At 37.0% G+C, this 72,089-nt stretch overlaps 1 protein-coding gene and 5 non-coding genes across 6 annotated transcripts; 3 read left to right on the forward strand and 3 right to left on the reverse strand.

Annotated features, from left to right (window-relative positions):
• Window positions 1–18,207: 18,207 nt before the first annotated feature.
• LOC110884878 lies at window positions 18,208–21,417 on the reverse strand. The gene is made up of 2 exons (XM_022132585.2): window positions 21,252–21,417; window positions 18,208–20,594 (listed from the first exon to the last, which is right to left on the reverse strand). The coding sequence occupies exon 2, from the start codon at window positions 20,591–20,593 to the stop codon at window positions 18,632–18,634; it is 1,962 nt and encodes a 653-aa protein (XP_021988277.1). The 5' UTR covers window position 20,594; window positions 21,252–21,417; the 3' UTR covers window positions 18,208–18,631.
• A 37,921-nt stretch (window positions 21,418–59,338) lies between these two features.
• TRNAP-UGG lies at window positions 59,339–59,410 on the forward strand. Its single transcript has one exon. It is a non-coding gene; the product is annotated as a tRNA-Pro (tRNA).
• Window positions 59,411–61,076: 1,666 nt separating this feature from the next.
• TRNAP-CGG lies at window positions 61,077–61,148 on the forward strand. Its single transcript has one exon. It is a non-coding gene; the product is annotated as a tRNA-Pro (tRNA).
• A 481-nt stretch (window positions 61,149–61,629) lies between these two features.
• TRNAP-AGG lies at window positions 61,630–61,701 on the forward strand. Its single transcript has one exon. It is a non-coding gene; the product is annotated as a tRNA-Pro (tRNA).
• A 1,080-nt stretch (window positions 61,702–62,781) lies between these two features.
• TRNAG-UCC lies at window positions 62,782–62,853 on the reverse strand. The gene has a single exon. It is a non-coding gene; the product is annotated as a tRNA-Gly (tRNA).
• A 378-nt stretch (window positions 62,854–63,231) lies between these two features.
• Window positions 63,232–63,303, reverse strand: TRNAG-UCC. Its single transcript has one exon. It is a non-coding gene; the product is annotated as a tRNA-Gly (tRNA).
• Window positions 63,304–72,089: the final 8,786 nt, after the last annotated feature.

Consider the following 72,089-nt stretch of genomic DNA (forward strand, 5'->3'; position numbering starts at 1 on the left):
TAACCGACGAACTGATACGCACAAGAGAGGAAGATAGGAAAAAGGAATTAGCTCAGAAAATTACCCAAGGATTCAGAATGGGTAATAGTAGTAATTTCAAGAAAAGGGGAACAGGGCAATCTTCAACTATGCCATTCTGCAAAATTTGCAAAAAGAGACATTTTGGAAAATGTAATAGAATTTGCAATTTTTGCAAAACAACCAGACATCAGGAAGAAAACTGCAGAAAGAAATCCATAATTTGTTACAATTGTGGAGAAGCTGGACATATCAAACCAGAATGTCCTAAGTTAATCAACCCAGCAAACAACAAACCCAAGGCAGCTGAAGGAACTACTAAGAAGAATGTTAGAGCATTTCAGCTGACTACTCAAGAAGCAGAACTCATTCCGGATGTGATCGCCGGTACGTTTTTAGTCCACAACGTCTATGCAAAAGTATTATTTGACTCTGGTGCGAACCAAAGTTTTATTAATACTTCATTCTGTCAAGCTCTTAAGTTACCATTAACTACAGTTAGGCAGATCTTTACAGTCGAAACTGCAGATGGGAATTCAGTAGAAATCAATCAGGTTTTGCAAAAAGTAAACATAGAACTTTTAGGTCATAAATTTACTGCAAACCTATTTCCTATGAAATTAGCTGAGTTTGATGTTGTGTTAGGAATGGATTGGTTAATAGCCAACCATGCTCAAATCATATGTGATAGAAATTCTATAGAAATTCAAACATCTACAGGAGAGATAGTTAAGATTTCAGGAGATAAACCTCGGAAGCCGTTAAAGTTCATATCAGTAATGAAAGTTGCTAATTATGAACAGAACCAAGGAATAGTATATATGATTTCCATAATCATTTGTACTAAGGGCAAGGAACTCAAGGAAATTCCTGTAGTCTCAGAATACCCAGATGTATTTCCAGAAGATTTACCTGGATTACCACCAGACAGAGAGGTAGAATTTAGGATTCATCTAATCCCAGGAACTACACCGATAGCCAAGGCGCCATATCGATTAGCTCCTACCGAAATGCTAGAATTGAAAAAGCAATTAGATGAATTACTAAGCAAAGGATTTATACAACCTAGTTCATCCCCTTGGGGTGCACCAGTGTTGTTTGTGAAAAAGAAAGATGGATCAATGAGAATGTGTATTGATTATAGAGAGTTGAATAAGGTCACAATTAAGAATCGATACCCATTACCTAGGATTGACGATCTTTTTGATCAATTACAAGGAGCTAGGTATTTCTCTAAGATAGATTTAAGATCCGGATATCATCAGTTGAAAGTTCAATAAGAGAACATACCTAAAACTGCTTTCAGAACTAGGTATGGTCATTATGAGTTTACAGTCATGCCCTTCGGATTAACCAATGCCCCAGCTGCATTCATGGACATGATGAACAGAATCTGTAAACCATATTTGGATAAATTTGTGATCGTATTCATTGACGATATACTCATTTATTCCAAAAATCAAGTCGAGCATTGTCAGCACTTGCATGCACTCTTAACTCTGTTAAGAAAAGAAAAGTTGTACGCGAAATTCTCGAAGTGCGAATTCTGGCTGCAAGAAGTGCAATTCTTAGGCCACATGGTGAATCACGAAGGTATTCACGTAGATCCTGCTAAGATCGAAGCCATTATTAATTGGAAGGTTCCACAAACTGCAATGGGAATTAGAAGTTTTATAGGTTTAGCCGGTTATTATAGACGGTTTATTAAGGATTTTTCCAAGATAGCTGTACCATTAACTAAGCTGACCTGTAAAGCCACTAAGTTTGAATGGGGACCAAAACAAGAAGAAGCTTTTAGAATCTTAAAGCAGAAATTAACCAATGCGCCAATCTTAGCCTTACCAGAAGGAACAGAAGATTTTGAAGTATATTGTGATGCTTCAAAATTAGGATATGGATGTGTGTTGATGCAACGCAAGAAGGTAATTGCGTATGCCTCTAGACAATTGAAAAAGCACGAAGAAAACTATACGACTCACGATTTAGAACTAGGAGCCATAATTTTCGCCCTTAAGATTTGGAGACATTATCTGTATGGAAGTAAGTTTACTGTTTATACAGATCATAAGAGTTTAAGATATATATTCGGGCAAAAAGAGTTAAACATGAGACAAAGAAGATGGATGGAAGTCCTAAGTGATTACGACTGTGATATTCAATATCACGAAGGAAAAGCTAACGTAGTAGCAGATGCCTTAAGTCGTAAGTATCATGAAAAACAAAGGCGAGTCCGTGCTCTTAGAATAAATCTACAGGTAGATTTACGGGAACAAGTGAAAGAAATTCAGAAAACAGCAATCAAGGACGACGCCGAAGAAATGAAAGGTTACCTAAAAGAATTAGAACAAGGAAATGATGGAATTTGGAAATTTCACCAAAGCAGAATTTGGGTACCTAAACAAGGAAATTTAAGATCGAAAATCTTAGAAGAAGCTCATAAATCTAGGTATACTGTACACCCAGGAAATAATAAGATGTACCAAGATTTAAGAAAGAATTTCTGGTGGATAGGAATGAAAAAGGATATAGCTGAATATGTATCTAAGTGTTTAACTTGTTCACAAGTTAAAGCAGAACACCAGAAACCCTCAGGCTTACTACAACAATTAGAAATGCCGGTATGGAAATGGGAACTCATAACAATGGATTTTGTTACTAAGTTACCCAGAACCAGAAAAGGTAATGATGCAATTTGGGTAATCGTGGATCGATTAACCAAATCAGCTCATTTTCTACCAATAAAAGAAACCTTTAGCATGGAAAGATTAGCCAAGCTGTATGTGGATGAAATAGTATCCTTACATGGAGTCCCGCTCTCCATTGTATCGGATAGAGATAGTCGTTTTACCTCCCGATTTTGGACAAGTTTCCAAGAATCAATGGGAACCCGACTCAATCTAAGTACTGCATATCATCCACAGACCGATGGACAAAGTGAAAGGACAATCCAAACTCTGGAAGACATGCTTCGAGCATGTGTAATTGACTTTGGAGGTAATTGGGATAACCATTTACCATTAATTGAATTCTCCTATAACAATAGTTATTATTCAAGTATTGAAGTCGCTCCATTCGAGGCACTATATGGACGCAAGTGCAGAACACCCGTATGTTGGGCAGAAATAGGAGAAAGTCAATTATCAGGTCCAGAAATCGTGCAAGAAACCACCGACAAGATAACTCAAATCAAGGGAAGATTGAAAACAGCCAGAGATCGTCAGAAGAGCTATGCCGACAATCGTCGCAAACCACTTGAATTCCAAATAGGAGACAAAGTACTTCTGAAAGTATCTCCTTGGAAAGGTGTGGTAAGATTCGGTAAGAAAGGAAAACTGAGTCCCCGATATGTTGGACCATTTCCAGTGATTCAACGAATCGGACCAGTTGCTTATCGCTTACAACTACCAGAAGAACTAGCTGGAGTACATGATGTATTTCATGTATCCAATCTCAAGAAATGTTTATCAGACGAATCCCTGGTAGTACCTCTTCAAGATATAGAGGTGAACGAAAAATTAAAGTTTATAGAGAAACCACTACAGATCGAAGATAGAAAAATCAAGTTTCTCAAACACAAACGACTGGTATTGGTCAAAGTCAAATGGAATTCAAAAAGAGGACCAGAATACACTTGGGAGCTGGAAACAGAAATGAAGCGCAAGTATCCTCATCTATTCCAGTGAATCTCGAGGACGAGATTTTTCATAAGGTGGGGAGGATGTAACAACTCTTATTAAAATTAAATAATTAGGATGGTAATTAGCTATTAAGGAAACCCTAATTAAGAAACCCAAGTAATTCTGCACTAACCCTAAAATTTCCAGAACAATCAGAATTAGAATCAGGGCCCCTAAAACTCAGGGGGGGCAAAACCCTAATAACGATTATCTTCATAACTAATTATAAAATTCGAAAAATTAAAAACCGTCGACACAGCAAGCCTACATGCACGAAGGGCTACTCTATGAAAATAGGGTGATCACTCGCGTAGCGCGACGCCTAACGGGGTACCCCCTCTCGCTACGCGACGGTGTCAAATTTTCAGTATAAATAGCAGGGGTTGGGACTTGAAATTTGGCACTTGAACGACGAAAATCGGAGTTACGTAGGTCGAGTTATAAGCAAAACAGTCCAACACACACACACAATTATCGAATCGCTGCCGCAGAACAGGGTAATTACTCGATCGCTATTACGATTCAGTTTCCAGGATCAATATACCCAAAGAATGTCTAAGTGCCGCCCACATTGGGCTATGCTTTGTCGTTGTCGATAATTCGATAATGAGTTGAAGCATTGTACTTTGTCGTTGTCGATAATTCGATACACGAGTTGAAGTACTATACTTTGTCGTTTGTCATTTTGATAAATGAGTTGAAGTATTGCACTTGGTCATTCATTACGAGTATTTGATCTCGGGAAATTATCGTAACTGCTGTATTGATTACTAACTCTGTTTTGTGTGCATTATTGTGAAATTAGGTTAACAGGGATAAAATCATATTCTGTCAATACTAAATCTACAATGTGAGTCATTCTCTTTTTATCAACTATTTTACAATACTCCAAACCATTTTTCAGAGTTATAATTACAGTGATTAAGTTTATGTAATCACCAAATTACAGCCGGTATGTGGGGTATTGTGCACAGTATTGTTATTATTGTTTCCTTCACATTAGGTGGGCGAGCCTAATTGTGACATACGTCACTCATTGGGACAGCCAATGGTGATATGACCACAGTCACAGAGCTGGTCTGTGACAAATACCTATTCTTGAAATGTTGGTTGATAATAAACATATGTAAAAACTCTTAATACTGTGAATTATAACAAATGTGTCATTTTCAGTAAAATGAATGATTCACTCAGTATTTCCCCGCTGACAAAATCTTTTCAAACATGTTTCAGGTGATCTGCTGTAATTCATGAGAAATGCAGGGGAAGCATTTCAAGCTTAAGATAGTGGCTCAATATAAAATAAAGAATTATGTTTTATTAATAAAATCTTGTTATTGTAAATTATCCGGGGTTGTATCCCGAATTGTGAAATAAAATAAATCGGGAAATATTTTAACTTAGCCGATCCTGTGAAATAAATTTTCCGCTGCTAAACTCACAATAAATAAAGTACCGCAGGATTTCTGTCCCGCGGCTCCGGAAACGGGTCAAACCGGGTCGGGGGCCGTGACAGGGGTAGACCGGGTAAATCGTCAGGAAAGACAGCAGGAAAATCACGAACCACAAGTACCTTTTCCATTGGGTTCTTTTCCTTTTCCGCTACTGTGACAACCCGAACTCGCTAGGTAATCATCATTTGTTTTCCCGATCACTAAATTGTATCACTGTATTCTATCGGTCATCACACATCGTAGATATGTGCACACTTGGTCGAGTAAACGTGTTTATGTATTAGACTAAACGCCGTTATGAGTGATCTAAGGGCCGAATCCTTTCTCTTGTCAATTAAACTAAGCCCGGCACACACACCCTAGGCCCGAGTTAAGCCCAACCGGTTATGAATTGAAAACAAACACACATAGTGGGCCGATTATAATTTAAAAACAAAAACATATATTACTAAACTTAACTGCATGAGCCCAATCAGGTTTGATAATGGGCCGATGGTTCGATAGGGTCGGTTATCTTTATAATGAGGCTCACATCATGTTATCGGCCCAATAATGGAATTCTAACTACATTATGATTCGCAGCCCAGTACATGGCCATAATGAAGCCTAACAAATCCTTGTTATGTATGTATACCCTTATAGCATACTTGTAGGATACGTCCAACTAACTTGCACATAATAAATAAACCCTGCCCTATCCTTCTCTCAAGAACACGCACGGCAATAGCAGACCCCCCCTCTCGGTGCATCACCTTGGTCGATCAAGGTTTCTGGTTAGTAGACTTATAATTACGCTAACTTTTATTAGTAATTGTGTTATGTGAATCTTGATTAACTGAACCACATCTATGTTCTGTAAATATGGAAACATGATTCTTGCATGATGAATAAACGGATTAGGGTTCTGCTAGCATTAATTATGTAGGATGAAACGGATTAGGATTGCATATGTGTATCGATAGATGATGGCTGCATGTGATTAAATTAAATAGGTCAGAGCATGTTTATTTTAAATGATCAGAGCATGTAGTTGTATGACATCAGTTGGGATATTCGAAACTTAGATCATGGGCCGCACATGTGATTAGCTTGTGAAATTGAATATTGTTTTATGAGGTTTGGGTTGATTGATATGCATATGAATTGTCTTGAAAGTGCAGCCAAACCGAATAAAGATCACTTCATAATTGTCGGCTAGTTGTTCATGTTGGCCTAGGAATTGTTTGTATATTGTATTAAATCTAGCCATTTATCTATGATAATAAATAGGAAAGCTAAACAAAAATCGTTTGTGGTGTAGGTGTAGGATATGTATGATGAGTATGTCTTAGAATTTTGCTAGATCTAATGATTGTGTATCACATGATTAAGGCATGGTTTGCCGTCAACAATGTAGAAGCACATGGGCCACCATTAAAATTTATCCACTCAATGTTTGACTAAAAGACCACCAATTCTAGGAGTCTGATTGGGCCGCACCATTCACTGTATCTTATAGGATGATTGCTTTATCTTTTTATTTATCCTAAATGATTTAATGTAGACATGGCCAGGTAATTATAGAGGTTAAGTGAAACCAAAAAGATAAAATAGTGAACTGAAATTGATAATATACAAACCCACTTTGGGTTATTATTGTGAACTGTGACCCGATCTAGGATGGGCCGAACATGGGGTTGTTTATCATGGATTTCGTGTATTAAAATGTGAATGAACTGAAACGTGGATTGAGGATTGGGTAATCTGTACACATACATCTAAAAGTTTGTAAAGTTCATAAGTTAAACTATTCAAAAACTAAGAATGGATGTGCACTAAAGTTATGTATGTGATCATGGGGATGACTGATTAAGTGGACTGGTCAAGTGTTTAAGCGGGTCGTACATTAGTGTGGACTGTGCATATACCTAAGTGGGCCGGACATTAGGACTGGGCCATGCATTTATACGAGTAACACTCATAATATACCCGCACACTTCAATCAGGTTACACATCTACGTGGGCCGGGCATTCATCTAGACTATGTTTTGAAAATGTGGGTTATACACTTGAGTAGGCTTGTTGATTTGGGCTGATGATGCCGGACTTTGAATTGGCATAAGTATTTGTTTACATGGTAGATATTTAGGGGTGTCAACTTGTACTTGAAATAAAATCACGTGAATTAACAGTATGGGGGATCCAAGGCATTTATTATATGATCTCATGGTATGCAAAACCCAATTATTACAATGAATGTTATGGTCTGCATGTAGCACGATTCCTTGTTACGGTTGGCATGTCGTTATGTGCAATACTTGTATGTTACCTGTGTAATATGAATGTAGAATACGCGATTTATATGCATAGAACTGATCGTTACCGGTAACCATGTTAGGACGTGTTTGACAACCGATAGACAAGTAACAAATCTTACCGAGCAAACCAAAGGTGAGTTCATCTCTTGAGCATGCGTCCTGGTGGTTGGGACAGTCAGTGGGTATTCCTGGGAGGGATAAGTCTTTTGGGTAAAAACGGGAATGTTGGATAATATACTCTTCCTATCACCTTTAAAGTCCCTCCGTGTTGTTTGGTTACTTGGAAGGTAACATGGTATTAGTTAGTAGCGCTACTTAGGTTTGGCAACCTCACCCCGTACCTGGGAGGACGGGTGTTGAACTAATGACCTAGTCATGACCAATGCTTTGATAGGAGCATTGGAGAAAGGGCAAAATAATCAGAAGCCGTCTTGTATTCGGGTTGTTATCAACATTGTTTCAACATTACTTTCGGAATTAACTTCAATGGATTAACTAAACACTAGGTAACCAACGTTTTTGTAAAACTATGAACTCACCAGCGTTGTCTGATACACTTGTTACATGCTCACAGGTCGTTAGGTATCTTGGATTTGGGGAACTTGCTGTCTGGAATAGCTGGAGTGGTCATGGGTCGACAGGAAGGATTTATGTGACTGGTTTCTTGATATTATACTTTGGTTTTGAAACAGTTTAACTTCGTTTACTATTTGCTTCCGCTGAACTTATTGATTTTCGTTTAAACTTATTGAAGATGTTTTTATTAATAATGGGAATTTTATTTATAACTTGTACGGGTTCAATGTAATTGGTGGCTCGTTATTGGTATGTCACACGCCTAACAGGGACACTCCCTATGTGGTAATTTGGGGGTGTGACAGTTTGGTATCAGAGCCATTGGTTATAGTGAACTTGGTTTTAAAACGTTTTCATAAAACCAGACTATAACCGAACAGTACCGAAATCGACCATGACACTCAGCTCCAGACTGCAAGGTTCGTTTCTCATTTACGATTGCATAGTATATCTAGTGTACACTTATGTATGACATTGAACGTGAATGCACACTTGGCACAACAGCATGAGCCCTTATATTACCAACCCCTGTTATTTGAACTGTTAGTGTGACACAACCCTTTGACTATTGTGATTCTTGATCCTGTAAAACCTTTTGTTGCTATTTGAATGTAGGGAACCTTTTAGCGCAAGTTAAGAGGCACTGAGATAAGCATGCAAATCGCCTTATTATTATGGGTGCACACATAATAAAAACGCGAGGTGCATGCAAGTCCTAGTGAGGCTTAACGAGCGTGGGAAGGGTTCTGCCCTATTGTGTGTAAACTTGGTAGTTTGTAGATTTCAATGTGATACTCGACTTTTACCTCATTTCGACCCTTAAGATAGTTCCCTTCTCTTATATAGAACCATGAGTGGACGTGGAGGAGGTCGAGGTGGTGGACGTGGTCACATTGCTATGACCCAGGCCGAATTAACCGACTTGATCAACACTCGTGTAGCTGAAGCCCTAGCGGCTTACCAGGCTGGTCAACCTGCGAATCAAAACCATCCACCTGCTTGTACGTACAAGATGTTCATGGATTGTAAGCCACAGACCTTCAGTGGGACTGAAGGGGCTGTGGGACTCTTACGTTGGTTCGAGAAGGCTGAATCAGTATTTGCTATGTGCAACTGTCCCGTGGGGGACCGTGTGAAGTATGCTACAGGCACTTTGGAGGATGGTGCCTTAACCTGGTGGAATGCCCAAGTGCAAATGTTGGGTATTGAGATGGCGAATGCCACTACCTGGGATGATTTCAAGGAGTTGATGCGAGAGGAGTATTGTCCTCGTGATGAGGTTCAGAAACTGGAGAACGAGTTCTACAATCTGAAAATGGAGGGATCTGAGATTGAAGCATACACTAGGAGGTCTAATGATTTAGCAACTTTGTGCCCTAACATGTCTCGACCCCCACCCCGGCGAATTGAGTTGTATCTCAAGGGCTTAGCACCAGCTGTTAAGGGGTACGTGACTGCTGCAAACTTAGACAATCTGCCCCGTATCGTCCGTCTAGCACATAAGATTACTGACCAAGAGGTCGAACGTGGCAACCTGCCGCCACGTGTTTCTGCTACTACCCCGACTGCTACAGCTACCACACCTGCTAGTGATCACAAGCGAAAATGGAACGATACTGACAAAGCAACCGGTGCCAGCCAATCTCAGAAAAGGGCAGACAACAGCATCCACCGTAGTTTTAGCCAGTCATCTTCTGTGAACCAGAATCAGAGCAACAATTCAAATCAGGGTTCTTACGCGGGAAAGTTACCAAAGTGTGATAAGTGCATGTTTCACCATCGCGGGCCGTGCACCCGGGTATGTCATAGGTGCAACAAGGTGGGTCATATGGCTAAAGATTGCAGGGTCTGGCTTCCAAAGCAGCCGCAGCAGTAGACACAGCAACAGGAGAGGCAACAGTCTCAACAGAACCAGGGAAATCAAAAGGGGTGCTTTCAGTGTGGTGATGAGGGTCATTTTAAGAGAGATTGCCCTCAGCTTAATCAGAATGCTGGCAACAACAACAATACTGGGAGCGGCAACAATGGGAACAATGGTGGGAACGGAGCACGTGGAAGAGTATTTACTATTGGCGCTGGGGAAGACTCGCAGTGATGGCAATGTTGAGACCGGTACGACTTCTTTGAATGATCTTTTTCCTGCTTCTGTTTTATTTGACTCTTGCTTCGATTGGAGTTATGTGCCTTAGGGTTCAGTCGTCAGTTAGGACTGACCCCCCCCTTTTCTTGTAAATAAACATGTAGTAGAATTAACTGATAGTAGATCGATAGAAGCTTCTCATGTTCTTTTTGGTTGTAAACTTGATCTCGTGGGTCAAGTGTTCGACATCGACCTACTTCCCGATATTCTTGTAAGTTTTGGCGTAGTCGTTGAGCGAAAATTCTCTGCAAAAAGAAAATCGTGCGTTCCCTCTCCCCAGTGGGGAATCCTTATCAATTCAAGATCATCGTGGTGGTGCCGTTGTTGGCATTGTCACAGTCGTGAAAGCCCAGAAGAGTCTACGGAAGGGCTACTCTGCTATACCAGCTCTTGTCACCGATTCGCCACTTTAAGAAAGGAAGATAGAGTATCTTCCAGTTATTCGTGAATTTTCTGACGTGTCTTCTGAATAGTTACCTAGTTTGCTTCCACATCGTTAGGAGGAATTTCAGAATTGACCTTAGGCAAATCTTGATTTCCTTCTGGGATACAGCAATCCCTTGATTTCGCTGGATACTATCATAGATTCATCACGGGATTTTCGAAGACTGCGTAGCTACAACCTCCTTAGCACAGCTGGGGGCTGTGAATTCTTGGGAAACAAAGTCTCGGAACGATTTCCTTCTGTTACCTCTGAATTTGAAGACCCGATTGTTCAAATGGTGGGACCAACTTTCGACATCCTTGGCGAATTTCGGGACGAAATTCCTTTCAAGTTGGGGATGATGTGGCACCCAACTGACCTAGCAATCCTGTTTTACAATTTGGTTAACGTGGTGTCTGTGCGATTATCTGGATGCTTAGTGATTGCGCGTAATGTTTGATTATTATTTGTGATTATTATTTGTGATTATTATCGCTTCACTCTTTCGTGCTCACTTGTCAAATTTCGGGACGAAATTTCTTTCAAGTTGGGGATGATGTGACAACCCGAACTCGCTAGGTAATCATCATTTGTTTTCCCGATCACTAAATTGTATCACTGTATTCTATCGGTCATCACACATCGTAGATATGTGCACACTTGGTCGAGTAAACGTGTTTATGTATTAGACTAAACGCCGTTATGAGTGATCTAAGGGCCGAATCCTTTCTCTTGTCAATTAAACTAAGCCCGGCACACACACCCTAGGCCCGAGTTAAGCCCAACCGGTTATGAATTGAAAACAAACACACATAGTGGGCCGATTATAATTTAAAAACAAAAACATATATTACTAAACTTAACTGCATGAGCCCAATCAGGTTTGATAATGGGCCGATGGTTCGATAGGGTCGGTTATCTTTATAATGAGGCTCACATCATGTTATCGGCCCAATAATGGAATTCTAACTACATTATGATTCGCAGCCCAGTACATGGCCATAATGAAGCCTAACAAATCCTTGTTATGTATGTATACCCTTATAGCATACTTGTAGGATACGTCCAACTAACTTGCACATAATAAATAAACCCTGCCCTATCCTTCTCTCAAGAACACGCACGGCAATAGCAGACCCCCCCCCCTCTCGGTGCATCACCTTGGTCGATCAAGGTTTCTAGTTAGTAGACTTATAATTACGCTAACTTTTATTAGTAATTGTGTTATGTGAATCTTGATTAACTGAACCACATCTATGTTCTGTAAATATGGAAACATGATTCTTGCATGATGAATAAACGGATTAGGGTTCTGCTAGCATTAATTATGTAGGATGAAACGGATTAGGATTGCATATGTGTATCGATAGATGATGGCTGCATGTGATTAAATTAAATAGGTCAGAGCATGTTTATTTTAAATGATCAGAGCATGTAGTTGTATGACATCAGTTGGGATATTCGAAACTTAGATCATGGGCCGCACATGTGATTAGCTTGTGAAATTGAATATTGTTTTATGAGGTTTGGGTTGATTGATATGCATATGAATTGTCTTGAAAGTGCAGCCAAACCGAATAAAGATCACTTCATAATTGTCGGCTAGTTGTTCATGTTGGCCTAGGAATTGTTTGTATATTGTATTAAATCTAGCCATTTATCTATGATAATAAATAGGAAAGCTAAACAAAAATCGTTTGTGGTGTAGGTGTAGGATATGTATGATGAGTATGTCTTAGAATTTTGCTAGATCTAATGATTGTGTATCACATGATTAAGGCATGGTTTGCCGTCAACAATGTAGAAGCACATGGGCCACCATTAAAATTTATCCACTCAATGTTTGACTAAAAGACCACCAATTCTAGGAGTCTGATTGGGCCGCACCATTCACTGTATCTTATAGGATGATTGCTTTATCTTTTTATTTATCCTAAATGATTTAATGTAGACATGGCCAGGTAATTATAGAGGTTAAGTGAAACCAAAAAGATAAAATAGTGAACTGAAATTGATAATATACAAACCCACTTTGGGTTATTATTGTGAACTGTGACCCGATCTAGGATGGGCCGAACATGGGGTTGTTTATCATGGATTTCGTGTATTAAAATGTGAATGAACTGAAACGTGGATTGAGGATTGGGTAATCTGTACACATACATCTAAAAGTTTGTAAAGTTCATAAGTTAAACTATTCAAAAACTAAGAATGGATGTGCACTAAAGTTATGTATGTGATCATGGGGATGACTGATTAAGTGGACTGGTCAAGTGTTTAAGCGGGTCGTACATTAGTGTGGACTGTGCATATACCTAAGTGGGCCGGACATTAGGACTGGGCCATGCATTTATACGAGTAACACTCATAATATACCCGCACACTTCAATCAGGTTACACATCTACGTGGGCCGGGCATTCATCTAGACTATGTTTTGAAAATGTGGGTTATACACTTGAGTAGGCTTGTTGATTTGGGCTGATGATGCCGGACTTTGAATTGGCATAAGTATTTGTTTACATGGTAGATATTTAGGGGTGTCAACTTGTACTTGAAATAAAATCACGTGAATTAACAGTATGGGGGATCCAAGGCATTTATTATATGATCTCATGGTATGCAAAACCCAATTATTACAATGAATGTTATGGTCTGCATGTAGCACGATTCCTTGTTACGGTTGGCATGTCGTTATGTGCAATACTTGTATGTTACCTGTGTAATATGAATGTAGAATACGCGATTTATATGCATAGAACTGATCGTTACCGGTAACCATGTTAGGACGTGTTTGACAACCGATAGACAAGTAACAAATCTTACCGAGCAAACCAAAGGTGAGTTCATCTCTTGAGCATGCGTCCTGGTGGTTGGGACAGTCAGTGGGTATTCCTGGGAGGGATAAGTCTTTTGGGTAAAAACGGGAATGTTGGATAATATACTCTTCCTATCACCTTTAAAGTCCCTCCGTGTTGTTTGGTTACTTGGAAGGTAACATGGTATTAGTTAGTAGCGCTACTTAGGTTTGGCAACCTCACCCCGTACCTGGGAGGACGGGTGTTGAACTAATGACCTAGTCATGACCAATGCTTTGATAGGAGCATTGGAGAAAGGGCAAAATAATCAGAAGCCGTCTTGTATTCGGGTTGTTATCAACATTGTTTCAACATTACTTTCGGAATTAACTTCAATGGATTAACTAAACACTAGGTAACCAACGTTTTTGTAAAACTATGAACTCACCAGCGTTGTCTGATACACTTGTTACATGCTCACAGGTCGTTAGGTATCTTGGATTTGGGGAACTTGCTGTCTGGAATAGCTGGAGTGGTCATGGGTCGACAGGAAGGATTTATGTGACTGGTTTCTTGATATTATACTTTGGTTTTGAAACAGTTTAACTTCGTTTACTATTTGCTTCCGCTGAACTTATTGATTTTCGTTTAAACTTATTGAAGATGTTTTTATTAATAATGGGAATTTTATTTATAACTTGTACGGGTTCAATGTAATTGGTGGCTCGTTATTGGTATGTCACACGCCTAACAGGGACACTCCCTATGTGGTAATTTGGGGGTGTGACAGCTACTACGATGTGTGCTAAGAAAGCCATGTATTCCTTTCGGAGATATTTGTTTGCTTGGATACACGACATCAGTTTGAGTTCCCTCTTTGATACTTCGCCATAGACACAGAGTTGATCACCGTTTGAAAGAGAGAAACGAATCATCTTTTTGAGTTAATTGCCAAAATCGTCCCTGAGGTTTGGGTAGGTTTGCCATTTTCGTCCAAAATGACACTTTTGTACCAAATTGCCCCCAACGTTTGTAACATTTGCCATTTTCATCCAAACCACTAACTTAGTTTATTTTTTCTATTAAGTTGAGGATATTTGGATGAAACTGGCAAATATAAAACTACAGGGACGATTTTGGCAATTTACTCAAACTCTTTTAAATTTCTTTTATTTAATTAGTTTTTTTACATATATAATAAAAAGGAATATATATGCAATTTTTATATGAAAAAAAGAATAGCTTTGTCACATAATTTTTATAAATTTTCATCCAACCACTAACTAAGTTAATTTTTTTATTAAGGCGAAGGATGTTTATAAATTAAAACAGAAATTAATTTCTAATTTTTTATATAGATTAGTTGTATAAAAATAAAAAATTCTACTTAAACCTCTAAATTTTATTTAACTAAAATGCTGGTGACCTTATTGAAAAAGGTCACATGAAAAAAATCTTATCATATGTACCAAGTTTGTAATTCATCTTCTACTCTTTTAAATTCACTCATAAGGAAAAACAGAAGCCAGTGCCCCCCCCCCTATCAAACAACGTTCGTTACCAAACCTTAAAATTACCCACCAAATTGTAATTATAATGCTATGAAACAAAAGTCTTTTTACTCATGCAACTCAGAATAAATATTAGTTAGTTACCCTCATAATCTTAATTAAATAAATATTTTATTTCTACCAACATATTTTTTAGGTGCTCAACACATTTAAAAAATATGTAACGTTTTACAATTTTTATCTATCTCTGCAACTGATAAATACTAAAAGTTGTAATCGATTGTTATGTGTTGCACACCAATGACGTTTTCTCTTTATAAAACTGATTTATATAAAGAAGCTGTAAATTAATTTCTGTCTTAATTTATAAAATTTAAAACATCCTTCACCTTAACAAAAAAAATAAACTGAGTTAGTGATTTGGATGAAAATTTATAAAAGTTATTTGACAAAACTATTAATTTTGTTTTCTAAAAACTCCATGTATATTCTTTTTTATTATATATGTAACAAAAATAATTAAATAAAAAAAATTAAAAAAGGATTGAGTAAATTGCCAAAATCGTCAATGTGGTTTTATATTTGACAGTTTCATCCAAATATCCTCATCTTAACAGAAAAAATAAACAAAGTTAGTGGTTTGGATGAAAATGACAAAAAGTTACAAACGTGAGGGGCAATTTGGTACAAAAGTGTCATTTTGGACGAAAATGGCAAACGTGCCCAAACCTCAGGGACAATTTTTGCAATTAACTCTTGATTTTTTGTCTACAATTGTTTTATATAATTCTACAATTTGCTTTACATGTAATCTTTACTTTTATGAAGTTAGAGTTTAAAAAGAAATTACAATTCAGGCCCTGTACTTGTGAAATTTAAAAAAAAAAACCTCATCAAACGGTTGTTTCTAACCCAATTAGGCATTTGGATGAAAATGGCAAAAAATTACAAACGTGGGGGGCTATTTGGTACAAAAAAGCAATTTTGGACGAAAATGGCAAACATGCCCAAACCTTAGGGACGATTTTGGCAATTAACTCAAAAAATAACTAAGTCAAAACGGTAGTCGAAATGGTAAAAAAACATTATTCAAGCGGGTTAGAATTAATACACTATAGTGGAATTCCACGTGCAATATTGGTTTAGTTCATTACAATATTGGTACAATGTCGATCGGTATAGCAACCGAAAGCGATATGCATATCGACACGTGTAATGGAAACGAATACCAGTATCTATAATGAAAAATAATCAAAGTTTCTATAGTAAAATTAATTTAATCGATATAAATTCTAGTAATTTTCGTATTTAGAAATATTATAGTTTAAGAAATTTTAGCTAATAATACTTGTAATATTGGAATACATGTGAATAAAAAAGTCAAGTAAATAGTAATGTTTATTTAGAGTTTAGTTAGTTTAAAACAAGAAAAGACAAAAAAAAAAAATGAAAATAAAAAATTTTGGTAACCAATTAAAAGAGACAAACACATAGATGGTCATAAAATAAACCTCATCAAATGAGACAATAGGTAGTGGATTCAACAATGAACACATGATCCAATAGGTGTTTACAAAACTGCCTCACAAAATATTTGTGCTAATTAATAGTGGGTGAATAACACATTTGAGAGATATACTAGTATCACCTTACATTCAAAGTCATCTGATTTAATAACACATCGCACATACATCACCTTTAGAGTAGACAAAGGGTGTCTCACAATGCTCTTATATCAAAGATTGTACGTCATACCAACTCACAACCTCACACGCCGATCATCACTTGCTAATGAAGGCACACCGCAACAAAGGGAAGAGGCATGTCGATTTGCCAAGGGTTACGGCATGTCCTTGCCGAACCCGAACCGTCTGCCCTAAGGTTTCATGTTTGTTGTTTGATTCAGTTTTGAAAACATTGGTGATAATTAACATGATCAAACCACCTTTTTCTATCTAAAAATTCATGCAACTTTTTTGTTTTTTGAAAGGCCAACACAAGTTTATTTAATAAGCTGCCCAACAAGGCATTGCGTATTGGAACTCATCATATACCCTGAACTTTTCGCTCAGTAGTGTCCAGTATGTAATTTTCGTATAGAATTTTTTAGGTATATACGTTTTCGGCCCCCTGGTTTTATAATGTTTTTAGGTATATACGTTTTCGATCCCTGGTCGAAAATCTCAAGCTTAGCCTAATATAGCCACCAAAATACAATAAAACACCAAAAAAACAACACCAGCAGCCAATGCAGTACTGCAAAAGTACCAAATCATCCTACATCAAAAAAGTTAAAAGATCTACACCATGCCCACCTAATCAAATGATCCTTCGACCCACAAGAAACTCATAGCTTTGATTTCTTCTTCCATAGCCTTGAGTAAAGAAACCGACTACCGATTAAAAACCACATCACTACACAAAAGCCATAAAGCAGCAAAGAGCATGAAAGGCTTTCCTCTTCTTAGATCCTTGGATAAACTCATGCAAATCAAGAAAGAATATCCCGCGTAAAGAAAAAGCATAGATAGATTGGACCTTACACCAGGTAGAGATAACCTGCCTGCCACATAGATTGCGCGAAGCCGCAAATGCAAGAGACACAATTCAATGATCTCCCTACAAGAAACACACAAATCCGAGATGTCAATGATATTCATTTTGTCGAAAGAATCAGCGGTAGGCAGCAGCCCTACATGCGACAATTGACACCTTTTGGGGGACCCAACTGAAAACGTAAGCCTGGACTGAATATCTAGCCATTTGCAGCCGCTGAAAACTTCAAAAGAACCAGAATTATCCAGCTCCCACGACCAAGTGTCCATGTGGGAATTACATGAAACCAAAAAAAAAAAGAGAGTAAAGAACCCAGTTGCCATAATTCTTCGAATTCCTCTTGCAGGAGCAGCAGTCTTTCCACCTCCTGAGCAAATTCGATCCGTCACAAAACAATAATTATTTGACTGGAGAGAAAATAACAATGAGAACTCTTGATTTACGGTCTTGACCCCACCAACACATCTAGCCAAAACAGAATTCTATCAATCACCACGGCCCAACACCCCTCTATTTAATCCTATTTGAAGGTCATAAGAGACTATAAATATATGTTTCCACAGACCAGCCTTTCGTCAGGATTGGATTCCATCTTCTTGAATTATGTTGAAGCGCCCAAACCACTTTACGCCATAATCCATTATTGTAGGTCCACTTGGAGGATCAAGATTAAACCTACTTCCTTGTCTTGTAACACACTAACGAGTGCGGAATCCACCTAAGTATGCAAACCAAAGCAAAAAGGAACAAACACAAAGTAACCAAATATTCACAACTTTGATTAAGTGAAGAGAATCAGTATACACATACACACAGTGTTTACAACTTTCACAGGGACTCTCTTAACTGAACTGTGGAACAAATGTGTCCTTATATAGGCCCTGATACCGAGTAACACTACGAAGAGTGTTACTGGGCCACGAACAGTATCCAAGCCCACGAAGACTAGAGGTCTTCGTGGACATCATCAACAAACCCTTCAAAGGCCACGAACCATGAGGGTTCGTGGTGGTGAACACTCCTAACAACACTGTTTATTGTTCGTGTACAGTGATTCCCACGAAGACCTAGACTCTTCGTGGGGAACCTTATAAAGGACAGGGACTTGAAACATATAACAGTCAGAGATCCAAACACACACAAAAAAAAAAAAAAAAACAACTAACAATTGCACATTAGGATCTAGGCTTTTCGCAACACTTCCTGAGCTTTGCATCTTTCATGCCAAAGGGTGTTAACCCGCTTTCTCGTCATTTCATAAGTGCTCGTCATATGCTTTACATTGTCTGCTATGTGCTTATTCCTCGAATCGTACCATTTCGTTATATCATCATACTTTCCTGACAACTTATCGACATTTTGTAAAAGAAGAGTGCTTTGTTCTTTCTGACGATTCATCTCGATTCCACGAGCATTGTCAGCAGCCCTCAACTGAACATTTTCGGCTCGTAATCGCTCAATCTCTGCCTGTTGTTTCTGCACAGTTTCTTTCAACGTGTTGATCTGTAATTGTTGAGCGATGTTCGTTTGGAGATTTGATCGTATGATTTCCGAATGTCGATTGATTTGACCTGCAGCAACTTGTAATTGCGAGAATAAAAATTCTACCTTTTCATCTGGATTCAATTCTGAGAATAGTCTGACACGGTGCGTTGAGCTTTGCTGATGAGCTTCAGATTGTTGTCGCAGACTAGATGAAGTCCCAGCTTGTTGTGGTTCAACTGGAGGAGGTACAACCGGTGTTTCAGTGGCAGATGTGGTTGTTGGAGGCGGTTGGGCTGTTTCAGAAAGTGAGGTTGTCATAACTGCAGCTTCCTCAGCAGAGAAAGCAAACTGAGGATTGACCTCCGCTTCCTGAACAGGTTCTGATGGCTGCGTTGAAGAAGGTTGAGCTTGTGATTCACCAATCGTTTTCCGACTCTTCTTCTTTCGTTGAATAGCAACTCGCTTCTTTCTCGCCTTCTCAGATTCGTTGTCAGATGAAACATAATCTTCATCCGGATCCCGATCACTGCAAATTCTACGCAATTGACGAATCCCACGCTCGTCAATAAAGTGCTCATAGCCTGGTTCAGGCGGATTGTCGTCTGAACCAGACTCAGCATCATCACCACCAGGTGCACTTGCTGCACCAACACTAGCACCTACATTTCCACCATCACCACCACCTTCGTCATCACTTTCGTCATCATCACTTTCACTCTTCTTTCCGAATTTGTCTTTGATCTTCTTGTTCAAGGTGGGCTCTTCATCATCGGACTCGCTGTTGTCATGTCGCCACTTATCATTCTCCGGTGCTACATACGCATTGTTACCTAAGAACCCGAATAGCTTCCGCGGAGGATCACTTTCCTTGTAGCTTTTAGCTCTACATGCTCTCAAGATTCTCAATGACGTTTCGTTCATAACATCAACCTTCAAAACATCATTGTCTTCTTTAGGTAAATTCGGATGTTGTACATTCATAATCATCTGCAGAAACCGTGGGTACATCCAAAACTTGCTGCCACCCGTCACACTTCCAGTTCTTCTCAAGTTCTCTTTCATGTTGGCAAATATGTACTTTGAGATATTGAACGGTTTGTTCAATATTAAAGCCACCATTAAACCGACAAGGTCATTGTTAGCCACATCATAACCACTTCGACGGTTACTTAAACATTGAATCAACACATGAAGTAGGAACTTGTAACGAAGCGGTAACGAGGACTTGTTCAGCTGCTTTCCCAGAATGTCTCCAGTACATTTCATGCGAAGTAGACAGCCTTGTTGACATTTTAATGGCACTGAATACGGAGCTTCAGGATCATCACCAAGTTGTAAGACTGTGTTAAGGATCTCGACTGAAACAACAACATCTTGATCGTTAACACGTCCTCTTATCATTTCCGTTCCATCCACTTCAACTACTTCCGCTGAATCCCAGAAAGCCTTTATCAACGATTTGTACACAGTAGTCTGATGTGTAATGGCATGATTGATCCTTGATTCACGAAGCCACTTCGTAATGCCCTTGTATTCATTCAGCTTGTCTTCCGGATCTAGATAGGCAACTTGATTGTGGCGAGGTTCCGACATAATTTCCACCTCTGACTTATCAGTTCTCTTAGTTGCTGGTTTCCTTTTCTGAGTTTTTGGTGCCATTCTGCACATAGTAAACATCCACAATAAGACATTAAACAAGGATGTTTCACAAACAGTGTGCACATCTGAACTTGGGACAGTGGACTGAAACTTGTGAGAAATCCAAATTTCTCTAAGTGTAGGTTCCACGAAGAGTCAACAGTGGTTGAAGACTACAAGGCTACGAAGAATCATGATCTACAAACATTCAATGTCTACGAACTATTAACGGTCAACGAGCAATGAAGGTCAACGAAGACTTGAGTCTTCGTTGACTATCATTCTTAGTCCGTGGTATATTGTTCATCGGTACAAACACCCAAACTCAAGATCATCATCGATACAAGTGTGTTGCTGTCACATTTATAACTGATAACAAACAGACATGAAAAACAACCAACAACTTAAAGAAGCAAAATCATCATCGTTCAAAAACATACGAACCCTGTTTCTTTTGACGACAGTCTTTAAACAAACACCCAAACTCAAGATCAGTATATAATCGACATAAATGTAGACTGATTAGGTTTGTTTACAGATCTTATGCTTTAACAAGGAAGTATTATCATCAATGATCCATCGATTTCGTGATTTAGGGTTTCGATTTTGTTCAATTCATAAAATATGTCGGTTGGTTTTGAATGTTAATCAAAATCATAAGGTGCGTGTAACAACATACCTTAAAGATCAATGAGCAAGATTCACAGGTTTGAAATTGGGGTTTTGCTTTAGGAGAAGATGAACAGTAAGTAGTTTCTTGTTTGGAGAGAAAGTGAAAAGGCAGTTTGAATTTGAGGTAAGGTTAAAAAGTGATGTCTCACCCTTTATAACCCGGACCCCTACGAACACTCAACTTGGGCCACGAAGAGTTAATTCAGCCGACGAAGATTAAAGGGTTTGACGAAGAATCATATTTGGGCCGACGAAGACTTATTAAGGACTAACCATGTTAAGCCCGGATTATTTTTTTTTTTTAAATAGACTTTCATTCACACACCGCCAACCCGAAGACCGGGCCAGCAAACATCAAACAACAAAACAAAATTACATAATTACAAATTTACATCATTCGCTCCATCCTATTGACTGAAATTGAGACCTATGTTTAAGCCAAAAAAATCCCATGGATCTTAACTCACCGAAAATATCTTCCACTTTCGCCCGATAGCCTTCAAAAACCGCTTTATTTCTCGCCGACCAAATGCACCAACAAGCGATGATGAAGCCCGGATTGAAGCCCAACGAACAATGAAAGTCTTCGTCGAAGCCCAATTCAACAAATATTAAGTAACGAAGACTCATTCTTCGTTGACTGTAAGTCTTCATGAACCCTTATGATTTTTCGTGAACTCTTTTGTTCTTGTGAACCCTTTTTGGTTCTGGTGAAGCTTTCCAACATAGTGAACACCAACTTGGAAGTACAATGAACAGATTCAACAAAATTTGTTTTCAAGTTTAGATTTGCAAAAAGAGTTTTATGAAATTGTGACATTAAAGACAAGTCAGTTTTGGGCTTTTTCTCGGTAGAAAACATTTGAGCGACAACTTCGGCTAATCAAGAAAAATAAATAAAAATTAGAATCATAACTATCTAAATGCAAAAACGTAAAACTTGAAACAAATGTTTACAACATTAATACTGTACACTAAAATTACCATATTTTTTGAGTTACAAGGTAAGAGAATCATACCAGTTTACGGTTTTATCAAACACAGATTTTGTGTCTTGTAAAAATTTCAATAAGCATTCTACCACAATTATCGGTATTGTCCACATAAACTCAACTTATCAGATGTAATCACGATTAGGAAATACGCGTTAATGTAAGATTTATACTGCTTGTCGGTGTTCATCCACTCACGACACATTCCCGTATCAGGACATGCACGAAAGTTCATCTTACCGGTGAGTATACTGTTTATCATCTGTTTTCAACGTATGGTTTGTGAGATACTCACTTATTCTTGATTGAAAACAAGCCCTTTGTGATTAAAGCACTTATTGATGAGGAACTTGATTTTCAGATGCATGAGGGCATAGGAGCAAGTCCGTGAACAGGTTAGTACCATCGTACAGACAAAGAGACGAACTTGACTCCCAGATAAATGTGATATTTTATCACTTATTCATTTTGGACATGTGATTGTTTATCACTTATTGAGGTCGTATGCAGTATGTACACGTATGTATGGTATCATGGAAGCTCTTGACTTGCGTCCCCGTTTTTTTCGGTAAAAGATTCAACCATGATACCCAGATGATAAATCAGCATAAAGACCGCATATCTCAGAACCTCGGCATACTATCAAATGAAATTTCGGCACCAAGACCATATGCCAATGAATGGTTCCTACCTGGCTTGCAGTTCGTTATGTTTATATTAACCTGCACGTTTTAATCTGATTGTGAGCCTACCGATACATCATTAGTAAAGCTGCTTACCGTTTTTCATTTTGCATTTATTAACCGTGTTTGACCAACCACTAGTGTATCATCATCTTCTCTTATCTTTCCAAGAAACTCATTTTGGATTTTTTTTAATGTTTTTGTATTTTTTAGACAATTCAATGTTTTTGGGGTTTTCAATTTTTTTTAAATAAAGACAGAAAGTAGTAACTAAATAAAGGATATATATTTGGATTTTTGAAATTTTCTGATGTTTTTGTATTTTTCTTAAATTCCCCCCCCCCCCATAAAATGCAAAAAGTAAATAAAATGAAAATCTTTTTGTATTTTTAAGAAAATATTTACAAAAATGATTTGGCGAAGATGATCTACTCGGGTTTCACCTTGATGCCATTGACCAAAAGAAGATAATCAAAACGTGATTTATCAAAAGCTTTTGTAAACAGGTCGGCACATTGGTGATCCGTGTGGATTTTCACAACATCGATAAGTTTCTTTTCATAACAATCTCGTATGAAATGATACTTAATCTCGATGTGTTTGGTCTTTGAGTGCTGTACAGGATTACGAGTGATCTGTAAAGCAACTTCATTATCAACCTAAATAGGAGTAGTTAGGAATTCAAAACCGGAGTCGCGCATTTGCTGTTGGATCCATAAAACTTGGGAGCAGCAACTAGAAGCCGAAATGTACTCAGCCTCGCATGTTGAAGTGGCTACACAGGTCTGCTTTTTACACTGCCACGTGACTAGGCGATTCCCCAAGAACTGACATCCCGCTGATGTTGACTTTGCATCAATCTTGCAGCCGCCATGATCAGAATCACTGAATGCAATCAAATCGAAGTTATCATCCTTAGGATACCACAGACCAATGTCTGGACAACCCTTCAGATAACGAAAAATCCTCTTAACAGCCATCATATGAGAAACCTTCGGATTGGACTGGTAACGAGCAAGAAGACATATTGGATACATAATATCGGGCCTTGAAGCGGTAAGATACATGAGAGATCCGATCATAGCACGATAACGAGAAGGTTCCACATGTTCACCGGTTCCGTCAGGAGTAATTCCATGATTCTGAGCCAAAGGAGTTCCCGCAGGCTTCGAGTCTTCCATCTGAAATTGCTTTAAGATATCCCCAACGTACTTTGTCTGATGAATGAAGATCCTTTTCTCAGACTGATTAACCTGCAAACCCAAAAAGAAATTCATTTCTCCCATAGCACTCATCTCGAACTTCTCTTGCATCACCTGCTCGAATTCCTTGCATATTTCATCATTTGTAGACCCGAAAATGATGTCATCCACATACACTTGAACCAGCAACAAATCCTCGTTTCTTTCCTTGATGAAGAGAGTACAGTCGATCAACCCACGCCGAAAACCATTCTGCAACAGATAGGTAGACAACGTTTCATACCAAGCCTTCGGAGCTTGATGAAGACCATAAAGTGCCTTGTTTAGAAGCCAAATTCTGTCAGGATGAATCGGATCTTCAAAACCCGACGGTTGCTCAACATATACTTCTTCTTCGACCACACCAAGAATAAATGCACTTTTCACATCCATCTGATAGACAGTGAACTTCTTGTAGGACGCATAAGCCAATAAAGTCCTTATCGCCTCAAGACGTGCCACTGGTGCATAAACTTCATTATAATCAATGCCTTTTACCTGATTAAATCCTTGGACAACCAATCTCGCTTTATTTCTCACAAAGACACCTCGATCATCCTTCTTGCACTTGTAAACCCATCGAGTACCAATCTTCTTATAGTTCGGGGGCCTGTCAACCAATTTCCACACGCCCAATTTCTGAAATTGCTGAAGTTCTTCCTGCATTGCTTCAACCCATGAATCGTCTTTCATCGCCTCTTTCCATGACTCCGGCTCGACTTGAAAAACATAGCAGGCGAAAGACCAATCATTCTGTTCCCCGGATTCTCTAATTGCCGAATACAACCCAGCATTCTGGTTGCTTCGAAGCTAATTATGTGTCTTCACACCACTTTGGACATCTCCTATAATATTCTGCCGAGGATGAGTATCAGAATTCGAGTTTCTGGAACATTGGGAACTCGAGCATTAATACCCAAGTTATTGATATTCAAATCAACAACAAAATCGATGCCTAGAGACGCGTTAGATGTGGATGCATTCCCTTTAGCATTGCCTTGAACTTGCACCTGAGAAGTTGCTTCAGAAACACCTTGAACAAGAGCTTGGACAGGAGCTGAAGTTGCTTCATTTGCATCATGAAATTCCTCATCTTCCGACGAAACATCATAATCAGCTGCATCTTCAAATTCCTCATTTTAAACAACATTATTAATCGAACCAGACTCTTGTTGATTAACAATAATTGGTCATATTAATGATGAATCCACTGCTGCATCACCTTCAAGCAACATTTATGCTGATGCAGACGCCTCATCAAAAGTTGGCAGATTAAAGGAATCAAACAGTCCATCATAATCAAACATCCAAAGAGCACCCAGAGCTCTCACACATTCAGTGTACCTTTGAACCCTGACTTCATCCCATTCCTCAATCTTTTTTGTTTCCAGATTCCACACCCTGAAATTTGGAGTAGCATACCCAAGGAAGAAACCTTCAATAGCCCTTGGACCAAACTTTCCATGTGGGTCAATCATAGTGCATGGAGCGCCAAACGGTTCTAAGTAAGATACATCCGGTTTCCTTCTGTGCAACAATTCGAAACATGTTTTCCCGTGCCTTTTAATAGTAAGAACTCTGTTCAAAGTATAACAGGCAGTAGCCACAGCCTCCCCCCAAAACTGAACAGGAAGCTCCGATTCCACCAACATAGTTCTTGCTGTCTCGATAAGCGTTCTATTCTTCCTCTTAGCGACACCATTTTGTTGAGGAGTGTAACGAGAACTGTACTCATGCAGACTTCCCTTAGAAGCACAAAACTTGTCTATAACCTGATTCTTGAATTCCGTGTCGTTGTCACTTCTGATTCGCTTTACTCTCAAAGTATACAAATTCTCGAGTAAAGTGAACAGATTTTTGAGGATTTCCGGAGTCTCACTCTTGTGTGCCATCATCGATACCCATGAGAATCTTGAATAGTCATCAGTAACAACCAAACAATAAGCATCTCCAAACGTAGTCTTGTGCTTCATAGGTCCAAAGAGGTCCATATGAAGACATTCAAGAGGCATGTTGACGATGTTGACTTTCTTGATTGGATGGGACTTCTTCGTTTGCTTTCCTTTTCGACACGATACACAGACGTCTTGCAAATGAAAACTCTTGACTGGAACACCATTCACAAGATTATTTCTCACCAGATGGTTCATCTTCCTCAAGTGAATGTGACCCATACATCTACGCCAAGATATAGACTCCTTTTCAGTGGCATTTGAGACAAAACATGAATAGCTTGGCTCATATCAAGAATATACAAGTCATTAATTCTTGGAGCCGTCAACAGAATCCATTCTTTAGGAATCTTGAAACTGGGTTTCAGCACATAACAACCGGTATCATCAAAATGTACCGTGAACTTATTGTCACAGATTTGCGAAACACTAAGAAGATTGTGATCAATTTGACGCACATAGTTGATCTTGTCAAAACTAACAACACCATTGCAAATCATTCCTTCTCCAGTGATGTATCCGCCTTTATCGCCAGCAAAGGCAACATAACCTCCCCTAATGCTTTTCACATCGTACAGGAGCCTTAAGTCGCCTGTCATGTACCGGGATGCTCCACTGTCAACAATCCAAAGACTATTCACAGTTCCTCCTGGAACACCCTGCACAACACACTAAACGATCAGTTCGAGATGGGGACCCAAGCCTTAGAGGTCTTGGGTCGACCCTTATCATCAAGAAATGTTATTTCTATTTCTTGATGATTTGGAAATGGTGTGCCTCCCTCTGAAACTGTACCGGTTTTAGGTTTCCAAGATTGTTGTCGTTTACCAGATTGATTGTTATTTACAGATTTAAACACTTATGGTTTTGACGAATTTGATGAACTTGGTCCCCTTTCAACAACATCCGATTTTAAAGCTTTTTCGATTACTTTAACATTTTTACGTCGTTGTTTTGCTTCTTGTTCCTTAACAATTCGTTTGTCTTGTTTAGGTGACACAGGACGACGTTGGTAATCCTTTTCAGGAGGGGCTTTTTCAACAAACTTTGGTATTAGTGGGTTTTTACAATTTTTGATTATATGTCCAAATTCCCCACACTTGAAACATGTTCTACTTTCAACAAATTTAGGAGATTCTGATGGATGTCCCGATGTTGAACTTGCGGGCCTTGAGGTACTAGCTTCATTATCACACCCATTTGTATATTGAGTGTAATTGTTATCACTGTTACGTTTCAAAATTTTGACTTGTTGAACAAAAGCAGTATTAGACTTGTTTTCAAAAGTTTCAACTTTGTCAGTATCGCTTGAGGCCACAAATTTAACATCCCTTCCCTTTTTCTTGTTTCGAGCTCCTTTTGGTTCGAACTTAGGTTGTTGAGCTCGTTTTTCCTATAGTTTACCTTTAGGGGCGATTGGTTGTTTCTCGATTGGTAATTTTTGATTTCCGTATTGTTTTCTAACTTCAGATTTTGGAATAGGATCACACTGAGTTACTGTAACTCTCAGGATCGCCTTACCCAAAAACTTACTGGTAGAATCTTCCAAAACTCTTTCAATCATTGATGGATTAACATTTTTAATTGGGAAATCCTTGTTTGAGTAAATTTTATCATCACCAACCAAAGTATACAACACATTATCGCCCTCAAACGTAGACACATATTTCTCCACAGATTTGATCGAATCAATCTCTTGTTTTGCAATTGATTGCACAACGGGGGCAACAGAAGTAGGAGGATTACACAAAATGTGATTCTCAACAGGAATTTCTACTCCTTTCTTCTTATCAAGAGATTGATCCTGATAACTCTCATCTGAGTCATCTGATTCATCAGATTCATCATCTGATGAAACATAATCCTCAATAATTGGAGGACTTTGTTCCACAGCACAAGACACCTTTTCTGTCTTTTCTGATTCCTTTAATGAATCATCCAGTTTGAACCCTAAACCTGCTGCAAACTCTTCGGGATTAAGAGGTACAGATGGTTCAACCCGTGGCATTTCTTCCTCATCAGGCAGCTTGGTATAATTGTGTCTCAACGGAGGTGGACACGACATATACCCAATGCATTTCACATCCCCTTTCAGCTTTTGGACCTCGATGATATGATCAAGCACATATCGGGAGTTAGAATAACTCTCCAACTTGAGCTTGATCGCATCATGCTCGCATTTGGCAATGGCTAACTCCTTCTTTAAATCCTCAATGATGTTAATATAGTTATTAATTCCTGTTTGCTTATTCAAAACTGCTTTTGTTAATTCAGATACACTTTGCTTAAGCGTTTCAATAATAGATTTGAAATCCTTTTCATTGTGAGTTAAAGCCATGTTTGCCTCCTTGCATTTCGAAAGGTCAACTACCAAACCCTGATTGTGACTAGTAGCTACTTCTAGCTTACGTTTCAATTCTACACAATCATTGCATACACTAGGAGTTTCGGTGTTTACCTTACTAGTCGAAGCTGCAGCAGTTACCATAAAGGCAGTCTGATAAGAGAAAGATCCATCCTCAGTGAAGAATTTTTCCATTTCCTTGGATGCGACTTCAACTTTCCTTACCAACACTGATTTCTGCCTTTTAAGCTCTTCTGCTTCTTTCAGATCCTTAGCTTCCTTAAGTAGACTATCAACCTCAGCATCAAGAGTTTCCTTTACTTCTGAATCAGAACCATAACCACCCGCATTGGAACTTTCCTCATCCGAGCTACCACTGTAACCAGAACTGTCATCATCCTCAGAGAACTCCTCACTGTGAACATGCTTGATATACTTGATGATCTTAGCATAACAAGCAGTTCCTCCATTTCCTTCCGTTCCCTGATTTTCCAGTTGAACTAACCAGTCACATCCTTCATCTGCATGAACTACTAAGGCTCTGTTTGAATTGGAAGGCCTCGACTGGTTTGTGTTACCCGGATTGTTAACTGCTACAATGCCCCTTTCATTGTTCACTTGATTGACATTGGATGAGCTTGATTGGTTTCTGAAAAGATTTTGATTTCCTTGCCTGCTCGGTTGAGTGCATTCCCGCTTGAAATGGCCCTTCTCACCACAATTAAAGCACGTAACCACATCCTTATCAAAACCATACTTAGTGTCCCTTTTACTTTCCAAACTTGTTCTACCCGTTCTCCTCATGTAGTCCTCAGCTCTTCTTACTGCACTTACAAACGCCCACTTAATAACCATCAATTCCATTTCCTCCCTGTCTATTTGTTGATAGTCTTCATCTGTCAAATTAATGTTCCCAATTTGACCGGCGACTAATCCACAATAGGCACTCACCATTGTATTTAGAAGCTCTATATGTTCCCGAGCACCTTCCACACTTACTTTGGTGAAGTTTGAGGTATCAAATCTGACAGTGTTGGGGTTTGAAGGTTGAGTATTGTTGTTCCCATAAAAGGCTTGTTGAGGAGGTGGTTGACAAGGTTGTTGTAGGGTAGTTTGTGTGACTGGAGAGGGTTGTTGTTGGGTTTGTTGAGGAGCAGCTTGTGAAAAAGGAAGATAGGCGTTCGGATCGAATGGTCTTCCATAAGGATCTGTGGGAGGACCAGGGGGTTGTGCAGGTTTGGGTGGTGGTAGATAGGCACTTGGATCAAGCGGTCTCCCATAAGGATCTGTAAGTGCACTAGATGGTTGAACCGGTTGACCATAAGGATTTGTACTTGATACAAATGCGGTTTGAAGCTTCGGTTGTTGCTGACTAGTACTAACTCCCATATTAAGACCTCCAAAGTATATCTCGGGGTTTTGTGGAACTGGAAGTCGTTTAGCCTTTCGAATTTCCTCTTCGTCCTTGTTCTCGAGCTTCTGGACGAATTCATAAATGCTCACAGTATCCAAAACATCAGTATGCTTCAGCAAGTCAATGAACTGACTCCACATGGGTGGTAAAGCATCAGCAAAATGCATGACCATTTCTTGTTGTGTAGCAAAAACCTTGTATGAGTACATCTCACTAAGCAAGTGATAGAATCGAGTAGCCATGTTATACAGTGTTTCATTTTCCATGAACCGAAATGCTTCGAACTCCTTCTTCAACAAATCGTGACGAATCTTTGTCGTTGTAGCATTTCCTTCTCCTCTAGCTTCCAAGGCATCCCACAAGTTCTTTGTACTTGTACAATATGCAAATTGATGATAGATATCCTTATGTAGTGCTTGTGTAAGGATAGCAAAAGCTTTCTTCTCAAGATCGTACGCCTTTTTATCATTTTCGCTCAATCCCGCCAAAGTTTGTGCATTAGAACCTGCTTCTTCGAGAGCTACGTTGTATGGCGTGATAAAGCATGTCCACAATTTGGTGTTTTGCCCTAAAACATACGTATGAAAACGATTTTTCCATGATGGATAATCGTTCATGTGATTCAATTTTGGTGGACGATTGTTGCTTCCCGTTTTACTCTCGCTTAAGAGAAGATTTTGAATGCTTGTGTTTTGATTCGCGACGCATGCCCATTGATGTTCGGTAATTTCCTTTTTCGAGATCAATCCTTTCACCCATTGTGAAGGATCTTGTGGCATACTTGAGGTTTCACTCCAACTCCAATGGTTTGAACTCATTATGAAGTTTTATAAAAGACAATTTAAGTTAAAACACAAAATTTTAAGTTATGACAAATTTATGAGCTTTCCGTGAAAAATCACAAGTCACTGTCTACGAAGACTATGGGCCACGAAGACTATGGGCCACGAAGACTGTGGTCACAAAGACTTGGGCCATGAAGACTTGTGATGTCCACGAAGCCTATGATGTCCACGAACAATGGCTTGTCTCCACGAAGACTAAGTCAATGAACCTTGTCTCCATGAAGACTAAGTGTCCACGAAGCCTTGAAGTCCACGAAGACTTGGATTTTTCCTCAACAAGTGAACCACGAAGACTATTAATACCCACACCAAATTAGCCCAAACCCTAAAGCCCAAAGGTGTTATAGTGAAGTTTAATTGTGACTGAACAAAAGGCCCAGTGAAAAAGGTTTCGTGAAGACTAGGCCCAAACAAATGAAAATTTTTAAAAAATGGCCCACGAAGACTTGTCAACGAACAGTATGATTCTTCGTCGACTAGGGGGCCACGAAGACTCACCTCAACGAAGAGTGATTCTTCGTTGAGTCACCAAGACCCACGAAGACTCCTAGTTTTCGTTGATAACAAGAGCCACGAAGACCGAATCTTCGTCCAGCCAATTGTTCGTGTACACAGTTTTGTGCAGTGTGGTTAGTGAGATTCCCCTGTTTTTAGTAACTTGCTTTTTCTGGTTTTACAAAAGATGGTAGCTGGATATCCTAGTTTAGTTAAAAACAAACATTTGAGATCTTGCTTTTTCCAAAAAAACCTTTTGAAACTTATCTCTACCAACCAAAATCCGGTGACTTTTCCGGTTAACCGACTTGCCGGAAAATTTGACGAACACAAATTTTGAAAGAAATTTTAAGAAAAACCAAGTCCTAATATGTCTCCATGTGTTTTAACTGGGTTTTTGTAAAAATTATCTTCAAACAACTAGTTTTTACTAAGTTTTAGACACTTTTTAGAAAAACTTGATTCTTGTTCTCAAACTCAAAAACCACTTCCAGGAACTTCACAAAGTGTTCAAACACAAGGTTTTGCTTGGTTTTAAACAAGGAAGAGAGCCAAAGCTCTGATACCACTTGTAGGTCCACTTGGAGGATCAATATTAAACCTACTTCCTTGTCTTGTAACACACTAACGAGTGCGAAATCCACGTAAGTATGCAAACCAAAGCAAAAAGGAACAAACACAAAGTAACCAAAGATTCACAACTTTGATTAAGTGAAGAGAATCAGTACACACATACACACAGTGTTTACAACTTTCACAGGGACTCTCTTAACTGAACTGTGGAACAAATGTGTCCTTATATAGGCCCTGATACCAATTAACATTACGAAGAGTGTTACTGGGCCATAAACAGTATCCAAGCCCACGAAGACTAGAGGTCTTCGTGGACATCATCAACGAACCCTTCAAAGGCCACAAACCATGAGGGTTCGTGGTGAACACTCCTAACAACACCGTTTATTGTTCGTGTACAGTGATTCCCAGGAAGACCTAGACTCTTCGTGGGGAACCTTATAATGGACAGGGACTTGAAACATATAACAGTCAGAGATCCAAACACAAAAAACAGCTAACAGTTGCACATTCTGCAAACTGTTTTACATCATAAACAAAAGACACGTCGCGCTAAGTCAAGATAGGAGGATATCTTGACTTGGCCGACTCGACCAAAACTATACAAGACCATAAACCAAGAGTGTTAGAAAAAAAAGGAATGATTTAGAAGATTGTGGGATCAGTCAAAGATAGCAACATCATCTCCCAAAATTGAAAGATCCGTACAGCTCATTGCCAGCCTAATTTCCAGCCAAAGACTTTAATTATTTCCTTCTCTATTGTCATGTAACCTCTTATAAATTCCTGTGTTTTTCTTCCAATGTATTACAATCGAATATCTCAATAGAATCTCTTCTATTCCTTTTTATCTCTGTTACTTGACAACATGGTATCAGAGCAGTGTTTCTGATCCTTGGAAACACTTTGCTCATCATCTACAATCTATTCCATCAAATCCAACCTCAAACCAAAAAAAAAAAACCAAAATCCAACTTCAAAAAATCAAACCTGTTCAACCGACAACCACCGCCGCCTACCACCGATCACCACAACAAACTCCGGCACCTACACTGTCGGACTACTATAACCTACAAACTGTTGAAACCCTTGTTCTCAATCTCTGACGAACCACCGGAATGACGCCAGATTTTGATCTGCTTGTGGATTTTGATCTGGTAATTATCGATTTTTGATCTGTACCAGTGTTTCTGATCTGCTGTTACCGCCTTCTCTTAGGGTTATCCCCTTGTTTGGTGATTCTTCTTCTTCTTCTGGCATGATAATTGACTGTCCTCATTCTTCTTTTTCTTCATCTTCATGGTGATGAAACCCTAGGCGCTCAAGAAACCCGAACCACCGTACTCGTCTTGTTCTTTTTTGATTCAATACCTGGGCCGCAGCCAGCCCATTGCTTCTTTTCTTTGTTCTGTTCAGTAATCTTTGCAAACACTGTGTTTTTCGTTTTTTGGTGTTTGGATCTCACAACACTGTGTTTGGGGTTTGTGGCTCTACTTGTGTTTGAGTAGAGAGAGGGATCTGGGTTGTCTAGAAAAAGGGGAAGATAGAGAAATGAAAAGGTGGGAGTAGGTGTAGAAACAGAGAAAAGAAAAAGGGAAATGGGAAAGGCAAATGCGGTACAGAACTGCCATGAAAAAAATAAATCTTGGATTTTTGATTGTGGGGCAACAGACACTATTTACATACGAAATTTCTGATTTGGTGCCAACATCCAAACCGCGGAAAACTCATATTCAAACTGCAAACGGAGAGGTTATGCATGTAGAAGGGGGAGGAACAATTGAAATCTCCCCGATGTTAAAACTCTCAAATTGCCTTTATGTCCCATCTTTGTCACACAAACTACCGTCAATTAGTCATGTGACAAAAGAATTAAATTGTACTGTTATAATGCACCCTACCTTTTGTATCTTACACGATATCAGGACGGGAGTGATTATTGGGCGTGGCACTGAAAAACAAGGGCTATACTACGTGGACGAAGTAACTCAGCAAGGAACTGCTATGCTGGCACATGGAACTGTTAATCGGGAAGCTTGGCTTTGGCATAGAAGACTGGGCATCCGTCCATGGGGTATTTCAATATCTTATTTGTAACACCCCAAAAACAGGTTTATTAATTATATTAAAGTAACCAAAAATAAACGGGTAAAATACCGTAAGTGGTAAAAATAAACCCGGTAAATATTAGGAACTGATAATTATTTACACATGGTATATATATTGGTTCTACCGAATAATAATGTAACTAGGATTTACTAACCTAGTTAATCATAAATTGCTAAACAATAAGGAAGCTTGAAGTAAATTAGCCCAAATTATAACCCTATAAATGTGGGGGGACTAAACATGGGCAATTGTAACAAGTTTTAATTAAAACAAATAAATAAAACAAAACACACACACACACACGTATGTGTGTGTGTCTGCGATTTTACCAGAGCCAAGAAAGGCTCTCATGTTCAAACCCTAAAACTACAAAATTCACCAAATTGAAAGGGGAAATCAAGCCCAAATCGAAAACCAAGCACAAATTAGTGATCACCTCCGTAAAGGGATCATAAGGTATGTAAAAATTTCACTATTTGGTTCCATCTAAAATTCTGGATGAACACTTATGATTCAAAATTAAGCTTGCATGAACACTTATGATTCAAAATTATGGGTGAATTTGGGTTGAAATCATGCCTAGGAACAAACCCTAGCCATTAGTTCGTTGAATTATGTTCATCACTATGAAAATCCATAATCACCAATATAGGTGTTTAGTGGGTTTTGTAGAAACATGTCAAACACTAAGATTATGATTATCATTCTAGTGTATTTTGAGTTCTATGAAGTAATTTCAGATTTGTTGATGTGAAAATTCGACATGAACTTACCTAATTGATGCTAATCTTGGCTAAATAATCAGTCATGAACTTGATTGTAAATTGTATGAAATTATGCCCTTTAGGTGTTTGTAGAAATGCCTAAAAGAAAGCTAAATGTTGGAAATTTGAACTAAAACGCATACTTTTTTATTATGGCGAATTATGCATTATGTAATATGAAAAGAGTTCTAAACGAATCGTGGTTGAACTCTATAGGCAAGGAAATCGGGACGTCAAGCGGACAAGCCGGGGGTGATACACGTTTGAAGGGAGCACTTTAGAGGTACGTAACTTGTGGTTTCGTTACATTATGCATAAACATTGGTCATAGTTATGTTAATGATGTTGTAGTGTAATATACGAGTTTGGTATGTCATTGAAGTGACGAAGCTCACTCGACAACCAAACGGGTCAAAATAAAGGTTAGAACATGTTTGGAATGTCAACGAAGTGATGTAACTCACTCGACAACCAAACGGGTCAAAATAGTTATTTAGATATGTTTGGTGATGATAAAGTGAAAATAGTCGGGTTTGGTATGTCATTGAAGTGACGAAGCTCACTCGACAACCAAACGGGTCAAAATAATGGTTAAAATAAGTTTGGGACGCCGTTGAAGTGGTGGTTTACACTGGAAAACCAAGCGGGTCAAAACAATGTTTTAAACCGGTAGAGTTTGAAGTGACTTGAATGTCCACAATGAATGGGTATTAGGAATGCGTAAGCCGAGAAAAGGACATGCTAAATTTGGTTTAAATGAATTCCTTAGTTATGGGTGGAAAGTTTAGAAAAATAACTTTGTAGAATTTGCTTAAACGCGCATGCTTGAAAGGTTGACAACAAGCACGACGCTAATGCGTGTGTGAACCTTGTGATGGGAACGAAACACTGATGTTTGATGTAAGGACTACAAAAATATCCCTAAAACGACCCATAAGTAAAAACCCAGACCCCTGAAACTCTACTGTGCATGAAAAACTAAGAAAACAAAGTTTTTGAGTTTCAGGCGGGCCGCGTAAGGGTTAGCTTAGCCTTACGCGGGCCGCGTCAACTTGAAGTCTGATCGGATAAGCATCCGGGACCACGTGTTGACCATCTGGTGACCCTACTCGTGACCCATGCAACCTACACGTAGACTAGGTGGCTATGCGGGCCGCGTAAGTGTAAGGCCCTAATACGTATTTGACAAAAAGTCGCTGCGGAAAGTCGTGCCATAAAATTTCTTTCATTACACACGTCTTAACTTACTTGAAAGTTCATTTTAAAAATATCTGTTTTACAAAACAAAAGCATAACATCCGTTTGCTAAAGTACATATTCAATTAATCCCGTACAGTCTATCTTGTGACTTGGTCTTCGATCTCTATTCCTTGTGATAATCGTCCGTGATTTGCACAACCTGCACTCACCACGTACAATCATAACATTAGCACACAATACATAAACAAAATTTATTCCTGTACACTCCCCCTTTTCATTATCTTTCTAGCTTTAAGCATTTCATCTGCGTATCCGAATCCTGGTGAGGCTTCATTAATGTACCTGCATTACTTTTCATCCTCAAGGTACACCATTAATAACGTATTACTCAACGCATCTAAATCATGCATACTTACATTTTTTTATGCATACATCCACATCTACATACGTACATGCCTTCCTATACCTCTACACATATGCATACACTCATACGCACCTTCATGCATACATACATACACATTTACATACGTACCTACATTTCTACATCTCTACATGCATGCATATACTCCTACGTATCTTCATATATACATAAATACACAACTACATACGTACATACATTCCTATGTCTCTACATACATGCATACACTTATACGTACCTTCATATATACATAAATACACATCTACATACGTACATACGTTCCTATGTACACGTTCAATAACTTGTATACCTCTTACATACTCATACATTAGTCACATGGGACTTAGACTTAGATTTATAACCCATATACATCAAAGGAACAATAAAAATCATGTTTGGGAGGCCCACCGAATTCCACGAATAATATACCGAAGCCTACGATGCCTAAATCACATAAATAATATTTTTTTCACAGAACCTTCACCCGGCTGTGTCAGCTCTGCACTTTTCCTAGCCATTAGTTCTTACCGAAACGGACATAACTCTCTCATTTTTTATCCGTTTTACGTCACGTTTCTTCCTACGTGATTGTAAATTAACATTCTATCATGTGGACTTGAAATCCCATATCCGGATTAAGGAAATTCCTAGCTTACGCACTATCGGCTTATTATTCATTTATGATTTATTCGACCCATTCATGTATTTAGCAACATAACTTGTTGGTTTGACTTTAACTTCATATGAACTTAATAATTTCTAGGTCATCTATCATAAAAGATTCATTCCCGGATACCTTACACCTTTTTCCACCCATTTTCGCTCAAAAGCTTATTTTGACCCGTTAAGGTGTTTGCGCATTAAATGGTCTATGACTTACAAAACCATACTCCCCACTTTCATACTTGACCAATACATTACACTAATCGAATAGCTTGTTTCTAAACTACTTTTAAGACCGTTTGCCCAATATACCCGTCAAGGGCGTTTTAGTCAACTTTAATCCCATCATTTACGACGAAAGACTTCAACACATATTTGACCTCAAACATCATGTTTAATTAATTAAAACATTTTATTACTCAAACAAACTAAGAAGTGATTACGGAAATCACTTACCTTAAGCGTTCGTGTTCAAGCTTGCTTCCTCGCCTCCTCTTGACCCGTTAGCATTCCGTTCTTGAGTCCATGCTAATGTGATCCCTATCCTTTCATGTCCTTACAATTACATTATGGTTAGCACAAATGCTTATTCATACTAACATTCATTTCCTTCCATTCATACATTACTTGCATTTTTTTATTAACCATATACCACATACATAAGGCATAGACTAAAAGTCACCTTGTTCCATATTCACGCGACTCAATTATCATCATACACTACACATAGATCATCTACTACGATACACATGACTTCTCTACTATCACAATCATGTCCGAAAAGCTAACCATGCTATACATTCGTTGTTGACTTTAAGGAAATCAAATGTCTTATTTACACACTTTCAACTTATGAACATGTATCCATCTTAATAGGGTAGACCATAATATTACATTATACGCATTACACACTTGTATTGTATGACATCTACAACTACATGATCACTTACTTATATACACATACACATATACATACATAATCCATTCTATCCACACTTGCATTCTCATATTTTCACAACTAACACTTTAACCCATACTAAGCTAACCCAACATTGCTTCAACATAATATCCACATGAACTATATCTAAAACACACTTCTCATGTTAGTTTACTATCAAATACCTCATTTTCACATTCCACATATATTCATCTTTTACTTACATACAATTTCATTTATCAAGCTCACCTAGGCATTTCATCAAGCACTTGGTGTGCGTACCACTATCTTAGCACAATGTACAACCCATTCATGTATGATCTTCCATGTTCTTATCTTCATTCATCAAATTCAACTAAACATTCATTTATTTCATGTCCTAATCAACTTATCTAAAATAATTCATCACATACAACATACTACATCACAAATTACACAATTATTGAACATGGTGATTCACTCACTTCATCATCCCAAATGGGTTTTACTTCAAAACATGAAATTAATCAAAATCATGCACAACACATGTTCCATAAGATGATTCTAACACATATTCATGCTAAATCTCATACAAATTCGTGGATTTGATCATAACCCACTTCATTAACTCTCATTAAAACTCATAATTTGACTTACCTTATGTTCAATGTACATGGATTAAAGAGGAACTAAGTTCATGCATTCGATTCTTGCTCCATAACACCTTCAATTGCTGGATTTTCTTGTGGTTAGGGTTTACACCCCTTCTTCCCCCTTTCTCTTGTGCGACCGTACGCACACACTGCGTGTGATTTTTGTTTTAATATATTAAGTTTCCTTTTTGGCCATCTTAGCCCCTCAAGTTTACCATACTATCATAGTTGCCACAAGTTTCATTCCCTAACTTGTTATTAGGCATTTAACTAGGTTTATTTACTTAGTTGTTGTATTTCATTTAATTACACATGGTAACCTACTAACGAATTTAATTATTCGACTTTTGGGGTGTTACAGTAAGGTTTAGCCTATGGCTTACGCGGGCCGCGACAGACCCAGAAATCACCTATAAATAGCTTGGATCAGGAGCAGTTCACTGGTGTCGAAATCATTTCACAAAAACGAAGTCTCACTGCTCAAATTCAAAAATTAAGATAGCTAGGTGCTGCTACGATACCGGGTATTAACTCGATCGCTATTACGATTCAATGTCCGATCGATTGGAACTATCCAATGGATGTTTAAGTGCTGCCCACATTAGGGTTATGCTTTGTCATTCGTCGTAAATTCGATGGATGTTATGTATCGCACTTTGTCATTCGTTGTGAGGGTTTGTATCTCGTGAGTTATCGTAAATGCTGTATTAGCTACTAACCTAGTTCGTGTGCATTGTTGTTTAAACTAGGTTATCAAGCTTATCAGTAGGCTAAACTCCGCCCGTTAAACTTGCAATGTGAGTCATTCTCTTTTTATCAACAAATGTTTTACAATACTCCAATTATTTTCAAAGTTATAATTACAGGGATTAAGTCATGGTTATCTTGAATCACTGGCTAGTGGGGTATTGTGCATATTAATAATTTCTCACGGTTAGACTAATAAATCCTAACAGTGATAACCGTCACTACTTGGGGAAAGACCCAATAGTGGTATGACCATCGTCACCAGGTGACACGGCGCCAGATAAAAATAAGATAAAAGCCATTGTAATCGCTCTTATGCTGTAATTAATAACTATGTGTCATTTTATCAAAATGAATGATTCACCAGTATTTCCCCGCTGACAAAAATATTTTTAAAACATGTTTCAGGCAACCTGCTGTAATCAAGAAAAACATGCAACGGAGCACTAAAAAGCTTGAAGAGGTGGCTCAGTTAAAATGAATAAACATGTTTTAATAAATCATGGAATTTCCTAGCAAAATTCCTCTATTGTAAATTACGAGGTTATCCCGATTTATAAAATAATCCGGGCATTTTCAAGTTTTAAAAGATCCTGTAAAATCTTGCGCTGTCGCATCAAATTAATAAATACCACGGGTTCCTGTCCTGCGGCTCCTGACCGGATCAAACCGGGGCTGGGGCCGTGACAGGAAAAGGTGGTATCAGAGGCACTGATTTAAGCCAATTAAGTATTCTAAAATACTTAAACTTCTGATTATCATTTTATGATTATGTGTTTTTATCTTGACTATCTGTTAAATACAGTATGGGTAAGCAAAGAATTTCGGATATTTATCTTAAACTAGATATTTCATCGAAAGACAAGGGAACTTCATCCCAATCAAATTCCTCAAGATACTCAGCAGAGACTGAGGAAGGAATATTTGTTCGTAAGGCACAATATGAGAAACCACTTACCCCAAATAAAAGAAGTTGGATTATTAGAAAAAGTCAAGAGAAAATAAGGAAGTCACAACCAAAAGGAGGGTTGAGTAATGAGGAAACTCAGAAAATAGACACTAACCCACCATGGGAAGATGAGTTAGATGAACAATGGGTAAATCTCTATATGTTAGCCATTATAGCAGTAAATACTAACCTTTAAACTGCCAACACCTCGACCCAGTATTAGCACCCATAGTATCCGTAAGCCAGAAACTTTAATCGTTGTACTAAAAATAAATATTTTGTTTCAATAAAATGGTTTGCTAGATATTCATAAGTAATATTAAAATTTTCTGATTTGATTCTATAATTCTGTGAAAATTTAATTTACAAAATTTAACCTAAGAATTTGTGTGTTTTTCATAAATGCTAAACAACATGAATGAATTATCTAAAGCCCTAGAGAATCTCAATCTCTATCCTGTTAAAGTAGAAGTTTCAAAAGACTTCAATGGTTACTTTGTCGATGTGGAGGAACCTATGGAATTTCAAGCTCCACCTCCAGAAAAATTGAAGCCAAAGAAAAGAAGAAGATTTGTAGGTTGGAGGCGTGTACGCAGGAAAAAACCAGCAACTAGAAAAATTCCCAAGATAGAAAATCCCATTGATAAAGGAAAAGGGATCAAGATCGGGGAAAGTTCTAGGCAAGCATGAATAGAAATTGGGGAAAGTTCTAAGAAAATCGAGGAATTGCCACTACAGGAGGAATTAGATCGTATACTGGCAAGTTGTGATATCCTTAGGCCTATTAATGAAAACCTCTTCCCTTATCCCGCTAAAACCCAACTTCTAGTAAACTTGGAACCAGCCATCCCAGAACCTCTGATCCACACCCAACCTCTAGGAGAAATGGACGAGTGGTGGACCAACGATTGGCAATTTCAAAACCTACTAAATAGCCCTTATACCTTTTTCCCTCAATTCGACCCAGAACCTGCACCAAACCCACCGATGAGTAATGAAAACTTAGCTGAACTCCGCCATTTTGGCGAGGAGCTGGTGAATGCAGGGAATAGGATCCGTGAGGTGGGAGAACAAATCTCCTGGAAATACGACGAGAGGGAACGTCGCTTCTAAAATGCCAGCTGACGAAGGATAATGTGGTTGGGAGGCTGTGGTTGTATAATAACAATAGTAATAAAAATATAACTCTGTAAAATAACTTAAAAATAAAACTTTTGTAAAATAACAGTGTGTACGGATGCCTAATATAATCTATAAAAATAGAAGTCGAGAAATCGACAATTTTGGCTATACGTATGTTGTAAAAATTGTGTGATTGTGTGCAATTGTTTTGTTATATTTGGTTATTAATTATTTTATGCTAATTATTTATATAAATTAATTACAAGAATGGAACATGCTGATAACGAACAAGTTAATGCTCATTCCGAGCAAAACAACGACAATCAGTTTCTAAATAGGCAAGATATCGAGAATATCGTTGCTCAGGGAATAGCCAATGCTGTTCCAGAATTACTTGCTGCTGCTCGACATCCAGTTGAACCTCAAATTATTCCTAGCAAACGTACTCATGAAGATAACTTCAGTAATAGTATAAATGGAGGCGGCAACAATAACAATAATAATGATAATATACTGCAAGCCCCAATTCTCAAAAGAATGAAAGCTGCAACTGTTGGTTGCACTTACAAGGAATTTCTTGCATGTAAACCAGCTGAGTTTGCAGGTAACGAAGGGGCAACTGTGGCGCTGCGTTGGTTGGAGAAAACCGAAGCAGTAATTATGATAAGTAAATGTGTCGAGGAAGACAAGGTCATGTACGCATCACATCTTTTTAAAGAAGGAGCGCTAGAATGGTGGAATACGGTACTTCAAGCCAAAGGAAGAAATATGGCCTATGCCATGAGTTGGGAAGAATTCAAGCAGCTAGTGGAAAGAAAATTCTGTCCCGAGTATGAAAAGGAACAAATGACAAATAAGTTCCTGAACCACCGGATGGTGGATGTAGACTGTCGAGGATATACTTCGATATTCTTCGAATATGCTAGAGTGGTACCAACCCTGGCTTCGCCAGAGCCGGCACTTATTTCCCGTTATATTTGGGGATTAATTGGCGAAATTCGAGATATCGTTAAAGCTGCGAGACCACGCACTATTGACGATGCTGTGGAATTAGCTAACACCCTAACTGACGAACTGGTACGCACAAGAGAAGAAACCCGGAAAAAGGAAGTGGCCCAAAAGATTACCCAAGGATTCCGTGTGGGTAATCGTAGCAATTTCAAGAGAAAAGGAACCGGGCAATCTTCCACTGTTCCATTTTGCAATGCCAGTAAAAGGAAGCATTCTGGAAGATGAAAAGGGTATTGCAATTTCTGCAAAATCCCGGGGCACCAAGAAGAAGATTGCAGGAAGAAGAAAGCAACAGTTTGCTACAATTGTGGAGAAGCTAGACACTTTAGGCCAGATTGCCCAAAACTGGTCAAACCAGCTGATAATAAAGCCAAACCCGCAGAAGGAACTACCAAGAAAAATGCAAGAGCCTTCCAGTTGACTACCTAGGAAGCCGAACTAATCCCTGACGTAATAGCTGGTACGTTCCTAGTTCACAACGTGTATGCAAAAGTATTATTTGACTCTGGTGCAAACCAAAGTTTTATAAATACTTCATTCTGCCAAGCTCTTAACCTACCTTTAACCAAGCTTAGGCAAATTTTTACGGTAGAAACGACAGACGATAATTCTGTTCACATAGGTAAAGTTTTGCGAGAAGAAAAGATAGAACTCTTAGGCCATAAATTTGCTGCAACCCTATTACCTATGAAGTTAGCCGAATTCGATGTGGTATTAGGAATGGATTGGTTAGTAGCCAACCATGCTCGAATTCTTTGTGATAAGAACTCAATAGAAATACATACACCCATAGGAGAATTATTGGTGATTACAGGGGATAAGCCACGTAAGCCACTGAAATTCATTTCAGTAATGAAATTGGCCAGTTATTCAAGAAAACAAGAAATGGTGTATATGATTTCAGTAATCATTAACACTAAGGGAAAGAAACTCCAAGAAATTCCAATAGTATCAGAATACCCAGAGGTATTCCCAGAAGAACTACCTGGATTACCACCTGATAGGGAAGTAGAGTTTAGAATTCATCTAATTCCTTGAACTACACCGATAGCCAAGGCACCTTATCGGTTAGCACCCACAGAAATGCTAGAATTGAAAAAGAAGTTAGATGAATTACTAAGCAAAGGTTTCATACAACCTAGTTCATCCCCGTGGGGAGCACCAGTGTTGTTTTTTTTGGGTAAAGAGCACCAGTGTTGTTTGTAAAGAAGAAAGATGGTTCAATGCGAATGTGTATCGATTATAGAGAATTGAATAAGGTAACAATTAAGAATCGATACCCATTACCTAGGATCGATGATCTCTTTGATCAACTTCAAGGAGCTAGATACTTTTCTAAGATCGACTTACGTTCTGGATACCATCAGTTTAAAGGTACAAGAAGAAGACATACCTAAAACTGCTTTCAGAACTAGGTATGGTCATTACGAGTTACAGTCATGCCCTTTGGACTAACAAATGCTCCTGCAGCATTTATGGACATGATGAATAGGATCTGTAAACCGTACCTGGATACATTCGTAATTGTCTTCATCGATGATATACTTATTTATTCCAAAAGCCAGGAAGAGCATTGTGAGCATCTGCATGCACTCTTAACCTTGTTAAGAAAGGAGAAGCTTTACGCCAAATTCTCAAAGTGTGAATTCTGGCTGCAAGAAGTGCAATTTTTAGGGCACATGGTGAATCACGAAGGTATTCACGTAGATCCCTCCAAAATAGAAGCAATCACCAAATGGAAGGTTCCGCAATCAGCTATGGAAGTTAGAAGTTTTCTAGGATTAGCTGGATACTATCGGCGATTCATTAAGGATTTTTCCAAGATAGCGGTACCATTGACTAAGCTAACCTGTAAAGCAGTTAAGTTTGAGTGGGGACCTAGACAGGAAGAAGCCTTTAATATTTTAAAGCAAAAGTTAACAAATGCTCCAATTCTAGCTTTGCCAGAAGGAACGGAAGATTTTGAAGTTTACTGCGATGCTTCTAAGCTAGGATTAGGATGTGTGTTAATGCAACACAAAAAGGTAATTGCGTACGCCTCAAGGCAATTGAAAAAGCACGAAGAAAATTATACAACTTATGACTTAGAATTATGAGCTATAATTTTTGCCCTTAAGATTTGGAGACATTATCTGTATGGAAGTAAGTTTACTGTTTATACAGATCATAAAAGTTTAAGGTACATATTTGGGCAAAAAGAATTAAACATGAGGCAAAGAAGGTGGATGGAAATTCTAAGTGACTACGACTGTGATATTCAATATCACGAAGGAAAAGCAAATGTAGTCGCTGATGCTTTAAGTCAAAAGTATCATGAAAAGCAAAAGCGAATTCGTGCTCTTAGATTAAATCTACAGTTAGATTTAATGGAACAACTGAAGAATATTCAGGAAACAGCAATCAAGGATGATGCTGAAGGAATGAAAGGAAATATAAAAGATTTAGTGCAAGGAAGTGATGGAATTTGGAGGTTTCATAAGAAGAGAATTTGGGTACCTAAGCAAGGGGAATTAAGAAATAAGATTTTAGAGGAAGCCCATAAATCTAGGTATACCATGCATCCCGGTAACAATAAAATGTACCAAGATTTAAGAAATAACTTCTGGTGGATAGGAATGAAAAAGGACATAGCTAGGTATGTTTCCAAGTGTCTTACTTGTTCACAAGTTAAGGCAGAACACCAGAAACCTTCAAGTCTACTACAAAAATTAGAAATGCCTGTATGGAAATGGGAACTTATAACAATGGACTTTGTTACTAAGTTACCCAAAACCAGAAAAGGTAATGATGCGATTTGGGTAATTGTGGATCGATTAACCAAATCAACACATTTTCTACCCATTAAAGAAACCTTTAGCATGGAAAAGTTAGCTAAGTTGTATGTAGATGGAGTTGTATCTTTACATGGAGTTCCACTCTCCATTGTATCAGATAGGGATAGTCGTTTCACTTCCCATTTCTGGACGAGTTTCCAGGAAGCAATGGGAACCCGACTAAATCTAAGCACTGCATATCATCCTCAAACAGACGGACAAAGTGAAAGGACGATTCAAACGCTAGAAGACATGCTTAGGGCATGTGTGATAGATTTTGGTGGGAACTGGGGCGATCACCTACCCTTAATCGATTATCCTATAACAATAGTTATCATTCAAGCATAGAAGCTGCCCCATTCGAAGCACTGTACGGACGTAAGTGTAGAACCCCAGTTTGCTGGGCAGAAATAGGAGAAAGTCAATTATCAGGTCCTGAAATAGTACAGGAAACTACCGACAAGATCACTCAAATCAAGGAAAGACTGAAAACGGCTAGAGATCGTCAGAAAAGTTATGCCGACAATCGACGTAAGCCACTAGAATTTCAAATCGGAGATAAGGTACTTTTGAAAGTTTCTCCTTGGAAAGGAGTAGTTCATTTCGGTAAGAAAGGAAAGTTAAGTCCAAGGTACGTAGGACCATTTCCAGTAATCCAACGTATAGGACCAGTTGCCTATCGTTTACAACTACCACAAGAATTAGCCGGGGTACATGACGTATTCCATGTATCCAACCTCAAGAAATGTTTATCTGACGAATCCCTGGTAGTCCCTCTTCAAGACATACAAGTGAATGAAAAGCTGAAGTTTGTTGAGAAACCGCTTCAAATAGAAGACAGAAAGGTCAAGTTTCTCAAACACAAAAGATTGGTACTAGTCAAGGTCAAGTGGGATTCCAAAAGAGGACCCGAATACACTTGGGAGCTGGAATCGGAAATGAAGCGAAAATATCCTCACTTATTCCAGTAAATCTCGAGGACGAGATTTTAAATAAGGTGGGGAGGATGTAAGGACTACAAAAATATCCCTAAAACGACCCATAAGTAAAAACCCAGACCCCTGAAACTCTATTGTGCATGAAAAACCAAGAAAACAAAGTTTTTGAGTTTCAGGCGAGCCGCGTAAGGGTTAGCTTAGCCTTACGCGGGCCGCGTCAACTTGAAGTCTGACTGGATAAGCATCCGGGACCACGTGTTGACCATCTGCTGACCCTACTCGTGACCTATGCAACCTACACGTAGACTAGGTGGCTATGCGGGCCCCGTAAGGTTTAGCCTATGGCTTACGCGGGCCGCGACAGATCCAAAAATCACCTATAAATAGTTTGGATCAGGAGCAGTTCACTGGTGTCGAAATCATTTCCCAAAAACGAAGTCTCACTGCTCAAATTCGAAAAATAAGATAGCTAGGTACTGCTACGATACCGGATATTAACTCGATCGCTATTACGATTCAATGTCTGATCAATTGGAACTATCCAATGGATGTTTAAGTCCTGCCCACATTAGGGTTATGCTTTGTCATTCGTCGTAAATTCGATGGATGTTAAGTATCGCACTTTGTCATTCGTTGTGAGGGTTTGTATCTCGTGAGTTATCGTAAATGCTGTATTAGTTACTTTCCTAGTTCGTGTGCATTGTTGCTTAAACTAGGTTATCAAGCTTAGCAGTAGGCTAAACTCTGCCCGTTAAACTTGCAATGTGAGTCCTTCTCTTTTTATCAACAAATGTTTTACAATACTCCAATTATTTTCAAAGTTATAATTACAGGGATTAAGTCATGGTTATCTTGAATCACTGGCTAGTGGGGTATTGTGCACATTACTAATTTCTCACGGTTAGGCTAATAAATCCTAACAGTGATAACCGTCACTACTTGGGGAAAGACCCAATAGTGGTATGACCATCGTCACCAGGTGACACGGCGCCAGATAAAAATAAGATAAAATCCATTCTAATCGCTCTTATGCTGTAATTAATAACTATGTGTCATTTTATCAAAATGAATGATTCACCAGTATTTCCCCGCTGACAAAAATTATTTTTAAAACATGTTTCATGCGACCTGCTGTAATCAAGAAAAACGTGCTACGGAGCACTAACAAGCTTGAAGAGGTGGCTCAGTTAAAATGAATAAACATGTTTTAATAAATCAGGGAATTTCCTAGCAAAATTCTTCTATTGTAAATTACGGGTGTAAATTACGGGGTTATCCCGATTTATAAAATAATCCGGGCATTTTCAAGTTTTAAAAGATCCTGTAAAATCTTCCGTTGTCGCATCAAATTAATAAATACCACGGGTTTCTGTCCCGCGGCTCCTGACCGAATCAAACCGGGGCTGGGGTCGTGACATTTGATAAGCCTGGGAATGGGTCAAAATGTTTAGAAATAGTTAGTGATAACAAATATGAAGTGTATCTTAAAACTAAACGGATCGAATAATTGTAAAAAGAAGAAGAAGAGAAGAATTTATAAGACATTCGCTTATAAACCGGGTTTCGATGCAAACAAGGGTGGTAAACAGATCCGTATTTTAATTACGAACGCATAGGAAAACGAATCGTGTAAATCGGATAAGTAGATTGAAAGTTATGGCACTTTAAAGTTAGAATTTTGCTAAAAATTGCATCTGGGCAAATGCAGCATCAAAAAGACAATCATTCTGTCGAAACTAAGGTGTCGCGTCGCACGACCATGATCCGGAAACACTGTCGTATAGCGCGACCTGGGTCACGGCCCGCGAAGAATTCACCTAAGTCTCTCACGGCCGCGAGAGACATGGTTCCTGGAAATTTTGTTTTCGCTTGTTTGTTTGACCCATTTATTTCGTTTGAACTGTTATTTAACTATCAAAACTAACATTTAAGTTGGTTTTGATCATAGGTTTATATCAAGAGTCCCGGATGAAGATCAAGTAAAGGACACGGACCGAACACATGTCATTTAAAGTTTCCACGATGATCTTCTTTTGTATTAACTATAAGTGATTATCGTAAACACTTAGAATTATGTTTTGAAATGTTTCTAAACATGTATAAATGTTAACTTGGTAAGGTTTTTGTAAGGACGCATTTTCACATAAAATGCGTATTTAAGATTATAATTGTGTTATAATGAGACGGGTGTTACAAGTTGGTAATCAGAGCCCAAGGTTGTTGACAAAGTGTGTTCGGTTCGAAGCTTGATCAAACATCCGGTAAGAATTAATTATTTTAGTAGATTTTATTAAAACGTTAGGAAAAGTATATGGATTTAAGTGCATGGGAAGAGTGTGTTAATACACTCAAACCCGGAAAATGCACTAAACACGAATGGGTTAAGCAAGTTACAAACTTGGCTAAATCAAAATGAAAGATGCAAATGATAATGAAACGAAGATATAAACATTTCAGATTCGAGATGTCTAGTGTTGGTAAAAGATGATTAGGTAGTATAAAGCCTAACCATAGATTGATTATAAAATAAGTACTTGTGAAATAAGTATAACTGAATGTCACGTATAACAATACGAGCAACATTGAATAAAAAGATTATTAATAAATTGGAAATGTTCGAATGATATGATGACCGCATCTGAAGATGATGGGAGATAAATAATCTAAATGGCGGAAGGTTCGGAAGCATGACAAAGAACATGCTAGCAAAGAACCTAAATCAAGTGACGACTTGAGACAACGGAGTACATCAGGGCGAGTATCAATCAGGTACACGTTCTAAATTACGATAAGACAAGTAGAATGCAAAAATTCACATAATGAACGATAGTTGCATATGGGCATATATGATTAGTGAAATGAATGAATTATGTAAAAGAATAAATAAATAAATAAAATATATATATATATATATATATATGTATGTATAAAAAATTAAATAATGGTGAGTATGTGAAACCGAGGTAAAAGTAATCTCGATAAATATTGCAATGGGCAGGAGTGCGCGTACACTCGAACCCGGGAACCTAATGAAGTGAATAAGTGTTGTGTTGGGAAGGAGTGTAATTACACCCGAACCCGGAATTTGCAATAGTAGTAAATGGCGAAGACAAGGTTATAGACTTGGCCAAACCAAATAAAAACATGTTGAAACATCGTTTATATTGATAAACGATGTGGGTAAATTCCATACAACGACATGGAATGATAAAATGAAATGAATTGATTTCTGTTATTGTTACAACGTAATGATGTCAACCATAGTTGGCGACAATACGGTATCCCTCATGACTGAGGATATACGTGAAAGGATCTATGGGAAAGTCGGAAAGGCTACTGAAGCCGTTTAACCCGGAATAATGGAAAGGCTACAATGTCACCATGATAACGGAAAAGAAAGAAAAGATTAACGAGTTGAGAGAAAGCCCGTTGGGGTGAGTATCACTGGTACATGTATTAAAATTTCATTAAGATAATGTTGGGCAACAATTAGACAATGGATTAAGGTTTAAGAATGAGAAATTAAGACTTGGGCAGAAAATATCCTCAAGGAAAACTAAATGAATGATACGTGTTATTCGCCATTGCGAATGAGAAAGTATCGTTAAATGCGGATTTAGAAACTTGGGTATGAGTAACCATCCAAGTAACACGTTATTAATTAAATCGTTATGAAAAAAAATGAAATGATCACGTTGATGGGTGTGATTGTATAAAATAATAGTAAACTTAACATTTTAAAAGTGATGGAACGAAAACGGGTAAACCCCAAAAGTCGCATAACAATAGTAGTGGTTTTACCAAATAAGGCTTAAGAAATGGACCTTCGAGACGTTAATAAAAGAGACGGACCTAAGGGTCGCTAACAAAGGAAAGATGGGTGTTCAAACCAAATAAGTAAAATGTTTGATGATAAAGGAAAAATGCAACCCGAGAAACGGGAGCGTTAAAAACATTAAGATAAAAAGAACCCGGGTAACGGGCTGTAAAGAAATATAGGTATAAAGTGGGTACCGGTAAGCGGAGAACAAATCGATGTGTAAATGACGTAAGAAGTCATAGAGTCGGAAGAATAGTTAAAAAAGAAAACGAATGTAGCCTTAGACTACGGCGAAGGTCAAATGAACTTCAAAGGCAAAAATAAATGATTCCAAACATAACAAGGGGTGCCTTGATGCTATGTAAATATACATACATTTCAATAATGACACGAGTAAAAGATGGATCTACGGGATCATCATAACCTTCGAGATATAAGCAGTATTAAGGTCCACGGGACCAAAATTACGTTTGGGAAACAAATGAAAAGAAACGAACTATAGGGGTCTCATCTTAAAAAGGTGAAGGTCTAAGGAAATAGCCTGCGAGGCTAAGTGAAAGAACCTACGGGTGAATAATGTAAAGCGAGGAAACTGGTTGTAATTCCCCATTGTAAAATAATAACGGAAGGATAATACAAAACGTAATCGCATTGTAGCGCAAGCTAGAGCATGAGGGATTAAGAATGCTTGTAAGCTTTGGGAAGGCAACGTTAGTATAAAAGCAATGGGTTTTTCTAAGTTAACTGAATGGGTCCAAAGTGAAGAGATCATGGAAAGACTGGTTGACAAAGTGAAAGATTTCACTAAAGCATCTAAACGGGCAGAAATGACAAAGGAATTCACAATTATTTAAATTGTGTTATTTCGCGTAAAAGGCGAAGACATTACCGTACCTTCCCGGTAATACCAATAAATTGTAAAAGTATGAGCAACGCCCAAGTAATTACCGAGATGACAACGTAAAGGAATAAATCCTTGGACGTAAATTCCTTGATATGAGTGATTAACATAAGTTAAAGAGAAAACGTTAAACTAAAATTTAGTTTTAGTGAGAAATAATGTTTTAACAAATATAAATATTATGAGAGGAATTGGAAAAAGGAAAACACTAAAAGAATGAATGCAAGACGATACATTCGAAAGGAAGATTTTCGATAATAAGGAGTTTTATATAAACTTAAATATGACATGATGCGATCATGGTCAAGAAAAGTAATATGGAATATAACCACGTTATAGTGTGAACTATTAAATGGGGATAATAGAAGTTTGTAGACTTAAGAAGGCAAAGTGGATATACCCGAGCGATGGGGTATAAGGTAACTGGTGACCAATAAGTCTAACTGCCAAGATGAGCAATCAATAAAGATGAAGGATAAGAGCCGAAGGTAACGGCCCACAAGGTCTTACACGTAAAAGGCGCATACGCTTAGAAACCAAAAAGACATTACTATACTTACCTAGTAAGATTACTGAATGCGGGAAATGCCCAAGTAAATCACCAAAAATCAGATTCATTAAATCTAACCCATTGAACTACGTGATAAAGATTTCGAGGACGAAACCTCTTTAAGGGGGTAGACTTGTAACACCCCAAAAATAGGTTTATTAATTATATTAAAGTAACCGAAAATAAACGGGTAAAATACCGTAAGTGGTAAAAATAAACCCGGTAAATATTAGGAACTGATAATTATTTACACATATTGGTTCTACCGAATAATAATGTAACTAGGATTTACTAACCTAGTTAATCATAAATTGCTAAACAATAAGGAAGCTTGAAGTAAATTAGCCCAAATTATAAACTTATAAATGTGGAGGGACTAAACATGGGCAATTGTAACAAGTTTTAATTAAAAAAATAAATAAAACAAAACACACACATACGTGTGTGTGTGTGTGTCTACGATTTTACCAGAGCCAAGAAAGGCTCTCATGTTCAAACCCTAAAACTACAAAATTCACCAAATTGAAAGGGGAAATCAAGCCCAAATCGAAAACCAATCACAAATTAGTGATCACCTCCGTAAAGGGATCATAAGGTATGTAAAAATTTCACTATTTGGTGCCATCTAAAATTCTGGATGAACACTTATGATTCGAAATTGAGCTTGCATGATAGTTGTTTGGGTGAATTTGGGTTGAAATCATGCCTAGGAATAAACCCTAGCCATTAGTTCGTTGAATTATGTTCATCACTATGAAAATCCATAATCACCAATATAGGTGTTTAGTGGGTTTTGTAGAAACATGTCACACACTAGGATTATGATTATCATTCTAGTGTATTTTGAGTTCTATGAAGTAATTTCAGATTTGTTGATGTGAAAATTCGATATGAACTTACCTAATTGATGTTAATCTTGGCTAAATAATCAGTCATGAACTTGATTGTAAATTGTATGAAATTATGCCCTTTAGGTGTTTGTAGAAATGCCTAAAAGAAAGCTAAATGTTGGAAATTTGAACCAAAACGCATACTTGTATATTATGGTGAATTATGCATTATGTAATATGAAAAGAGTTCTAAACGACTCGTGGTTGAACTCTATAGGCAAGGAAACCGGGACGTCAAGCGGACAAGCCGGGGGTGATACACGTTTGAAGGGAGCGCTTTAAAGGTACGTAACTTGTGGTTTCGTTACATTATGCATAAACATTGGTCATAGTTATGTTAATGATGTTGTAGTGTAATATACGAGTTTGGTATGTCATTGAAGTGACGAAGCTCACTCGACAACCAAATGGGTCAAAATAAATGTTAGAACATGTTTGGAATGTCAATGAAGTGATGTAACTCACTCGACAACCAAACGGGTCAAAATAGTTATTTAGATATGTTTGGTGATGATAAAGTGAAAATAGTAGGGTTTGGTATGTCATTGAAGTGACGAAGCTCACTCGACAACCAAATAGGTCAAAATACTGGTTAAAATAAGTTTGGGATGTCGTTGAAGTGGTGGTTTACACTGGAAAACCAAGCGGGTCAAAACAATGTTTTAAACCGGTAGAGTTTGAAGTGACTTGAATGTCACACAATGAATGGGTATTAGGAATGCGTAAGCCGAGAAACGGACATGCTAAATTTGGTTTAAATGAATTCCTTAGTTATGGGTGGAAAGTTTAGAAAAATAACTTTGTAGAATTTTCTTAAACGCGCATGCTTGAAAGGTTGACAATAAGCACGACGCTAATGCGTGTGCGAACCTTGTGATGGGAACGAAACACTAATGTTTGATAAGCCCGGGAATGGGTCAAAATGTTTAGAAATAGTTAGTGATAACAAATATGTAGTGTATCTTAAAACTAAACGGGTCGAATAATTGTAAAAAGAAGAAGAAGAGAATAATTTATAAGACATTCGCTTATAAACCGGGTTTCGATGCAAACAAGGATGGTAAACAGATCCGTATTTTAATTACGGACGCATAGGAAAAAGAATCGTGCAAATCGGATAAGTAGATTGAAAGTTATGGCACTTTAAAGTTAGAATTTTGCTAAAAATTGCATCTGGGCAAATGCAGCATCAAAAAGACAATCATTCTGTCGAAACTAAGGTGTCGTGTCACTCGACCATGATCCGGAAACACTGTCGCGTAGCGCGACCTGGGTCACGGCCCGCGAAGAATTCACCTAAGTCTCTCGCGGCCGTGAGAGACATGGTTGCTGGAAATTTTGTTTTCGCTTGTTTGTTTGATCCATTTATTTCGTTTGAACTGTTATTTAACTATCAAAACTAACATTTAAGTTGGTTTGATCTTAGGTTTATATCAAGAGTCCTGGATGAAGATCAAGCGACGGACATGTACTGAACACATGTTATTTAAAGCTTCCGCGATGATCTTATTTTGTATTAACTATAAGTGATTATCGTAAACACTTAGAATTATATTTTGAAATGTTTCTAAACATGTATAAATGTTAACTTGGAAAGGTTTTTGTAAGGACGCATTTTCACATAAAATGCGTATTTAATATTATAAGTGTGTTATAATGAGACGGGTGTTACATTATTTCCAAAACTTTCGAATAAAATGTTACCATGTGAGACTTGTGCTTTGGCAAAAAGCCATCGACATACTTTCAAACCTAGTAACACCATAGTTGATGCCCCTTTTTCATTAGTCCATGCCGATGTATGGGGACCGCCTAAAGTAATTGGAGGTCAAAACTTTCGTTATTTCTTACTATTTGTTGAAGATTGCACTCGTATGACATGGGTCTATTTCTTGAAACATAAATCTGAGGTGTTTGACAAATTCAAAATTTTTTATGTCATGGTTCAAACACAATTTCAACGAAACATCTAAATTCTTCGATCAGACGATGGGGGGGGGGGGATTTGTTAACACTGCCATGAAACAACTATGTCAAAACAAAAGGGATAATCCACCAGACCTCTTGTTCTCACTAGGGCTGTGCAACAGTTCAGAACCGGACCGAAACGAACCGGAACCGTTAATTGCTAAATTTAAGAGCCGGAACCGAACCGTATTATGACGGTTCCAGTTCGGTTCCGAACCGGTTAAACGGTTCTCGTGTAAACGGTTCTCGCGAGAACCGGTTGACAATTAAATCCTAAAATTAACAATTCAATGGAAACGAATCAAACCATTTAAAACATTAACTAAGAATTGCAAAATTCAAAGTTCAAACCAACCAAAATAAAAGTAGCAAATCAAAAATAAAAATTTCAAGCCATAAACAATCTCTAAATAAAACTATTACAACCATCGTGTTGACAATTAAAACAAGCGATGCACTATTTATATACACATTTACAATTCGATCAACATTGATTTGATTATTTTTGTTCAATTTTTATTTTCACATACAGAAAACTATATGTATCAGAAAGCAAACATCTATAAAGAACATATATGCAATCATAAAAAAAAGTCATGTAGAATAGCGTACCTGTATTTGCAGGGCATTGATGGAGATGAACTTGTATGATAGCAATTAGGGTTAGGGTTGAGAGATGGAGAATACTTAGAAGATGAAAGATAAGATCGTGGAATGAATATAAAAAGAGGGAATAAGAACTAGGATGGTCGTATGATGTTGAAAAGCTCATTAATAAAATAGGGTTTTAAATATTTATAATCCCAACTAGTTCTAGCGGTTCTTTAACCAGAACCGTGGTTTTAACCGGAACCGAACCGGGAACCGTTTTTACCCAAATTTAAGAACCGGAACCGGACCCTATATCCAAAAATACGGTTTGGATCTAGCGGTTCCGGTTCGGTTCCCCGGTTCTGGCGGTTCTGAACCGTATACTGTTCAGCCCTAGTTCTCACACACCCAAGCAAAATGGTGTTGTTGAGAGGAAAAATCGTATCCTTTTAGAAATGACTCGAGCATTTCTAATTGAATCCCACGTACCTAAATCTTTTTGGCCTGAAGTTGTTTCCACAGCTAATTATGTCATCAATCGCCTCCCAACTAAAGCACTAGGACTAAAAACTCCTTTACAAGCCATGTCTAAATTTGTGAAACTCCCCCCACCTCTTACCCTAGAACCTCGAATCTTTGGGTGCTCAGTGTTTGTTCACATACCCAAAAATGACCAAGTAAATTAGATCCATGTGCCGAGAAGTGTATTTTTTTAGGCTATGGAGTAAACCAATATGGGTACCGGTGCTATAATCCACAGAAACGCCATGTGTAGACCACCATGAATTGCGACTTCCTAGAAACAGAATATTTTTATAAACCCCAACACAGTGGTCAGGGGGAGAAGGAATATGAGGACGCACTGAGTTGCCTAAACTGGTCTCCTTCATCAGAAATGTCGGAAGAAGTTGATCGAAGTACTGAAGATGAGTCACTTCAACACACATCAAGTAGTACTCCCCTAAGTGTCACTCCAGATCCTTCCAACCTAACTCCTGAGGCAGGCAATTCTCAAATTCAAACTCATGATACCGTTGCCCCTAACCATGGTGAACAGGAAGTTATACTAGAACAGGTTGAACAACATGACACAAGCCAACAAGCAACTAGAGAAAATGATTTTGTTCCAGAAACGCCTAGGGAAAATGAGCCGGAGGATGATTCTGTTCCAGAAACACCTAGGGAAAATGAGCTGGAGGATACAACAGAAAAATATGAGCTACCACCAAGAACAAACAGAGGAGTCCCTCCGAAGAGATATTCCCCACAAAAAGAAACACGGAGATCCAGGTATCCAATGACAAATATAGCAACAGGAAATCTTTCTGAAGAAGCTAAAGCATTTGTTTCGTCTCTCTACTCCAAACAAATTCCAACTACTGTGAAAGAGGCCCTGGCATCAGAAGATTAGAGAAATGCTATGAAAACAGAGATGGAGGCATTGGTGGAAAATGACACTTGGGAAAAATGTGTTCTTCCTCAACAGAAGAAACCAGTGGGATGTCGATGGGTGTTCTTAATCAAATATAAATCTGATGGAACTGTTGAAAGGTATAAGGCTCGGTTAGTAGCCAAGGGCTACACTCAGACGTATGGTATCGACTACTCGGAGACATTCGCCAGTTTGATGTGAAGAATGCATTTCTTCATGGGAAACTAGTAGAAGAAGTCTACATGGAGGCCCCGCCAGGGTTTACTGAGGGATTTAAGGAAAGAGAAGTCTGTCGATTGAAGAAATCCCTTTACGGATTGAAACAGTCTCCCCGTGCCTGGTTTGGAAGATTTACAATTGCAATGAAGAAATATGGTTACAAACAGAGCAATTCAGATCACCCTTTGTTTCTCAAACACAAAAATGGTCGTGTGACTTGTCTGATCATATATGTTGATGACATTATTATTACATGAGACGATAAAGAGGAAATAGAGCAACTAAGAAAAAACTTATTCACGGAGTTCGAAATGAAAGACTTGGGAAGATTAAAATACTTCCTTGGGATCGAAGTTCTGAGGTCCAAACGTGGGATTTTTATTTGTCAGAAAAGATATATTCTTGACTTACTAGCAGAGGTAGGAATGATTGACTACAAACCAGTAGATACACCAATGATGGTGAATCATGGGCTTCGGATAGAGGAAGGGGCAAAGCTGACAGACAAAGAGAGGTACCAACGATTCGTGGGAAAATTAATATATTTGTCTCATACTCGACCAAATATAGCTTACGCAGTCGGAGTTGTTAGCCAGTTCATGCATCAACCGCAAATTACACACTTGGAGGCTGTGTTAAGAATTATAAGGTACCTTAAAGGAACAACCGGACATGGAGTTCTCTTTAGACCTAATGGGCACTTGGAAACCACGTGTTATACGGATATTGATTGGGCAGGAGACAAAGGAGACCGGAGGTCAACGTCAGGATACTTTACGTTTGTAGGAGGAAATTTGGTCACCTGGAGAAGTAAAAAACAAAAGGTAGTATCATTATCTAGTGCCGAAGCAGAGTTTCGAGGAGTGGCTCGAGGTTTAGCAGAAATCTTATGGATACGGAAGCTCATAACCGAAATTGGATTCCCACCAACTCAAACAAGCAAGATAATGTGTGACAATAAAGCTGCTATTCAGATATCAGAGAATCATGTTCAACATGATCGAACTAAACATATAGAGGTGGACAGACATTTCATCAAAGAAAAACTTGAAGCTAATATCATTGAACTACCATTTGTCCGATCTGAAGACCAACTAGCGGACATTTTAACCAAGGCTATCGGAAGCAGAATTTTAAATAATTGCTTTGACAAGTTGAATTTTGGAAATCCCACTATTCAACTTGAGGGGGAGTGTTAGAAAAAAGGAATGAATTAGAAGTTTGGGGGATCAGTCAAAGATAGCAACATCATCTCCCAAAATTGAAAGATCCGTACAGCTCATTGCCAACCTAATTTCCAGCCAAAGACTTTAATTATTTCCTTCTCTATTGTCTTGTAACCTCTTATAAATTCCAAATTCCTGTGTTTTTCTTCCAATGTATTACAATCGAATATCTCAATACAATCTCTTCTATTCCTTTTTATCTCTATTACTTGACAACAGACCGTATACATTACAATGACGTAAGAACAAGCTACAGACACAAAACTGCACCAACAATTATCTTCAACTTTGAACCGCCACCACGATTTAGCAAGCATTACTAAATTCACATCTCGCAAGGACATCCCCTATACTCAACCGGTGCAGTGACGTTCAGTCCTACGCAACTTTTCTAACTCATCGAAACAACAAATTTAGTGAGAAGAGAACTAAGAAAGCAAAAAATTTCATATAAACTGCCAGCAATAGTTACAACTCAACAATGTAAACTGCCAGCAATTATCACAACACCCAAATATTTACAACTCAACAATGTAAACTGCCAGCAATAGTTCATGTCTAAAATGCCACTACTTTTTTCTACTTCAACATTCTAGTACATATATCATCCAAAGTCAACTCTGACTTTTGCAAACAAGACTACCTCTCTCTAAGACTAGAAGGTATGGGGGTCGGCTGAGGCCCGGCTAGGACCGGCGCCGGTCCCCCACACCGCCCCCCCTCCCTCCCGTCCCGTCCTCACCAGCAGCCCACAGCCGAAGTTGCCGGGCCTCCTTCTTCTTTCTTCTCTCACATATACCTATACATACATACATATATACACACAAAGGGGTTCATCCTCCACCCCCTAGGTCCATCCCCTCCAAGCCACTCCTACGTGGCGGTGACGTGGCGGCCCATCCTTGGAGGACTTGCCTCCTCCATACCTTCCACTCTAAATATGATCTCATATGCCACAAACATGTGCTTCTAGATCTAAAATGATTCTTTCAATAAACTCAACTCATGACAAGGATATGTAACTTCCTACCTGATTAGGCAAATGTACCTTCGTTATTTTTTGCCAACATTCTTAGGCACCAACTTGGTGAAAAGTTAAGAACTGCATTACCAGAATAAGAAAACATAAACCACCATGTCAAACTAATTCTGTTATATTCCTTGCAGAAAAGATTAAAAGAGAAACACAGTATGATTATTTGTGAAAATGCAAAAATTGTGGATCATAAGTTGCAAACTATCATCTAAACTATACATGTACATATATACTAATACTTGTTAGGCGTCGGTCATCAAACTAGAGTAGGCTCACGCGGAAGCGAAACAAACACACACACACGCTAGCAGAAAATAAAGAACATAAGAATTTACGTGGTTCGGTCAAGGCGACCTACGTCCATGGGTTGCAACTGGATATAACTTTTATTACATGCTCTTTTAATTACAATTACATTATGGATATATCTAGAACAAGATCAAGGTTAACTCCTTAGTCAACAAGTTAACTAAATGAGCCTAATAACTAGGGCCGGCTACCACAAAGCCTACGAACCCAACAATACCTTCGTAAACAAATGTATGATTGATATATATAATCCAATATAAGTGTGGCCTCTAAAACATACAAGACAGATATATTTAAATAGATAACATCAGGGCATTTGGTCTAGTGGTATGATTCTCGCTTTGGGTGCGAGAGGTCCCGAGTTCGATTCTCGGAATGCCCCCCTTTTTGACAAAATCAACTCATTTTATTAAATTTTCCATGTGTCGATATTTTATTTTATTTTATTTTATATTCTGCTACTAATGCAGACTGAAGACTTTCTGAAACAGATCTGTGTATAAAAGTATATGCTTATAGATCTGACATAATCCTTTGTCTATGAATTCAAATCATGAATAGGGAACGCTTAAAATATATATATTTTTTTGAACAGAGGCTATTTTATTCATAACTCTTAAAATAGAACAAAGGGGCCAACAAGAAGCTGAGGATCCCGACGAAAGGAAAAAAAAAACGCATTACATAATAATGTCCTCCATCTCACTCGATCAAGCCCGCTGAACGGAGCTCGAAACTTCAGCCACATATACGACTCTTCCTTGATCTCAGGGCCGGCCCTGAGAATTCATGTACCCTGTTCGAATTCGAAAAAACGTGTCCTTGGGCCTTAACGAAATTGGGTATTGGGCTCACTAATGGTCTAAATCTAATGCAAATAGGCTAATAACTAATCTAAACTATAAAAATAGTTTTGTAAGTGGGCCTATGTTGGTGTTTGTATGGGTATACCCTATTAATTTATTTATTTATTTTCACATATACATATCGGAGTTTTTTTTTTAAATAACGTGCCCTTCGAAATAGCGGGCCCTGGCCGGTGGTCCTCCCCGCCCACCTTCAGGGCCGGCCATGCTTGATCTCCTCCACCACGCTAGGAACTCTAAACGGGACACATTCGAAAACTAACCAGTTTCGAGCCTTCCAAATACTCCACACTGTAGCGTAAAGATAACTTGTATAACATTTTTCCACTTATTCGACCCCTTAATATTGTTTAAGCCATTCACCATATCTGACAAGGATTCCAGATTAAGGACCATATCTGACAAGGCTTAAAAATACATATCTAACGACAATAGGCAATCATAAACTAAGAGTTCAAGGTGATTCTATCTTTTCAGAAGATAGTATGATATGCCACCATTTATGCAGATACAGTTGTAAATAGATATATATATTCAGGGGTGGATCTATGCTACTTTTGTGTGTTCACAGGAACTCATTCGGTTTGGAAAAAAATAGTGAAAACCTTGTATGATTTGAAAAAAAAAATAGTGAGAATTAGTGAGAATCTACCAAAAGGAACCCAGTAAAAAAGGTTCTTAGATCCACCACTGTATATATTCATAAGCGCACTTGTGTGTTTGGTATATGCAAACGTCTGCTGGAGAGTTGCCTCTTCACTTTCTTCACTTTAGTGGTTTAAAACTATAGTAGTTGTTCGATAGTCGATACATCTCTAAACTGTGGCATATTTGATATTAAATTAAAGTTGGCTTAAAGTCAAAAGCACATAACACATATCTGAACCTAAAATCTGCCATCAATGAGATGTGAGTTTTCAGTCATGGCAAAATGTTATTGTAACAGCATTATAAAGGTCAAAACTAGTTTAAAAGCACTGATAATAAATAAAAGCAGACATACAAAAAAAAAAAGCTTCAAAATGTTTGTTTTTCTTTTTTAATTTTGCATAGTTTAAAATCATAGCTATTTTATCTTCATACAAGTAGTAGTCATCAAGTGTAAATGCTTGCATAATATACCGAAGTCATTACAATACATAAATTATAATTTATAAGACAGGCGATATAAGACAACCAAGTGGGCATTTGGTCTAGTGGTATGATTCTCGCTTCGGGTGCGAGAGGTCCCGAGTTCGATTCTCGGAATGCCCCATTCTAAAATTATGTATTTTTTCAATGGCATTGTTGTTATATATATAAAGCAAACTCAACTTGGCATTTTAAATAAAATCTAGCAACTAAAATATTCTAAAACACATGAACATAGATCTGACAAGATTCTTTGACAAAAGATACAACTCATGGTTATGGAAGCTTTTATTTAGCTTCGGTTTATTTACCAAAACAAGCAACCCTGCGTAACAAGCAACCCTGCGTAATTGATCTAAATCAGAAGGTGATATATGGTGAAAAAAAATTATTATATGTGTTACATCAGTACATATGCATATGTTTGCATGTATGTATTCTTCAAAAAAAAAATGTTTGCATGTATGTGTTCAAAAGTCAAAACTAGTTAATTGTGCCTATTAATTTCCATATAGATGAAGTGAAAAACTGTCAGCTAATCTTCAACAAACTGCACTAACTATATGACTATAAATACAGATAACAAATATTGTTACAAGCAAGTGGGCATTTGGTCTAGTGGTATGATTCTCGCTTAGGGTGCGAGAGGTCCCGAGTTCAATTCTCGGAATGCCCCTTTTTTGTAACTGCTGCTAGCTTATTTTGGCTTTTTGTTTTTGTTCATACAAAGAAATTAAAATTAATCACTGCGAGTAGTTATTCTTCACACTTTTTATCTATGGCACAAACCGCAAAAACATATAATTATAGGAAAGCAGATTCATGTATATACTAACTCGAAATCTGTGTAAACATTTTGAACTACAATAACTACTATAAACTATGAAGATTTACATAAAGTCATATCATATGAGCCATTCGGTCTAGCAGTATGATTCTCGCTTTAGGTGCAAAAGGTCTCGAGTTTGATTCTCGGAATGCCGACCTCAAGCAACTACATTCTAAATTATTTTAAGTTGTCAGTACGTGGTTCGGTATAAACTGACCTACATCCACAGTGACAACTAGGTTATTCTTTATTAAAGTGATAATCAAATTACAAGAATACAAGTACATAGATTATATTTATAGAAACTAATTAAGGTTTAGAAAACTTGTTACCCAAGTTAAGCTCTTGTAGGGCCACAAGGTCTGTGAACCCAACAAGAATCAGCAAAAACCGCGTTGTTAGTTCAACATTCAGCAAAAAAGTCCGTTACGTGCATCACCAAAAACTTCTACAATACCATAACTTCCTATAGTAATTCAACCGCATCATCGGTTTTCTTTTCAGTTTATCTAAAATTTCAAACATTCTGAATCACACAACGTTATGTGCCACTTGCTTATCACCTCATGACGCTAACAGTTCAGTAGAATACATATCGATGACAAACAAGCACAAATGCATATATATAGCAAGTAACTAACTAATTTCACCTAACCTTACTGACTCTGTGCTGATAGATATATAAATAATGATTGCGATACACTTGTCTTCGAATCCATTTATACCTAATTTTACGACTAATGCATTGTTATACATAGCGTTCAACAAAAGCTAATGAAACTTAAACCGGTAACAACTTAAAATTTAAAAATAGTTTGTTTCGCCACTAAGGATTTAGCAGAAAATTAAAAGATTGATTCTAACCTTTTAGGTCGATAACTGTCGACCGTAGCTGAGGAAACAGTGGAGGAGCTGAAAAAAAAAGAGTGCGTTTGCCGGGAGTCGAAACCGGGTCTATTGCTTGGAAGGCAATTATCCTAACCGTTGGACTACAGACGCTGGTGTTGTTTTTGTTGCTGTTAGAGGATAAAATTGTTTGCAAAAAGAGATGAAGATATGCTAAGGTCGGGTCTGAGGAAGGTAGGATGTAGACAGTGTTACCTCTACCCCGTAGGAATAGAGAGACTGCTGACTCAATTGTAGTTTTGCATCAAGCCTTAGACAAAAGGTACATAACACTCAATAACCAGAACAAAAGTCGATTAGTGCATGTACCCGTTTGCCGTTCCGGTCATATCAATAAATCAAGAAAATTATGATTCATTGAACTTTATTCAACATCGCGGCAAACGAAAAGATTCAACTTTAATTTCAGCTGTTAATTTTGTGACTTCAAAATAAAATTTTAAAGTTGTAATTTCAGAAGAAAAAAAGAAGTGCGTTTGCCGGGAGTCGAACCCGGGTCTATTGCTTGGAAGGCAATTATCCTAACCGTTGGACTACAAACGCTACTTGTGATATTGTTTCTGCTAGAGGATATTTTTTTAGTTGCGAGGCATAATCCATATGATTTATGTTTATTTTGGCCATATGTATCATATCATGAAAGTTATCTTGTTACGAACGAAATTGGTAATCAAGCTTAATTAGCGAGAAAGATTAAACACGAAGAAAAATAGAGAAGGGAGATAATTCTCAAATCTATTGGCTCATCCATACTGTAACAACTAATTTGTTTACATGCACCCTCAACTATATTACAATTACACTTAACCCCCTATACTATTTGTATTGTAACATATCTAATGATTTTTCTAATGTATTCAACCTTTTTATATTCTCTTATTGAAAACTTTATTGTTGTAAATTTGTAATAGTATGGTTATTTAACCAAGATTGAATAAAACAAAACTAAGGTTTTATAAAGTTGATGTAGGCGGAAATATAGCAGGATTGAGGTGATGATGAGGAGCGGAATTAAACTGACCAACTGGAAGTTATTGTTTACTTCAAAAATCCAAAACGAATGATTGATAGTGAAGCTTTTATGAGGTTGTAATTTAAGCCCGCTAACAATGAATAAAGTCAGATCGGGCATATAGTTTAACGCTATAAGTGTCCTCACGAAACTTAATGTAAAAATGTGTATCTTTTAATCAATAACACGTTCGAGATTGGACATGCAACACTACCTTTAGATTGGACAAAGGGAGTCTCATAATACCCTTATATCAAGGATGTGAAGCAGACCTATGAGTCTATAAAAAATTTGCTTACCCATACCATGACATGACCTCGCATATCATGTATGCGAGGTCATACACTCATACCAACCAAATGACAATAAAGTATGATTATTTCATAAAATAAAAATTCTTAATTGTTGTGCATTGGGGTGAATAAAATAAAAAAAAATTGATGTGATATGAATTATTCTTGATTATGTTCGACTAATTTTTGATATACAGTTTGATTTATGAAAGCTTTTGTATAATAACGTTAGAAACTTACTTGCAAGAAATAAACTTTAAAGGGTAAATTACTTTTTGAGTCCCTGTGTTTTAGTGGTTTTAACAATTTGAGTCCAAAATTAAAAAGTTTAACGACCTGAGTCCTATAAGCATTTTCTTTAACCATTTGAGTCCTTTTGAGTCCAAATTTTAACCTTTTAAGTCCAATTTTTGGACTCAAATCGTTATAAAATGAACAAAATTGGACTCAAAACGTTATAAAATAAAAGACTAGGGACTCAGGACGTTAAACTTTTTGATTTTGGACTCAAGTGGTTAAAACCACTAAAACACAAGAACTCAAAAAGTAATTTACCCAACTTTAAATGCAACAAACATGACTTTTTGTTAAAAAAAAAAAATAAATAAAGAAAAAAACACTCTGACCTTGAATTGTCATAAACTGATGAATTGGTGCCGGTGAATAGAATTACCAGATGAGCCGATTTCCTTTTTGATTATCCAAAATGTTTCCGCAATAGATAACCATAATCATAACGGATAAAATGATGTGGAAGGATATCAAGTCAATTTGGTAGTTCTCTCAGGGAAGTGTATGGGTCTGTTTTGGCTTAAAACCATAATCATAATTGAGATGTCGGTAAATAGATAACAGTAGTCATAACTGATCGGTTATGGCGGTTTTGATTAATCGATTTTGAAAATTATAGAATAAAAAATTCTTATATGATTACCAAGCTACCTACATAAACCAAGTTCGGTATAAAATTCGGTATAGAAATCAAAATTTCCAATATTGGTTAAAACACCATTTACAGGCAAAACTCGAGAGAAAATGACTGCCTTGCCAAATTGATATTTCAAAGACATCGATAACACCTAAACTTGACTATTGGAACACTCATTTAAGCTTGGAACCAACGATTTGTACCTCATTAATTTGGATCATATAAAAAAATCAGGCACTACACATTTGTCTTTCTTGTTTTGCATCCAAACACCCTTATAAGGGAAAGTAGGTTTGGAAAATTGATGCATAGGAGCCATCACATCAGGATTATTTTGTTACCAACCTACTTTTATCTTAACATAAAACTTATGTATGGTTAATGTAAAACATAAATCCATTGTATAAACTTAACATTAAAAGTTTGGTTCGGTTTCGGTTATATCGGTTAACCAGAGCTTCATAACCGTAACCATAACCGTTTGATCGGTTAAACAAAGTTTCATAACCATTAGTTAGGTCGGTAATCTGTTAATAGTGGTTCGGTTATATTGGTTATGGTTCGATTATCAGTTATCATAGTTAATTGGGGAATTGGCCTGCAATAATCTCACCTTAGAATATTCCCCCCACCAGTCCCACCTTTCACATATTTTTCCTACAATGGTCCCCCGTTAAAAAAACTTAACGGAGTTAAGTTTTTTTCCAAATTACAAACAGATTTTTTTAGGGCTTTTGATCAGAACGATGATACAAGTCCATTGATGTAAAACTTACTTCGAAATGGTGCTCCAAGTGACTTGATTTTGGTTAATTGGAAATTTAAACACCCGAATTGAAGCGTCGTTTTTATCGTTTGGAGCACCGTTTCGAGCCAAATTTTACATCAATGGACTCGTATCGTCGTTCTAATCAAAAGCCCTAAAAATCTGTTTGTAATTTGGAAAAAAGCTTAACTCCGTTAAGCTTTTTTAACGGGGGACCATTGTAGGAAAAATAGGTGAAAGGTGGGACTAGTGGGGGAAATATTCTGAGGTGGGATTATTAATGGCCAATAAGGTCTAGGTGGGTTTATTACAGGCCAATTTCCCTAGTTAATTTGCTCACCCATAGTAAGGCTTACAAATGTAGTTTATATACATAAGCGTATTAAACAATCTAGGGGAAGGTTCATTTGAGAAGAAAATTTAATTAAGAAGAAAAAGAACAAATGGTAATTTTGTAAAACATTAAATAGTTTTTCACTTATCTCATTTATTATCATTTTTTACTAATTAATTAGTCATAAAGACTATTATCCTCCACACTAACTTTTTTTGCTTACACACATCAAAAGTTATCCTACATATTTCGAAATTATCATACACATTGAAATTTATCCTACACGACTTGTAACTTATCCTACACAACTCGTAATTTATCCTACACTTTGAATTATTTTATTTTATTTTTTTGAAAAAATATGTATTTTGAGGATAAGTTACAAATTATTTAATGTAGTTAGCTATTAAAAAGGAAGACTACAAATTAATGACCTATGTAGATTTAACAATGTACCCATACAGTAACATTAATATTTATATTAAATGAAGTAAAAATAAAGCATTATTATTGGTTGAAATTTTTTTTTTTATTCTTACAAAAAATTTCTTCTCATTTGAACTCTAATCTATCCTCAACTAATGTTGTTAAGTATGTGGCTTAATATTCCCCGCAATCTAAGGAGGAGAGCAACTTATAGATTGAGACATAAAAATGTAAATCTTTGTGTTGATAGCGTCGTTGTGAAGATGTTTGCAAATTGATCCTATGTTGATATGAATTTTTCTTTGTGCAACTTTTTCTCTTACAAAGTTTGAAATTACATGTTTTGTTCTAACATAGAACACAATTTTAGTCATAAGAAAAGTTGCACCAAGATTATCACACCAAAGCCTAGAAACATCTTTTCTATTTATTCTAAGCTCCTTTAAAAGAGCTTGTAACAGGTCTACTCACTAAGACCCCCCGTAGTGGGGCGTTTTTTTTTAAATTTAAAAAATAACGCCCAAAAACGCCCGGAACCCATTACATGGGGCGTTTTTAGCGTTTTTTTTTTTTTTTTGAAAAAAATTGATTCAACGTGGTTTAAACAACGCTCAAAATTGCATGAGACCATGTTGACTGGCCAATCGGAGTGGTCCAACTAGTAGTTTTTTTTTTAACCTCCTCTCTATAAAAAAATAATTGTTTAATATTGGAAGGGGCGTTATTGGGCATTATTCCCACTACGCCACTTTTACAATAACCCTCAATAATGTCCCATGCTAACTGGACTGCCACGTATCGCAAAACGCCCCATGATGGAGGCATTATTGAGCTAAACCACTACACATGGTCTAATAGGGGTTTATACAATCCATCCACAACTATTACTGTTCTATATGTGTCTTAATATTAATGTGAGTTATAAACGAGCATTTATATATTAGTTCAAGAGTTGTATGTCTTTTTAAGGTTTGACACCATCTTATCAATAATCAAATATTTATGTGTTAAAAAGTATATTTTTTATAAAACATGTATGGACTTATACAAATAGGGGGTGGGATGCGGCATAAGAGCATTCACATCCATTCCACTAAATTGTGTGAGTGGGGTTTTTATAATATGAAGAGTATAAAAAGTGGTTGTGAGTAGAGGAGAGAGAAAATGTTACTGTTCATCTGTATATTTGAAAAGACACTGTTCACCTCCTATAATTTTTTAATATATTTTGAAAGTGGTTGTGAGTGAAGGAGAGAGAAAAGATAATGATAAAGGTATAAAAATATATTATTTATTTGAAAAGGAGAGAGAAAATATAGTGTATTTTAGTGTAATTTAGGGTGGAAAAAATGGTGGAATAAATGTGAATGCTCTAAATAACAATTAGTGAGAGAAGTGTTCGAAGTGAAAGCAAAAATCTAAGGGGTGACATTTTCGTAATCCCACCTACCTAATAAATCAAAATATATTTTTTGAGTAAACTGCTAAAATGGTTCATAAGGTTTTTGTCACTTTTGACACTTTAGTTCAAAATTTAAACATTTTGAATCTGGGTCCCTGTGGTTTCAATTTTATTGCCATTTTCATCCAAAATCAAAATCTGGTCAGATTTTTCAGTTTCATCAAGATTTTTTTTTGTCTTTTTCCTTCCTTTTAATGAAGGGCAAAATGGTCTTTTAACGTTATATTATAACAAATTAAAAAAATGTAACCATTTTGCCCTTCATTGGGAGGAAAAAAAAAACTGGATGTTCACTGAAAAATCTAACCAGATTTTGTTTTTAGATGAAAATGGCAACAAAATTGAAATCAAAGGGACCCAGATTCAAAAGGTTTTAAGTTTTGGATTAAAGTGGCAAAAGTGACCAAACCTTAGGGACCATTTTGGCAGTTTACTTTTTTTTGGTCATTTTGTCACTTTCTTAGAGGATGCTTATTTAGCTCTTAAGGAGGCTCTTACTGGTTCAGCACTTAATGGTTAAGATTGTTTGTTTCGTGAGCAGATGTCTGAATGATTCAGATATTTGCTATGAATAATTATGCATTTTACTGAGGGGCTATTTGTTTACCTCTTAATGAGATTCTTAATGGTTCAGACCTCTTACTGGTTCAACACTTAATGGTTCAAATTGTATGTTTTGTGAGCAGATATCTGAATGGTTCAGATATTTGCCTTTGAATGGTTAAGTTTATACAGAGTCTGAATGGTTAAAACCTCTATTCTGAATTAGTCAGACATTTGCTTCTGAACGGTTAAACATTATACTGGCTCTTAATGGTTCAGACCTCTTACTGGTTCAGCACTTAATGGATCAGACCTCTTACTGGTTCAGCACTTAATCATTCAGAAATTACCAAACAACCCCTTACTGATTTAGCACTTAATGGTTTAGACTCTTATTTGTTCAACACTTACCCATTTAGAAGTTACTAAACAACCCCTTAATTTTTTTTTCACTCATCTCTTTTCTAGCCATTCTCACTGTAATTATATTTATTTGTTTAATTTAATAGTCTTCACTAATTTAGAAAATCACCACGTTAGTGTCCCGGTTTATTGATTTAGGGGCTGTTTGGCAACTTCTGAATGGTTAAGTGCTGAACTAGTAAGATGTCTGAATCATTAAGTGCTGAACCAGTAAGAGGTCTGAACCATTAAGAGTCAGTATAATACTTAACCGTTTAGAGGCAAATGTCTGACCAATTCAGATTAGAGGTTTTAATCATTCAGACGCTGTATAATTCTTAACCATTCAAAAGCAAATGTCTGAACCATTCAGAAATTTGCTCGCGAAACAAACAGTCTGAATTATTAAATGCTGAACTAATAAAAGGTCTAAAGCATTAAGAGGTTTATTAAAATGTTAACAAACAACCCTTAATTTAATAGTCTCAACTGATTTAGGAGACCACCATATTAGATAAAGAATGTTTGAATTAAAAAAATACATATCAATGTACTTTTTTCATGTGTCAGACTATTTTGTTTTATCTTTTAAACCTTTAGTTCTTACATGCCGACAATTTTTTATTTGTTATCCTTGGGTCTCTATTCTCCATACCATAAATTTACAATCAAAATGAGGTGTTTACTATTTTGATTAGTTGTTTACCAAATGCTAAATCATGAAGAATAACGAGTTTAACCAAATAACAACCAAGAAGATGGGATTCACAAAAAAAAATTTAAACTGTTTTAAATGTTACACGTTTTATTTATAATGAGTCATACCATGTTTAGTTATTATTATTTTTTTTTGAACGATAATTTTTTTAACACGATAATTCCAAATTTACCTTAAACTTACAAGGATTTGAACTAACAATTTCACATTTATATTAGAGGATACCATAGACCAATAGATTATGGGTACATATTTACTTATTTAACTTACTAGGTTAGAACCCCGTGTATTACACGGGTTGAATAAATATATTTTTATATACCAAATAATATATTATATATATCTTTAAAAATCTTGTTTATTACACGGGTTGAATAAATACAATTTTATTTATCAAATAAGAAAACAATATATATTTAAAAATCTTGTTAATTATATGAGTTGAATAAATGTAATTTTATATATTAAATAATAAAAAAAAATGTTGTATTTTTAGAAACCCTGTGTATTGTACAGGTTAAGAAAAATTAATTTTATATATTAAATAATGAAAAATGTTACATTTTTAAGAATCTCATGTGTTATACGGGTTGAGCAAATGTAATTTATATATCGAACAATAAAATGTTATATCTTTATATACTCTATGTATTATATGGATTGAATAAATCTAATTTTATATACTACATAATAAAAAAAAGTTATATTTTTAAAAACCCCGTGTATTACACGAGTTACATAAATGTAATTTTGTATGGTAAAAAATAAAATTGTTATATCTTTAAAAAATCTCGTTTATACACGGGTTGAATAAATTTAATAAAAAATTATATCTGGTGACTACTTTTCTTGGTGTACGTAAATACGTAATCTTTTTTCACATGATTTGCCTCCTACAATTTTTTTGACTCATTAACATTAATTAATTTTACCTAAGTTATTTCTAATCTCTATATTCTTAATGATATTTTCCTAACAACTTATCCATTTTTTTTTCTGTCTATAGCTCCGTTTTAATCTCCAAAATAACATCTTTAATTTTACTAAATTATTTTATAATATTACCCACTCCTTTAGAGAAATTATTATTATTAAATCTGATAAATATTTTAAAATATTAGATTATCTCCTATACGAATTGTTTAAATTTATATTAAGTTTAATTTTATAATTATCTTTTAACTGATGGCTTCAATGAATGACATGTGTTCCTTTATTGGTTTCTTTTATTATATAGTATGGGCGAGCACTAATGTCACACTACTGTCAGCGACCACCGACACTGAAGTTGCGGTGTTAATGCGAAGAAATTAATGCAAAAGTTACAACCACTTAAAGCCTAACTATCCACATGGAAATACCTCCTTATTTCTCAAATAAATTTGCTTTCTATATGATTGCGAAGAAATTAATGCAAAAGTTACAACCACTTAAAGCCTAACTATCCATATGGCAATACCTCCTTATTTCTCAAATAAATTTGCTTACTATATGATTAAGTATATTTATTAAAGAGTTAATTGCCCGGATGGTCCCTGTGGTTTCACGTTTTTTCACGTTTAGTCCCCACCTTTTGAAAATAGCATGTATGCTCCCTATGGTTTGTCATTTTGTTACCCGGATAGTCCCCAAACATTTAATCTGGGGAGTATCCGAGTAACAAAATGACAAACCATAGGGAGCATACATGCAATTTCCAAACTAACTCAGGGACTATCCGAGTAACAAAATGACAAACCATGGGGAGCATACATGCTATTTTCAAAAGATGAGGACTAAACGTGAAAAAACATGAAACCACAGGGACCATCCGGGCAATTAACTCTTTATTAAATTATATTTTCATATCAAAGTAATGAAAATAATAAAGAATAACGGTAATTCGATGCTTATCCTTTGATTTATTTTATTTTATTTTATTTTTTTCTTAAGCGAGCACTCATTTTGTTTTTTAATATGTTAATATTATATCAATTGATTAATTAATATGAGTATATCAAAATAAAAAGCTTTTTAATCATTATTTAAATATTATAAAAGAGTTATCGTTATAAATTATTATAATAATTTATTATTATTATTATTATTATTATTATTATTATCATTATTATTATTATTATTATTAAATCTGATAAATATTTTAAAATATTAGATTATCTCCTATACGAATTGTTTAAATTTATATTAAGTTTAATTTTATAATTATCTTTTAACTGATGACTTTAATGAATGACATGTGTCCCTTTATTGGTTTATTTTATTATATAGTATAGATATATATAATAATATTAAGTATGAAAAGGTATGAAATTACAAAAGTAGACATCTTCAATGAATGACACGTGTCCAAAATCAGGTTTCTTTTATTATATAGTATAGATGTAACACATAAGATTCTCAACTAATAAATCACGCTATAACAATATGAAGTACAATAGAAATAAT

This window comes from Helianthus annuus, chromosome 10 (assembly GCF_002127325.2).
Source record: "Helianthus annuus cultivar XRQ/B chromosome 10, HanXRQr2.0-SUNRISE, whole genome shotgun sequence".
Taxonomy (NCBI): domain Eukaryota; kingdom Viridiplantae; phylum Streptophyta; class Magnoliopsida; order Asterales; family Asteraceae; genus Helianthus; species Helianthus annuus.

Bases quoted from the DNA above. Each gene is read 5' to 3' on its own strand.
- LOC110884878 (XM_022132585.2), bottom strand. From the start codon at position 20,593: ATGGCACCAAAAACTCAGAAAAGGAAACCAGCAACTAAGAGAACTGAT.